We start from the raw sequence: 72,089 nt of genomic DNA on the forward strand, positions 1-72,089 counted from the left end.
ATAATAATGATTACCAGGCCTTGAAATTGCACTAGCTAAGAAATGAACAACCTAAACACCCAGGTTCCTCTGCTGTGAAGCGAGTAAAATTCCTGTTAGAGGCAAGTCTATTCCACTACCTAACCCTATTTACTCTTTGAATAAGAGACTGTACAATGGTTCCCCCCCAAAAATAAGTCAAATCCATAATATTTTGGCCTGAAAAATCACCTGATAACTGCACCAGAGAACTTGAATGTAACTAGAGAGGGCAGAACAAAAGGGAAAGGATATGAAAAAAAGATGGAAAAGAAGCAGTACTTCATAGCTTCTCTGTGGAGTGACTTGTGACACTGCAGGAAAACAAAAGAAAGTTTCTCTTTGCTAAGCAGATGCCAGGACAATTTCCTAAACACACACCTTTTCTATAGTGACTTTTGAATGAATCAGGATTAGATATTAGGAAATAGTGCCCTCCCAGTGTACTCCAAACAAACCATCTTAGGGAATGACACTGCAAAAATGAATGAGGTAGCACAGGAACAGCTACCCAGTACAGATATCCGGGACGCAGAGGGAATTCTGAATGAAGAACACTACAAGATTTCCAGGCTGCAGGACCAGCTGTTCACACATCCCATAGCACTATTTAAGAGTACTCTTCAGCACCCAAGCCCATCCACTTCAATTTAATATTTTGGACAGTACTTGTATCGAAGGGGGCAACCCCCCCCGGAGGATTAGGAAATAACTAGCAAAAAGCCAAATACTGGAAGAAGCCAAACCACCAAATATTACAGCTTGCATTAGCAGTGATAATTGCAATGAAAAACCTCAATCCAATTTGTAATGTACACAGAAGAAGATGGAACAAACGATATATAAACAAGACTGACTTTATTTTATTTAAACTTCACATACAACAACTTCTATTCCAGCTACTGGGGCCAACAGTCTCAAGAACAGTAAATTTTAAGTTCAGTACAGCTAAAAATGCAGTCTCTGAGAACAGTCTAAACTTGTTTTGATTTTGAAAAGTATGTAAGAACCATAGTAAGGAAAAATCATATTAAAAAAGTATTAAAAAATGCAAGTTCGTTTATAATCATATGGTTATAGATCCTCCATGAATCTCCCATTATCAACATTTTAATATTTCTTTCAACTACAAATTAGCCATTACAACAGATATCATAGCTGAAATCCCAGAAATAAGTAGTCTTGCAAGTAGCATGGCAGGCTCAGGGTCAGTAAGTGAAACATCACAGAATACTGGAAACATTCACGATGGAACCCACATATTTCCATGTGTATCAGGGGCATCAGTGTAAGGAATATTCCAAATCCATGGTTGATCTGTAAACCAAAACCAGAAACAGGCTCATGACAAATTCAGTTATTAAATGTAAAATTTTGAACCTCTTCCTCCCCTTTGTTTGGAGAAAGGTGAAAATTCCCACTGATTTTCACGTAACCCCATGTGCCATCTAAGTTTACTGGACATTTTGTATTCAGCTACTTTTTTAAATGATAAGCTTTAGTTTTCAAAAGGCTTTGATTTCCCCCCAAATATTATTTTGAATATGATTATTAAAATCCAACATACTCCATACCAGCTGTAAAAGAAATTTACATTTAAAAATACAAAATAAATTGTATTTCAGAGAGCACACAAGAACAGTCATGCAGCCACATTTGCTTTGGGCCATAGGCACATCTCTCACCCGATGGAATTATCAGTCAGTGCAGTAATGTAGCAGTATTTTTCACACAGACAGTAAGAATTCAGTATCCAAGAATGACTCTGCCTGACCTCTGAAATGTTCAAGTTCAGACCTCATTTCTTCAAATGTTTCATCTTTAGATGAGCAACAGGTTTGCAGCAGACAGTTCTTCCCCTCCACGTCTTAGAATACAGAAGCTGTTCCTACTCTTGGGAAGGAGAAAAGACAACACAGCAGGAACCAGCTGCTAGCTCTGCAACCTGCTTGAGGCTTTTCCTCCAACCGCAGACATGCTGCAGAAGCCCCTGGTGTATGAAGCCTAGCTATTACTCCATTTCTCTCAGGCTACTCTTAGTGAAATACAGAGAAAAATCCTTCAATCCTTCCAGTGACTTTTCTCAAACTGGAAGTTTATATAAATCCTGCCTGCTTCTTTTTCCCACCTACAAAATGAGCCTTGAAGGAAGACAGTGACATCAATCTGTACAATGCATACAATTAAACTGAACTGTACTGAGGATGACGAATGCAGTTAATTAAAACCAAGCTACTCATCTACATAATATACTACGTACACTTGCTAAAGATGATTTGATATGCTTGTCAGTTCAAATTTTGGATAAGCTATTTATCATGATTACTGTTGTCCAATTTTAAGTTTACAAGATCCAATGCCAGGTCTTACAATATATGAAGTGAGAATTACTGTAGCAAGAAGAGGAGAATAAAAAAGTGACAGAAGCAGTAATGAAGGCATATATAAACTGCAGAACTGACAAGTACCACACCAACTAAACATGGGGCAGGGTGAGCATTCCCAGCATGTACTTGCTATTTACCTGCTACTAGAGTTTATTTAACTCTAGCAATGTAGCTCCATATGCTGCAGTCAAACATATCCCAGCTATGCAAATGTTTTACAGAAGTGTCTGTTTACAGTAGTAAGCAAGTAATAGGAAAATGCTTTAAATTATCAGAAAATTGAGTGTGCTTGACTTGAAAAAGGGGAGTTTAATAAGACGAATGATGGGGATGTTACAAGTCACAGGTATGTGATCACCAGAGAAAGAATAGTCTGCGCAACAAATGCAATCTTTCACATTATGCTATTATAAGAGCACAATAAAAGCAAACATCCATGTCTTCCCCTAATTTAAAATCATTACATAGCTTCTGAGTGGGAGAAGCAGTTAGCTAGTTTCTACTTACAGGTGATTTTCAAGCACAAAAAGTAAAAGGTACTGGAAACCAGAAGAAACTACAGCACTTAAATCAGTACACTGCCAGAAAACGTCTGCAGGTTTCTAAATCAACTGCAGAACATCTAGACTTTGAGTCATACCTTAAAACCAAACCAAAAAGGTAGCATCATTATTTCCCTAAGCTGCTTCTACCAGTCTCCTGCTTGAGAGTCACATGTGCCTTTTGTCTTTTCGGTTACTACCTTACCACATAGTAAACATGAATAGTTATAAGTACTATAGTACTGCAAAAAGCATAAAGGTTTCCAAGCATACATTCATTTTTTATCATTGACCTCTAAACCATGACATCAGAATAAATCCAGTCCCACTCAAGCATTGGAATCTGTCACTTGGAGACCCCTATGCAGCTTGGATTCATTTTCACTGCCATCTGCAGTTAACTCTGTTTAACTCTGCAGTTAACTCTGTTTCATTCAGCAAAACATAAAGGAAGAGAAAGGCTTAGATGTACAGAAATTATTTCAGTTACCCCTTAAAGCACTGAGAGGCTTCAGTACCTTTAGTTCTTTTTTATTGTGTCTATCTTAAGGTAGCTACTAATGTAGTTGGATCTTTGTTTTATTAATGGGATGCTGCTGGATTTATAGAACACCTGATACTATTTTAATAAACCACATGCAAAACTATTACTGAAACGAGTAATTCAGGTATTTTTAAAGTGTCAGATCAAATTTAAAATTATCACTTTTAATACAAGCTATATCAGCAAGAGAAAGACAGTGCCTGTGTACAAATACTGTAAGACCATAGCAACTTACTGCTGCACATTAAAATGATTGCCAGGCTTTTGAAAGTTAGACACTTATCTTCTGGGGGCGAGAGAAGAGGGGGAGTAGAGGTTAACTGTTCCCTATTTACAGCCCCGTTACATACAGTTTTTAAGTGTGCTCAATGTACCTAACTTCCACATATTTCAAGTTCAGTTTGTCATTTCTGGTAACACTAATTCCAGTAAGCTGCAGTTGATACAAAATTAGTGACCTAGTACCACTGCTTCCTTCTTGCCTCACTCAGAAGCAGCAGAACTTCAGCAGCAGTCAAATGAACGGGGCTATTCCTACCCCACTGCCACTTTAAGATTATCTGAAATCTCAAAGTGCTATTTCAGTCAGGCAGACTTTTGAAGATTCTCTCACAACTGAGCAGACCATCACATTTCATCTAAAGATAGAGAGGCCCTGGAAAACAGGTTATTTCAAGTACACCTGATCAATCACTCAAACAGTCCCCCACATTTTGAGATCAAGTTACAGAATAAGAAATCATGAACTGACAGTGGAACAAGGTTGTTCTGCAAATTTTAACAGTACTTTCCAAATGCAGTATATTGTGTAGGTCAGGAACACACCAGAAAGCCATCTCAAAACTTCATGTTCTCATAAATATGACAGATGGTAGTACAGTGTGTACAGCCAAAACTAGAAAAGTCTGTGAATTACAGGAACATGCAATTGAACAGTAAAGTATGAAACACAATTAAGGATCTTTGTGATTCTCTTCCTACAGTGAAAATACAAGTGTCTTCTGCACTTGAGTGGAGATCTGGATCACAGCTATTCCTGGTTGATTTCTAAATGCAGAAACTGAATTCTTACATCATCTTTCACAATATTTTAGGAATCTTCCAATTGAAGAATTTACTTTGAAGTAGTAAATAACCAGAGTTCTTCAAGTCATTCCACATATACATTGTAACACTCCCTTCTGCGGGAGGCTGGAAAGTTCTCCCTTTCAGCATTTGCAGAAGGTGCACACTATACTCCAGTCTCTTTTCTCCCCTCCCTTTAGATGAGCACAGCATTTACAAAGGAATTCATCTTGTTGAGATGGAACACCTCTCAATGAAAAACTTGTACCTGAAACATTTCAAGAACGGGGAAAGACAGGTGGGGTAGAGGTGTGGGATCCATAACAATATACACAGACAAGGTAATACTTCCTGAAGGCCAGGACAATGATCACTTGTCGGGAGGGGAAAAAAAAAACAAAAAAACCCAAAACCCCCTGTTTAAAAGCTGGATTTGCTTTGTTTCTCAATGAGAAAAAGTCACACTTTTCTGAGGCCTTTCCCAAGTTGTTCTAAAAAAAGCCCTTGATGTACTTATGTACTGAAATTTCAAGTTCCTCCCATACAGCAGATGATTTGCTTAGTCAGTGAACTGTGTAATAGCCAAATCACAAATTAAGTGATATTCCTCAACTACAGCAAGCAGCTTGTACTTTTTCCCACACAAAGGTACAAAATCACCCTGGGGTTTTTGTACATGTGTTGTGTACATCTGTTGTAAGAAACTTCTCAATAGGGTTAAACAGAAGTGATAGGGCAATCAGTCCCTAAGCACTACAAATGAAATGCTGTACTTTCATGAGAGGACTACATCAACTTGTATTAGAGTAAGAGAGATAATAGCAACTGAAATGTGACAATGGAGCTCAACGAGATGATTTCATGCAACAAAACAGTTGTACTCATCTGAAAGATTCTAGAGGGAAACAGAAATCTGAGTATTATCAAAGGCACGAAGAAACGTTTATAAAGATATCTTGCAAAGGAAGGTCGACTGTTGTGTGCATGTTTCCCAAATACCAGACTGGATAATTTTCTGGTTTTCTTCAAAAGAACTCTGATAATTTTACTGGTCTATAGGTTTCTTCTCTCTTAGTATCATCAATACATTCATCTTTTTTATAGTTGGATTATTTTTTTTGTTATGATAGCCTGAATCTGTTGGTTAGCAACAGAGGATTCCAGAAGACTGTTGTATCTACGTAGTTTATTTGTCAAGATATTAAGTAGCACTATTAGCTACCAGGCAGTTTATATTTTTTTTAATTCTTCAAATGTTTTGCCCTGAAGATCCATCTGTTGCCCACAAATGGGCTTTTGCAATTCAACTGCAATTGCTCAAATTTGCAAGAGTTAATAATACATGTGTTGCACACAACAATTGTTACCTGCTAAAAATTAATGAGGTCCTTTGTCACTTCAGAGTGGGAATGATCTTAATCTTTATTTTTAAACTGCCAGATGCAAAATGTGCATGTTATTCCCTGCAGCAAGAGAAAGGTGCAAGCTATGTATATCATGAATAATAAAACTGTTTTGCACTGGTAATTTAAAGCAGGTGGGAAGAAACATTCTAAAGGAAAATTGATCAGGTAAAATTCTCTGGGCAACCTTAACTCTGATCTGCTTGGATGACATACTGTTGCATTTCCTCAGACTTCAACTGCAAATCTTGCACTCTGCACAAGACAGATCAAATCACGTGGAAGTTCAACAACTAGACAAGGTATCATACATCTACCCTGAAAAAGAATAACTGAAATAGAGCGCTTTTTTAAATGCCTGGGTTAACCAACCATTGAAGCAAAATATTGACCCTCCAGGGAATTTGCTGTCTTATGAAGGTACTCTCAATTAACGATCTGAAGCATATTTTGCAAGAACCCTCTTAGCCAAAGACAAGACCTGAGCTCAAAGAAATTAGCTAGTAACACCTGGCAAATCAGATCAGACAATCTAGTGTCTCCTTCTGGTCTTCAAGTCTGTAACCCTATCAAAACAATACTTAGAAGTGGTCAAACTAAATAGTGAGACTCACATTTTCTTTTTTTCTTCTCCTCTCATATGTGTTAATTTCTTCATAGTCATTATAAAAAGCCTTAAGAAAATCAGATTTTGCTGAGTACTCAAACGTTACACTTGGACTCTGGAAGGTCACTTGAGGAAGCATGTGATGTCAAGCTGTCTTAAGAGAGCTTCAATGTCAAACTGCAGGTTTACATGGCAGTAATGACGTTTTGGTTCCACCTAAGAAGGAAACGTATGCCAACACAGACTGAGATCAGTTCCAACCCCTGCTTCTGACCTGCCTCAGTATATGAGCTACAATGACAATGTATACTTGCTGCTTGAAACTTCTAAACGTTTGAGTGTTAAGTAAATGAAATATTTTCTATTCAATGTATTAGTATCACTTGCGCTAGAAACAGGACGAGCTTCCAGTTCTCATCTCAAAAGAAAGGACATTACCTTACAGTCTCTACCATATTAAGCATACTGAAAGGACTTGAAGTTCTCTATAAATTCATATAGGATGCTGCCAGTCAAGTTCTTTCAAACTCTAGAGAGTATACAGGTCACATGTAGCTATGCAATAGTAACTGAAAAAAAGGAAGTTATTGATAAAAATGTATATGATTTCCCCAGAAGTCATCCTTCTTAATTTCTTAAAAAAAATATTTTATTTACTTGGTGAAGTAAATAAATGACAAGTTACTTGAAGTACATAAAAGACAATTCTAGAACTTTGGACAAAAGAAGAAAATAAAGGTAGGAGAAAGGTAGAGATCATGTACAGTGACATTTTCCCAGAGCTTACATGACCATCACCAGCTCTTGTGAGGGAGCTCAGAGCAAGAAAGGATTCCTCTAGCTTAGCTGGACAAAACACTGATCTCTTTCCTTTAGAAAATCTGTCACTAGTACAAGGCAAGATAGATGAAAATTGTCCCCACTATTTAAATAACAGGATACATATAAATATCTAAACCTACCAGAGCTGGAGGCAAACATGCTATCAAGTATTTGTTTCTATTCAACACAACAGCAGCTTATGTGTAATAAACTAGATGGAGTGCTACTTGTTTCCTGAAATCACTGCACATTTGCCACATGTAATTTTGCTACGCTCCCAATTCCCACTCATTGAAAACTAAATAAAAATCAAACACTGAATATCTCAAGATACAAAGAAAAGGTCAATTTGCTCTTTCATGGAAGCGTGGCAATGGAATACTGAATAATGAGCATGGCCTCTCACAAGGGAGAGAGCTGTTCCTGTGAGACATGTTACAGATCCTTTTGCGCATTCTTAAGAAAAACGAAATCACAGCTGTCAGAGGTTGAAAACTTCAGCCAGAGAACTAATGTACTGCTAAGTGGACAATGCTTCAACATGCATTGAAGTAAATTTCCATCTCATCTGCCCACCACCATTCAACACTCTCATGGCATGAGATTTGACAGCTTTAGTCCCCAGTTATCAAGGGTGAAATAGATTTTCCACTGGAAAATAATGAAATACATTTTTAATACATTTTTACAAATTTTGAGAATGGCTCAGGAAAGAAATCTTTAACAAAGAGCAACATAACTGAAGACTAATGTAATTCATGTAACTGGCATACATAAAGGGTAATACGTAGTTTCATTCTAACTTGAAGCTGAACTGAGCTGGAATCTGTCTTATTTTCTTGTATATACATGTTTTCTGTATAGTATTAGTCAAATGAACACAGCCAGTTTCCTTCCTTGATACAAATACGTACACTGAAGAGGAAACTGAATGAGAAGTAACTTTAACAGAGATTACTTACCCTCCTACGTTATGGGGTTTTCTTCCAAAGGGTTTAAGCAGTTCCACAGCATTTTGAACTGAGAGCTCAGAAAAAGCTTATATAAATTCCTGTCTTATAACCCAGTCACAACTCAAAGAACAGATGACAAATGTATTTTTAGCTCACCCCTTTTCAGTAGCACTGTAGGAGAGTTCTGCAATAAGTGCATGAGATTAAAACATCCGAAAACTCGCAGAATAACAACGCAGACAAAAGTTACAGAAATGTTTCATCTGCTGAGATCTCCCTAAATAAGCACAAAAGTAGCCCAAAATCATAACACTTACTATAATACAACAATAGTATGGTTTACAATACATGTAAACCCATAGATTCACTGATTCATCGAGCTAATTAATCACTTTATTTTCTGACAATTTTTAGGTACAAAAGTATTTTTTCAAATATTATAGTGTGGTTTGTTGGTGGCTTTTTTAGCATCCTTTGTAGTTAAAATTAGCTAGTCAATGTGAAAATATTTCTCTTAAAGGAGAAATATTACAAACTCATCTCAACTTTATGTGACCATGCTGTTACCAGCTATGATTTGAGACCCAGTTAAATTTTATTCTCTGTACCCTTCAGAAAGCTCAACTCTGGAACAACTAGGTGGAATTTACCTGTCCATGTATTGTAAAATGTGGTTTTGTGCAAGTCTGAAATACAGCTGAAAACTAAATGAAAACAACAGGAAAATTTCAAGTATGTGTCACAGAGGTGATATATCATAATTGCCTATTGGTGACATCTGATAGGGATCAAATTACTTTATTATTATTGAACTTAATGGACTTTAAAGGACTGTGGATCAACCTTGCAAACTATGATGGCTGAAACCAGACAGATTATTTATATCATTACTGATGAGTTTATCACTGTATGTCCTGACATGTATTTTATTGCTTTTCAAGATGAATTTACTTCACTGTAGCAGTTTTCACACTGGAAGTCTAGTCCCAGCTAATAAACACCAATTAATATGAAAGCCATTGTGACAGAATGACAAAGAATTTATGCAACTAAATTATTTCCACAAACTACAGAACTGTTTTTCTTTCACTTTGTTACATTGGATAATAACATAATTCTGTAACACTGAGTATCTCTGATCCAAGATTAGAAGTTGCACAAGTACAAGAAAAAACAATGTATTTCAGTATACCTATCTTCTACTTAGAACTTTACATGGCAAATGTATGGCCCTGCTCCTGACTATCTGTTTGCTATTCCACCCACTTGTCCTCCCTCCTGCTCCTAATAGATTTTTTTCTGATTATCTGAAAGGGATGTATACTTTGTTTTCCCATGGTTAGAGAATCTGAGTTCATGGAAAACCCCCCAGAGCCTTTTCTCCTTCAGTTATGAGGATCAGTCAATATGGTTTCTTTAGGGAAAAAAATAATTACTTGCATTTTTGCTTCTATTAAAATAAATCTATTTATATCAGTCTCCAGAGACTTTGAGAGTTGATAAGTGTATTGTTAGGGACATATTATTTTATCAGTACATCCCATAACATGAGAATTCTTTAAACATCTTTTCCACCAGGATGCTGAGCAACTGAAACAGAATATTCAGGAAAGAGATGTGAAAAGGCACGGATAGTTGACATTGCTTCCATTGCCAAACTCTAGACAACTTGAATCCTGTCATCTGTTCATATGATGGGAGAAATATGAGACCCAAAAGCTGAACTACAGACAAATAAGTTCTCTACAGCAACAAGCTTTCCATGCAAAAAAAAAAAAAAAAAGAGAGAAAAAAATAGGATTTGGAAAAAAAATCTTTACACTTTATTGAAATTTGCATAAAACTCACTGCCTCATTAGGGTAAATGCAGGAATTAAAACAAGAACAATGTTAATTATACAGCTGCATTCTTGCATGGGGATGCCAGTATATGTAACACATGGGTTCTGATTTTGAATCTTTTGTTTCAAAATTTCCAAAAATTTAAGTATGACCTTTTGGAAAAAAAAAAAAAACTTTCAAAACCCATCAGTTTCAGCATTAGTTAACCGTTAGCTAGCATGCATGTCCCAGAGCACAACAGGCAGCTGTAGTGTATTTTACCCCTTCAGTTAGCTAGTAACCCAGCACAAGTGCCATCACTCCCCAAACAACATTCACAGTACTTAAATTCACAGCATGGTTTATACTAAACCAGTATAATAGACTGCATTAGCACTTCTACATTAGCCAGTATTTTTTCTTCAGAAAACCAAAATGCAAATTAAGAATTCTTTTAAGTAGTAAGATCTTAAAGCAGAAAAATCATCTTTGGAAGTTACAAAAGCATCATGCCTTGTACTGAACAGGTGAACACTTGGCTGTGTAGCTGGTGCCATACTCAAGGTTTTGGCTTCTATGATCATGGATCTATCTGTGAGAAACCAGGTTTGCTGGGAGCTGATGGGATTCACCTGATCAAGTGAGGCAAGAGCCTTTTTGCTGATGCATTAGGAACCAACAGGGAAACACCTGTGAAATGCTGCAGAAGAATTAGGGCTTGTGCCTCTTAAAAAGTGACAGTACAGCTACATGCTTCTACACCAACACACACAGCTTGGATAACAAACAGGAGCTGGAAGCCACTGTGCAGCTGAAAAGCTGTGATCTAATTGATACTGCAGAATCAGATCACTGGAGCACTGCAATCACAGTTTATAAACTGTTCAGAAGGGACAGGCAAGGAAGAAAGTGTGTGGGGGGGGGGGTCAAGCCACAAAGAAAACCTCACGGTTACTGCTTACTACAGGCCACCCCATCAAGAGGATGCTGCCAAAGCATTCTTACTTCAACTACAAGAAACATCATACTTGCAGGCTCGGATCCTGCTCAAAGACCTCAGTCACTCATAAAACTCTATTTACTGCCTAGCTTTTAAATATTTTTTCACCCTGCATCATGTGTTTGTTCAAAGATCTGAGTTGCTATAAACACTCTCTTTCCTGAGCTCTTTATTACTACTCATTATTTCAGGGTCTACTGTAGATACCTCTTTTAGATCACGGCTTCTCAAAATAAGTTTGTCACAATCTTTTTGCATTAAGGAACAGAAATATAAAACCCAAATTAATGCAGGCTTTGCATGAACACCGTTATCCTCAATGTATTTTTAGGCTTTGGGGTCATCATCACCCCATAGCAGCACTTACTTAGCCCTTTCCTGATTTGCATGTCCTAGAGAGTCTTGGGAGCTGCAGTTGAGATTGTGTAAGTCTTTTCGAGTGTTATGAAACACAACTCTTTTGCACCTCCAGGAGGATTTCAACACAGATCTTCAAGATAATGAAGTCTTAAACTATGAAATACAGAACAGAGCAAAAGCAACTTTTCCATCTTCTAATTTACAGCAATTCTTTCACATTTGCTCTACAGTATTTCTTTTTCACCCCACTTCCAAAGGACTGGCTTTTTTCCTAACACCTGCTCCCTTCCAAACAGGCCTCTTTTAACTCTCCTTCTCCCGTCAGTTCTGCAGAAAAACACTACAATTCCATAAAGAATACCTGTTTTTCTAATGTATAAAAGAATTTCTGAAAAAGACTGAAAAGGTAGTATTTAGTTTGTTGATCCAAAACTTAAGTGATAATGAAAAAACAGCACAAAAAGACTGCATAGCTTCTTTGAAATCTCAAGCAGAATGTGGGACTGATATAACCTTAAATGCAGTCATGCCACAAAAATGTTAAAATAAAGCTTTAGAACACAGCAGTATTCCAATGACTCAGAGTTACTCAAATTAGTTTGCTTCATATCTAATACACCAACTTTTCTTCTGAAGTCACACCTTACCTTTGCTTCCATACTGCTCTGGTGGGAGGTCAAAAGGTACAGGAAAGTATGTTGCTGGATTATCACTTTCTGAAAGCATTTTTCCTTTCACATGAAAGTAACCTTTGTCCAATCCCTATGAAGGAAGGGAAGCACACAGAAGAAAGACTTAGTAGCTCTGGGGGGAAAAGACAAACCTGCTTTTGCATAAATGCTTGCAGACATTGGAATAAAATTTTAAGTATTAAACAAAACACCTCTGGCATTTAACTAAAGGGAAAAGCTTTTAAAATTTTCTCTTTGCTGTTTAGCTTCATCCAGACCATATTAAAGTTCAGTGTGCTTCATGAACTGAATTAAAATCCAACTTCTGATACAGAAACAAGTCTTCCAACCTGTGCTTTTCAGATGTCTTTGATAACACTAGCCATATATGCTAAAAGACTTTAATGAAGATTTGTAACTGCTTGCATAAAAGTTTCAAAGATTTCAAACAAGATTAAGGACTAGAAAAAAAAAGCTATAATACAATACAAGAGCAGACAGATTTCAAGCGATTCAAGTAACTTCAGTAGATGATATTGCTTCACCTTTTTCCAAATTGGATGCCATTCATAAATTATGAGTTACACAAAAGCAAATCTCTAATACTGAGATTTCCAATAGCCTATTGTCAATCAAGTATAATTTGATTAGAACAGGTTATAAACTTAAAGGCTATCAATCTTTTATTCATTATTTCTAAGACGTTAGAAATTATTAGAAATTATAAGAAATAATTAGAAAGTCTAAGAACTGTATTTTTCTTCCTAAAAAAAAAAATAAATCCTGGAATAGTTTGGGTGGGAAAAGACATTTAAGGGTCATCTATGGTCCAACCCTCCACAATGAGCAGGGACATCTTCAACTAGATCAGGCTGCTCAGAGCCCTCACCAACCTAGCCTTGAATGTTCCATGTGTACTCAGTGGGTAACATGTTCCAGTATTTCACCACCCTCACAGTAGATAATTTCTTCCTTAATCTGTCTGAATCTACCCTCTTTTAGTTCAAAACAATTCTCCCTTGTCCTCTGACTACATGCCTTTGTAAAAGTCCCTCTCCAACATTCTTGGAGGCACTCTTTAGGTACTAAAAAGATTGCTACAGGTCTTCTCTTCTCCAGGCTGAACAAATCCAGCACTCTCAGCCTCTCAAAGGAGAGGTGCTCCAGCCCTCTTGATCATCTTCTCATGGCCTTCTGAAGCCACTCCAACATGTCCATGTTGTTCTTATGTTGGCGGCCCCAGAGCTGTATGCAGTACTCCAAGTGGGGTCTCACAAGAGCAGAGTATAGGGGCAGAATCACCTCCCTTGGCCTGCTGGTCGCATTCCTTCTGATGCAGCCCAGCATACAGTTGGTGTTCTAGGCTGCGAGCTCACACTGCTGGCTCATGTCCAAACAGTAATGTACTCATTACCTGAATTGTAGGAGTCACGAGTCCAAGTTCTACTGGATTACTGTCTTGTGATAGTACAAAACCAATTTTTAACTACCACTAAACAATCCCATATTATTCAAACATACATGATGGCTGAATTGATAGTCTCATTTATATACAATACTTTTACAAAACTGTAAGTTCATTTTGGCTGAAGTTTTACTTCATCAAATATTAGCATTTTAATTTATAGGAAGCAGGCATTCATACGACCACACAAAGCACTGGATGGAAAGCAGCCTTATGCCTTTTTCTTTGATATTCCAAGAATCATAGTAACAGAGAAAAGGGAGAGAAAAAAAAAAAAAACCAGGGAATGTAACAAACTCCTCTAGAATATAGATGCTTTTTTTGTCCTCTAAGCCAAGGTAACAAGAAATTGCTAGCTGTGAAGTAAGAAATGTATTATTTCAGGGATTATATAAAAGCCACTGCCTTTCAAATAAAAGAACAGGGAAAACAAGCAAACAAGGTCATACTAAAGGTCTATGTGAATGAAAAGCCATTTTAAATTTCTCTTCCTTACACCATTAAGGTCAGTGGAATTTTCATATAACCTCATTAAAACTAGGCTATGGACTTTTGTAGAGCTTAGCCTTTAAGTACCAAGCAGTATGTTCAAAACAAATGCAAGCAACTCACAGTAGGCAGGTTTTAGTAAAGGTGGCATACAGCCCTACATATTACTCTTAAGGTGACATTTAAATTGCAAACTAAAATGGCTTGTATGAGGCTTGATTGCCCCAAGCACCTGTAAGCTTCTCTTATCTTCTACACACAGCTACGGGAGAAACATGGAACGGCAGAGAAAGCTTCTCTGCTGTACTGAGTTGGTTCCTATTTTACAATGAATTTCATATGCATGCCTGATCAAGAGCAGCCAAGTTACACACCTGTTGCCCAGCATTATCCAAGTTTAAAATCTGTGTAACCATAGCTATCAAATCAGTGTAGAACACCTCCTACATAGGCCTCTATGTACATACATATATATCTCAGTTTAAAGCCAGTATCAAGAACTATGCCACATGTATTCCATTCCAATTCATAGCAGGGGATGCTTTTCACACAACATGAAAGAAAACAGCACCACTTACAGGACATTTTTAATCTCATTTTCTTTCCTTTTACCCATCTTAATTTTAACCCAGTAATATTTTTGTTTCTGCTGCATTTCTTCTACCTTCTGTGCCCTGTTATTACTTCAGTGTTTCTTCTCAGGTATTTTGCTTCTTTTTCTTGCTCTACACCTTTGCCTTCCTCTTCTTTGCTCCTCCTCAGTAGTCACCCATTATATTTTCCTCTCTTCTGAGAGGCTTCTTTCCTCTCTGATGCCATCTTTCAGGCCCACTAGACTCCAACATTTGATCCTAAAGTTGTTTTATTTGTTTGTCAGACTCTAACCTGTAGAGATCTTCTATTTGGGAAATGTTTTCCTCAAAACACTGGAGTAAGAATCTAGGTTATGGAATACATTTTTTAACAAGGCTCTCTGAGGAGATTCACATGCTTTTAAAAATAACTCTCACGTGTCTGTCTTCACACAGAAATTGTAATAAGTCACACATTTTGTCTGTTTTAAGCTTTTTCTGGATGTTGGCAACTCTCATTGCTGTTTCCAAAAAAGAAACCAGCAGGATCTTGCACAAAAAAAAATCCGCCTGCCTTGTAAATCTTCCTCAGCCATATTCTATTCTTTTTTCCCCCCTGTAACATATTTTGTTCTTTGACTGAAACTTACAGCAATGCATTTTGAAGGGTTGAAATACATTTCTCAGCTGGGAAAGCATTTTTTCATTTGGACTTATGCAACTTCATAGTACATTAGCATCATGGAGGCATTGGGAGGATGAATGGAAAAGTGGAATAGCTTTTAAAATCCTACTTCCCAGCCTTTTTTTTTTTTTCCCTAAATCCAAGGCAGACTGCAGACTATATATTAAAAAAAAAAACAAAACAACAAAAAAAACCAACAAACAAAACCCCCAAGAAATTCTATTCAAGTGGGAAGTCACATTGATATCACTACAGTATTTTGAAGCAGGACACAGCTGATTATTCCACTGGATGATTATGAGACTACCCTTTCCCATGCCAGTAAACAGAAAAAAAAACCCAAATTATTTTTAGGTCTACTTTCTAGCCCAAACCCATTTTTAGCCAAACAAAACTATTTATAAACTCACTAGTTTTGGCAGGAAAGAATTAAGGATGCACACAAACTTTACAGTAACCCTCCTCTGGCCAGGAGAATATACAATGAAATCCTTTCTCAGTATTGAGGTGTATTTATTCAAAACAAAGCTTTACTCAACTGCATCAGAACATTTCTTTGTTAAGTAGCCAAAAGAAGTGACAAATTCAGGTTCCTAAACTTGTCAACCAACAACCAAGTACCACACAGCCACTCACTCATTTCCCCCCTCTCTACCCACTGGTGTGATGGACAGAATTGCAAAGGGGTAAAACCTGTGGGTTAAAAACAGTTTAATAATTAAAGTAAAATATATCAATAATAAGAAATAGGAATAAATCTCAATGATAAAAAAGGAGCACACAATACACTTGCTCACCACCTACTGCTCAATAGCAAGCCCAACCCATGCAGCAATCTGGGCCTTCAGGGTCACTCCCCCCAAGTTTATATACTGGGCATGATGTGCTGTGGTACGGAGTACCCCTTTGGTTAGTTTGGGTCAGGTGTCCTGTCCCTGCTCCCTCCCAGCTTCCTGTGCCCCTCCTCCCTGGCAGAGCATGAGAGACTGACTTACCCTTGATCAGAGTAAGCGCTTCTGAGGGACAACTAAGACATTGGTGTGTTATCAGCATTGTTCGCAGACTAAAGCCAGAACACAGCACTGCACCAGCTACTAGGAAGAAAATTACATCTATCCCAGCCAAAACCAGGACAAAATCCAAAGATCCTCGGCTTGGAAAAATGTGGCTCTGGGAGACTTTACTGCTGGACTTGGAAAACTTTGCAGCAGTTCAATGAACACTAAAAGCAAGGCTTAACATCCTAAAGTTCACATATAAAATCTTGATTTACCTATGCTGTATTTATTTCCCCACACCCACTCCATTCCATACAGAACAGAAAACTTCATCTGAAACTAGATAAACCAAACAAGAAAGTGCTACATTATTTTGGAAGTTAATGTTACAGTCAAACAGCTTAACCTACTTGATTTTGGTTCTGGTCTAAGTTGAGCTATGGCCGAAGGTGCTTGGTTCAGTTGTCTGAACTCAGCAAAAATACAAGCAGTTCAGTTCTGATGACCAGACACACACATAATGGCTGGCTACTCTCTGATGTAGATGCAGCTCACTCATCCCCACAGGCAACTATAAAAGAATATATTACTCATTATCACTGAGTATTCACCATATAGTATTTCAGATTCTGCAACACTGTGTTAATTGTGACTGATTATCTAGATGTAATTGTATCATCTGATAGCACCTGGTAGGCAGTCAAGGGTAAGTTCTCAGTTTAACAGCAACTACTATATTTCTCTATCTTTTTATTTCCAAAAGCTGACTGGCTGGTACCATATTCTTCAACACACCTTTTAGAAAATTTAAGTATTCCACAAATTACCATATCATTTTACAAGCTCAGTTTCTCTTAGAACCTTACCAGACACAGAAGCTGTGAGAATGAACTATCTAAAAAGGTTTCCATTAGACAGTTCATTAAAAAAAATAAAAATGAATTAAAAAAATACGCAACACGCTTCCCAGAACTCCATACTGTTAGATGACAGGGTGCTCTCAACATTTTACATCTTAAAGATGTGATTTAGTTCAGCCTCTGGAAAGGAATCCCCAGCAGCTGAAAGAGCAAGCTGAACATGAGCGAGAGTAAAAATGTAGGAGGTGAGAAATAGAAATGGAGATAGAAAGGGAAATGCAGTTCAAGCACAGGACACAATCTTTTTTTACAAACATTATTTTTTAAATCAAGCACATGATCCAATGTCAGCATCAGCTGATTTTTCCCTAGACACTAAAACTGTAAGTGATAACAGCTGCTGCTACATTGAGAACAACCATTCAACATATTTCTGAGAGCCTGAGAGGCCAAGACCAAACCTCAAAGGGTAAGTTCTGGAAGCATTTTAAAGACCAGATGAAAATTTGCAGTCAACAGATGGCAAGTGAGGAACAATCCACTTCCAAATTTGTATTCAGCAGAAAATAGAAGGCACAAACCACAGAGTTAGTGGAGTTTTTGACTGGGAATATTAAGTGTGTGCTATCCAAATCCACCAGGGTAGTGCGGCCAAGCGGTCTAAGGCACTGGATTAAGGCTTTAGTTTCTTTGTGAGCATGGCTTCAAACTGCACTGCTGCCAGGAATCTTTTTATGGTTGGACTCTATAACCTTTAAGGTCTTCTTCAACCTAAATTGTTCTGTGATTCTACAAAGCTAAGTCTTAACATCTACCAGAACAAGTGTCATTAGCTTTGTAATCAAGCTGCATGAAACAATTTAAAGAAACAGAACTATCAGAAATTGGCAGTATTAAATTGGTTGGCATTCTAATAGCTAGAATATACAGAGTCTCTTGAGGCTGAAGAATACTCAGTCACATCTCAAAGCACTTTATTTAGTTTGTATTCTGTATATTTTTAATTGCAAACAAAATCAGCCAAACCCTGCATACTTTAGAAAATTTATTTTCTACAACTGTCAGTCTATTCCTAGTTCATCATTATCTTCATCTAAGATTATTCTGCCGGATAGTACGTTAAAGCCACAATGAACCAACAAAAGACTCCACAAACAGACTAAGTTATCAAAGAAGCATTTTTTTATGCAAACTGAACTGCAGGGTACATTCCTAAAACAGACTCACAAGCTAAGCACTGCAACTTGAGCATCAGATGCCTGCACATATATAAGACAACTATTAACATTGGCAAGTATTAATATTTGTCTCTACCTCGTTATCAGGTGTCTCTGCAGGTATTTCCCAGTGAAGAAAGGAAAGACAGCTGAAGTCCTTGTCCCCACTTTGTTCCCATATACACCACATCATGTGACAACTGTCATTTCTCACAATTAAGTATCAGTATTTAGGAAACTGTGAGGAGAAGAACTAAGTATTCTGTTCCTAAATAGGTACTTAAATATTCTTCCAAGTTTTAGATTAGAATAGAATCATAGAATAGTTAGGGTTGGAAAGGACCTTAAGATCATCAAGTTCCAACCCCCCTGCCATGGGCACAGACACCTCACACTAAACCATCTCACCCAAGGCTTCTTGTCCAACCTGGCCTTGAACACTGCCAGGGATGGAGCATTCACAACCTCCCTGGGCAACCCATTCCAGTGCCTCACCACCCTAACAGGAAAGAATTTCCTCCTTATATCCAATCTAAACTTCCCCTGTTTAAGTTTTAACCCATTACCCCTTGTCCTACCACTACAGTCCCTAATGAAGAGTCCCTCCCCAGCATCCCTATAGGCCCCCTTCAGATACTGGAAGGCTGCTATGAGGTCTCCACGCAACCTTCTGTTCCCCAGGCTGAACAGCCCCAACTTTCTCAGCCTATCATCATAGGGGAGGTGCTCCAGTCCCCTGATCATCCTCATGGCCCTCCTCTGGACTTGTTCCAACAGTTCCATGTCCTTTTTATGTTGAGGACACCAGAACTGTACACAATACTCCAAGTGAGATCTCACGAGAGCAGAATAAAGGGGCAGGATCACCTCCTTAGACCTGCTGGTCATGTTCCTTTTGATGCAGCCCAGGATACGGTTGGCTTTCTGGGCTGCAAGCGCACATTGAAGGCGGCTCATGTTCATTTTCTCATCGACCAGCACTCCCAAGGCCTTCTCCTCAGGGCTGCTCTGAATCTCTTCTCTGCCCAGCCTGTAGCTGTGCCTGGGATTGCTCCGACCCAGGTGTAGGACCTTGCACTTGGCATGGTTAAACTTCATGAGGTTGGCATTTAGGATGTTTTCTCATTTCAGTCTGACCAATGTAATTTTGCTAAAAGTCTTCTTCCACATAAACCATGCTGGAGAACAGTGACTGAGATTTTCTCTAAGGTTCACAGTATTAGAAACCACATTACTACAAGTGAGATACAGGGGATCTTTAGTTACAACCAGAAACCAATCTTAATATTGCAATTATACAGTTATGGTAAACATTTTTACAATGTTATATTATTAGTAAATATTCATTTGGGAGTACATTACCAATCAACAGAAATTACAAGACATTATGTGAACACTTGTAAACATTATATAGAAAAAATATTTATATGGACTTTTAGTATATAAATGTTTTTCAGATAAACTTGCAATTTCTCCTCTGGAAAATATGAATTTTCACACAGGACACTTTGAATGGTTTCTGATCACAGATTAACTACTCTTGATAACATTTCTGTACTAGCAGGTTCACCAGAAAGAAGACAGAATCAACAAAAGGAACAAGAAGTCTGCATCTCCCCACTATCAGGCAGTAAATCTAAATAAGACAAAAAAATCTTAAAGGGAAAGCTTTTCTTTCTTAAATACACTGCACAATTAAATCATGGGACTCACTACCACATGATCTGTAGAGGGCTAAAAACCAGCAAGAGTAGTTCAACAAGGAACTTGATGTGTTAAGAGAACAATCCAAGTTGTGGCTACTAGCCATTATTGTTTGGAAAACCTTAAAAAAAATCATAGGGAACATACATTAAAGAGATCACACGCACACTGTTTATTGTGATAATCCCCATGGCATCTGCTACAACTGCACTAAGACTAGACTGCAAGGTAGATGGACCTTAGTTATGACAAAAAGGTTTCATGTCTCCTGATCCTCCACCCACTGGAAGTTATTTTAGCTCAAACTTGTCTTCTACAGACTGAGACTGCCATCACATTAGGTTTAGAAGATGCAATTCTTCAGCTTTTGAACAACCTGTTATGAAGGTATTCTTAGATTTGCATCAGAGATTTTACCAGATGCATTAGAAAGTCATCCTCAAAGCAGAAAGTTTTGAGACAGTCATTGCTTTGCAAATGAATTTTGGGGAAAGAAGAACATCGATCAGTGTACCATTAGGAATTGTTTTTCAAGTTACAACTCATACACATCACTTCAATGTGAATATGCACTCGCAACCAAGTTTTAAGAAGCACAAAAGAGATTGGATCATCCTTTCCACTAGCTTTAATATATATTACAATTTAAATTATTACTGCCTTTTAAGAACATGACAAAAGTCACAGCAACACTAAAACAGACTGTTTCTCCTTTACCTTGTGCAACTCCACTTGCTATTAGCTTTCTAACATGAAAACGCAGAACCTGGTAAGTAGATTTAGTCACATTAGCATTCATCAATATTTGCAGATTCTCAATATATCCCGGGATTTGTACTTGAACTATGAACTTACAAATGCTGAAGGCAAGAAAAGGACTCCGAGTTCGTAAGAACGGATCATCAATTGGGTGCCATTTTTCTCCAGAGCTCCCCAAGCTGCTTTAGATAGATTGGCACTGCAAAGAGAAAGAAAGACTTTCAGTAAGGCATAATCTTCACAGCAGAAAATGCTCATGTGCCACAGCTGTAGCAATACACTTCTAACAAGAGAACTTCACTTCTACCAGAAGAGTCTTTTCCATAGAAAGTAATTTGGGTGTTATTCCTTATTGCTATTTTTATAGCGCAGTGGGAGCAGCAGAAGCATACTTGTACAAAACATGTGGATAATTATACAAGCCTACTTGTGTCATACAGATCTACGAAACTAATTCAGCCCCTTGAATGTTCTCTCCATCTTGTTTCTTGAGAAAGGAACTTGGTGAAAGGAACTTAATATTGGTAAATAGCTACAATTTGATGACTTAGGAAGATTAAAGGCCAGCTCAATTATGAATAGTTACATTACAATACATTAAGTACAGAGCATTTTTGCAAGTGTTAAACAGTATCTTTCATTCCTGGCATTTTTTCTTTGATATATTTATGAAGTATTTATCAGACAGGTATTTTTATTTCAGTGTGCTTTCAGCACCATGTTGTAGTTAATCCTTCCTCAGTAATCTGCTGTGATGTAGATCAAGTTGGGAGTCAAACAATAAATGCAATTCTGTTGTCAAAATCTACTTCTACAGTAAAATGCAAAAGCTTAAACATTACATTTTAACTGATATCCTGGATGCTATTTATAGTACCAGATGTGGAATAAGAAACATCAGGAAAAAAAAAAGCAACCATGAATTTCTGTATTAGAGGGATTCAGCATCACATTTCAATAACTTAAATACTTTAAAAAGCACCTTAGTCACTATTGCTATTACAGGCAGCAATATCAGTGAGTGATGAAAGTTAGATAGACAGAATATAAAGACAAAAAAAGATTAAAATGACTGAGCATATAAGAGTAAGGTTATAAAGAGCAAAATCTGTAATATATAGGGTTGCATAAAAATCAGTTTTGGCAAAACTGAAACGTGTCTATTTTCATTCACAATAAGACAGCCTCCCCTCATGTCAAGAAATTTCTACTCTCTCAGCTTCTTTAAGAACCAAACAATAGAAATACAAAGCTAGACTTCAAGCTAGACTGCTGAACAGCTCAATCAGACAAAACGTCAGATTCCAAATGCTGGGTATCTACATGCTTTGCAACGATAAGGCAGCATAAGGATAAACTTCAGCTTAATCCATATCTATTTTTACAAACCTGCACATTCATGTACAGCATGTTAAAAAAAAAAAACTTAACCCAAGGTTTAAAAATACTTAATCACTTCAGCTGATGCTGAAGCCTGAAATTGGCAGTTAAAGTTCAGGTAAAATTATAGTGTGATTGCAAACAGTTCCATAACACAATCATTGCAACCTGCAGCCGCAAAGGGGCAATGCAATGAAGAAACATTAAATACAGACAAAAATTCCTATCACTACTTACAGTATTGTAAGGATTATGGCAGTAACTCACCCAGGCCTACAATTAACAAGAGCTTTATACATGACTAAGTGAGAGTGTACGGTTAGTCATTTACCTTGTAACTAAGAACCATGCAATCTTCTGGAAGTCAGGAGAGGATCTCATGTATGTCTTAATGTGAGGCATAGCATGACTTCGACCTGAGACTTCAGCTGACCATTTGCTAGAAAAGAAAAGGAGCTCTTTTCATATACAGTTTTATTTTGAGGTCTAAAAAAATACTCACCATACTACAGTGCCACATTCTCAGTAATACTACACTATACTTGTCACATTTAATAGTCATTTCCCTTACAGAAAGGCTGAAAACACTAACTGAATTTTTAATCCTGAAATCCAACCTTACTAGTAGCCAGAAGACCCGGATTTCCTTTCTTTACAAAGAAATCAGACGGATAATTCTCCTCCGTATATTAGGCTTTCCTAACAAGTTTTTCTGTTCCTCCACTCCAGCTAGCACTCAAAGAACAAAGTCCAAACTTCCAGCCAGTATTTCTTTGTTTGAAGACTGTCATGCCTTTAAGGCAAAGGAACTTGACACCAAATTCCCCAAGCTTATTACAGTTTATTATACATGGAAGTAGAGGAAGGGAGCAACTGACAGATTGTTGACACTACCCCTCTTCTGTTCCCTTTTCTGTGCCTCTAAGCCACTAAGACATTGGAGAGCTTAGTAGAGTAGAGGTCATATCCATGTGTATATATAAAAACTAGTTTAAAACACAAGCCATTGGTGCTGTAATTCAGCATCAGTGTTACAGAACTGTAAACAAGCATCAATACATGTACATAATTGAAGGTACATAATCATGGTATTTAGAAGCACTTTCTATTCTCAGCTTAGTCTTCACTCACAATCAGGAAGAATGCTTCTAAATACACATTTTCATACACTTTCCTCAGTATGGAACATAATAGGCTCTGATTTTGGTTGTCACAATCTTACTTCCCTAATTTAGCGTTCTCTTATAAAAGGCAAATAAAGAATCAATCAGCTCTGAAAAGCTTCTTAAGTGAACTTCAGTGGGTTCATTTAAAAGCCTGAGAAGACTGAAGTGGAAGGGCTGGAATTACTTACCTCACCTGACTTTCAGGACTAACTTTCACATGGGCTAAGAGGTTTTTCAGTTCAGGCATCAAGACCTACTTGAACAACCCTATACTGTGATGAAGGAAAGAAAACTGTTTCTGAGAACTGGTCCTGTATTCCTGAAGGGCAAGAGTTGAAACACTGTATGTGCATGTGGAACAAACTAGACATCTTCAGATTTTGATGCAAGCCACACTGAAGTCTGTTTCTGAAGACTAGACCAAGATATGTATGATACAGAAACAGCTAACCAAACTTGTGTTTACCTACAGATCTCTACACTTTCCATACTGAAAGACTGCAAGGCTATACAGAGTCAACGACTCTTGTTAACAGCTTTATCTTACAACTGACAGTTTAGGAAACATAAATTTAAGGCACAAAAATAATTAGGTAACTCCAGTCACATTACAGAAATGAAAATCAGAAAACAGTAGAATTGTGAATTGAACACTGATTTTCTTTACATCTCACTGCCTTACTCAATGACAAACTGTGTTTTAGCAACAGTACTACTGTTTTTCTTCCATTTACTAACCACAGCACTCTAATGGCAGTTACTTCCAATTACAAGTGACTGAAACTGGTATTCCATAAAGTTAAAATTAGAAAAGGAATTCATACATTTTGGCTGTATTTTCTTTAGTAAGTCAGCATAAATATGTAAGGACAAAAAGGGAAAAGTGCTTATGTCCTCTGATCAGGATTAGTTTTTTGGGTGTATTCTGGGGTATTTTTGCTTGGTTGATTCCTGTTGTTTTAGGGTTGTCTCTTTTAAAAATTGTAAATATCTTAAAGAAAAACTCAGATGATTTTGGTAAAAGCACTATTAGCAAACAAGTATTTAATAAATATTTTCTCTTCAACCTAAAAGTGGGCTTACCTCCAAACTGCATAATTGAGTGACAAGCCAAAAGAATTGGAAGCGATTTCAGATGGGTACAATATCTCATTTAATCTATTCTTAATACAGCTAAATTTCACCATGGAATTTGACTGGCATATTTTAGATCATAAAAAAGCAAAACCAGATTACAAAAAAGCCTCAAGTAAAATACAAGCGCAGTTGCTTTATATAGCAAAGATGAAAGCATAGGCCAATAAAACAATTTCAGGACACTTGTAGTCAAATTGGCTTAACTTGTCATCAGAACACAGCTGGCAGAGAAGGTAAACAGGACTGATCTCATCTTGCAGTAAACTTCAGGCATATTCAGTCTCAGAGATAAACATGGTAAGTTACATGAAACTAGCTTTGAGAAATCCTATGGAGCAGAATCACAGCTTGAAGTAGTTACTTTTTTGAGAGTTAGAGGTCATGGTACCATATAAACTAAAAGCTCAAGTGTGGGGTGAGGAAAAGGCATATTATCAGAATTTGAACAGTAAACTTGAAAGCCTTTTTGTTTTTTTTTTTGTTTGTTTGTTTTGTTTTTTGTTTTTTTTTTTACTTTTACACTCCTAGGACTAGAACTCCTTATCACTCATAGAGCTTAGTTTTGACTTTAAATCACTAATTCTGATACTTTAGCAGTAATTTGCTGCTACTCCCAGTCTTCTGTGGCATTCCAGCGAGTAGCTTTTCTTTGTTCTTTTTAATTATGTAGCCTCTAATGTGATGATTAGGTGCAATGAGGTAATAATAGAAATCACTGAGCATTGCAAATCTCTCCTTATCAATCAGTAATACTGACTGCTGAAAAGAAAAACACAGCAACCCTACCAGAGGGAAAACTGAGCAAATTGCACCATTTACACGGCAGCTAATCTGACAAATCAGTCTAGTAATTCTTTGTTAAGATCAGTAAAGTGAAATCAATATTAAGTTTCAGTTTAGTTGCCTTATTCTTTTGAGAAATTACATTTCAGAGCACCATTTCAGGTTAAATACACTCAACTGGCAGAAGATATAGAAAAGCAGACTACAGACATAAAAACTGTATGCCTAGGGCAGAGGTTCTACCTCTTTAGAAGAGACTATAGGACACCATTTACCAACCCCACTAAAATCTCTCACTACTTGTAAAATGGAACTATTCCTTCTCCTTTACTCCAAGTATAGAAGTATTTCTCTCCCTTCAACTCTGTTAGGATCCTTGGTTTCTTGCTGGTTTTGTATTTTCCAGCAAGGTAAAGACATATTCCTCTAATCCCTCAACTGGTCAAAGCTTTGCATTATGGCAAGTCTTCAGAAGATCTTTTCATATATTTAATCTATTGGAACAGGACCTATCATTTCTGTGTCTCTTGGGTTACCACAGATAAGAAGCTGATGTGTATTATCTGCTCTACAGTAATAGTTTACATGCAGGCCTCCTCAAGGAAGAGTGTCTTGTATTGCCACAGGGTAAGCATATGAATCTGGGCAGGCGCTATAGAGCAATTATGCAGGGGCAATTCTCATTGGCAGCAAATTGCCAGATGAATTTAAAACAGCCCTTTTGTCACCAGAGCAGGACCACAGTATATCCAATGAGACAGGTATGTCACATTTTCTCATTGAAAAGGAATAAATTAATAGCTAAGGTGATTATCAAGTAACATTCTGTGCACTAAAGAAAGGAAAAAAAAAAGTATTTTTCTTCCAATAATATTCTCACATGATATATGCTTATAGAAACTGAATTAAAACTGCACAAGCACTCCAGTTTTATGATCTCACTTTTTGAATCATGACTGAACAATCTCAAAAGGTGCCTATAGCTTTCTTCCCTTGATAAATACGCTCAGCACACTGCAGAGATAGGAGAAACAAAGCCTCACATACTTTCTATTCCAGATCCATTCCTTGGACATCAACCAGCAAGGCTCATAGCAGTAATCATGTTCACTCCAGAATGGAGGAAGCTCTTTGCAACTAGCCACTGTATTCTCAGTCCCCTGGATATACAGACACACATACACATAACTTCACACACTTACTTATGTAAGGGTGAAGTATTTTACCAGAACAGCTTCCACCTGGAAGAGTTAAAAAAGTTTCTGGTGAAAAGAAGGGGAAGCTGCGGTCTTATAAGATGTTACCAGATTTATTTTTTTTAATCTGTGCAAAACAACTTCTCCCATTGTTCTCAAAACACGCCTAAGTTTTTAAAGCTTCACCCTGAGGGAGAAATCTAACATGGAATTTGGCAAAATTAGCAGCACGGGAAAATAGAAGTTCTTAATATAAAACATCAGGCACCTTTAACAAAAGATATTACCACAAGTAACAATTTTTGCAGCAGGACTGCTGCACTCAAAAAAAGCCTTCCTAGCCCTGCTGTGCCCCAGCTAAAATCCTGTCAGTACTGCAACACAAGTGGGAAAATGAAATAAAACTGTGAATTAAAAAAGAGAGAAACAGGAGAGGGGTAACATTATTCCAGTTCAGAGACAGAAAGCTTAAAAGGAAGTTTACAGAATCCAAAATCTGGTAGTGCCCTCCTCCATTAGCAACAGTATCCCATCATTTTTAACAGGTAAGTAGCACATTTTGAAGATAAGCCCAGCAGACCAGGAGCAAAGGCTTTTATTTTAACAAGTTTAAGAATACAGTGCTTCTGACAAGTTCCCCTTAATTTGCTTTTAACACCTGAACACTATAGCATCCTAAGTTTAAACATACAGTCTAAGAAAAAAACCCACAATAAACAAACAAAACAACCAACAAAGAATTGAGTTCTACTTACTGAAAATAGGAATGCAACCACAGCTGTTTCTGGGCTGTCTGTATACTGTATGGAAGTGAGCCACCAGCTTCAGGAAAAAATAGAACATGTACATTTATTTTCTGAAAGACATTCTAAAACAAGCAAGAATCTTGGGGAGTAAGCTATCTGTACTATCCTCATGACCTACTTTCAGAAAATGGTTCCAATATTCCAGTAGTATAAAAAGTTATATAGTTGTTTGGGTTTGGGGTTTTTTCTGTTTGGGTTTTTTTCTCAAGCCTAAACACTAAGTAGCAGATTTACACTAGGAAGAAAGGAAACTACACATGCTATAGAACTGAGTCCTCCTAGAAGGAGTCCAGAGAAGGGCCACGAGGATGATCAGGGGACTGGAGCACCTCCCGTATGAAGACAGGCTGAGAAAGTTGGGGCTGTTCAGCCTGGAGAAGAGAAAGCTGCGTGGAGACCTCATAGCGGCCTTCCAGTATCTGAAGGGCACCTACAGGGATGCTGGGGAGGGACTCTTCATTAGGGACTGTAGGGATAGGACAAGGGGTAATGGGTTAAAACTTAAACAGGGGAAGTTTAGATTGGATAGAAGGAGGAAATTCTTTCCTGTTAGGGTGGTGAGGCACTGGAATGGGTTGCCCAGGGAGGCTGTGAATGCTCCATCTCTGGCAGTGTTCAAGACCAGGTTGGACGAAGCCTTGGGTGAGATGGCTTAGTGTGAGGTGTCCCTGCCCACTGCACGGGGGTTAGAACTAGATGATCTTAAGGTCCTTTCCAACCCTAACTGTTCTATGATTCTATGATTCTAAGATAGACATTTATGGGTAATTTTTTATGATACAACTTGATCTAAACAGATTAGAATAATTAACCATACAAGCTAGAGGGAATAAAACAAGCAACTTCCAGAAAAAGACAGACTACCAAACAACATTATTTTAAAAAGCAAGAACTTCTAATGCAATTGTATTTGTATTGATTTGGTCTCTTGCTAATGGAGGTAGTGATTTCTTGAAATGGATTTAACAAAGAAGAACCAGCAATCTTGATTACACTGAATATTAGTGTTCTGTATTAGAAACAAACTAAACGCAAAACCTACTGCATCAATCTGTCCTAGAAGACACCATAAGGACCTGTTACAAAAGGTTTACTACTCTCAGGAATTCATTACATGCAGGTGTCTATGGAGCTGGTCATTTGCACTAATACAGAATTAGGTAATCCACCAAGTTATTCCACAATATGAAAGAAACAAAATTAAGGAGCCATTGTGCAGATTGCATCCCTGACTTTCAAGAGTTATCATATTTGCTAAACAGATGGTATAGACAACAAGTATGTCAAAAGACTCTTACTTGTGTGAACCATAGATACCTAAAAACTTACTGACTGCAGTTTCTAGCTATGTCCCAGCACTGCTCAATTCAGAGATAGAGAACTTAAAGCATTGCTTTTTAGGGTGTTCAAATTAAACCAACTGTTAGAAGAGTTCAACAGGTACTCCATACTACACAGGAGCATAGCTATCCAGCTTGGAACAGCAACACGTGTATGGATTCAACAATGCCAAAGCATGACTTAATTGCTGAAGTTGAATGCACCCGAAAGAGATGATACAGAACAACTCCCTGCTCAAAGCAGGGCTGAACTGAGCACATTGCTCAATACAGTGTCCTGGCAGGTTTTGAGTATCTCCAAGGAGAGATGCAACAAACTCTGAGCAACCTGTTCCATTTAAACATCAGAAAACATTTTTGTTGTAAAGTTACACTGGAATCTCCTGTATCTCAGTTTGTGTCCATTACCTCTTGTTCTTTCACTGGTCACCACGCAAAGAATCTGCCTCTACTCTGCATCCTCCTATCAGGTACTTCACATACATTTATAACGTCTCCCAGTAAAGTTCTCTTTGTCATGCTGAGGAATTATCCAGTGCTCTTAGCCTCTTCTTGTGTGACAAATGTTCCAATCCCTTATCTTTGTGGCCTTTTGCTTGGCTCAATTCAGTATGTTCAAGTCTCTCTTGTACTGGGAAGGCAGCGGCGGGACACCAGATGCAGTCTCACCAGTGCTAAATAGAGGTCTTGCACTTGGGTCAGGGCAATCCCAAGCACAGATACAGGTTGGGTGGCGAATGGGTTCAGAGCTGCCCTGAGAAGAGGGGCTTAGGGACGTTGACTGACAAAAAGCTCAATATAAGCCAGGAGTGTGCACTCGCAGCCCAGAAAGTCTCCAAGAAAGCTAAAGAGAGACTTTACCAACAATATGTAGGGACAGGATAAGGGGGAATGTCTGAAAGACGGTAGATTTAGATCAGATATTAGGAAGAAATTCTTTACTGTGAGAATGGTGACGCTGGAACAGATTGCCCAGAGACGTTGTGGCTGCCATATCCCTGGAATTTTTCAAGGCCAGGCTGGACAGGGCTTTGAGCAACATGGTCTAGTGGAAGGGGGCTTGGAACTAGCTGACCTTTAAGGTCCCTTCCAACCCAAACCATTCTAAGATTCTACGATTGACATCAGACAGCTCCCTTATTATGCATGGGTGTAACCCATGTAAGTGCTTGCTTTTGAGAAACAGCTTCACTGCACCAGTGCACTACAGCTGCTCTCCTCCTTCAGGCTGGCTGGGGCTATGCTTTCTATACAAAATATTGACTTCATGAGCACAAACATGGGAAGACTGAACAGAACAATTGCATGTTACAATATTAACAAAGTGACTAACAGTAGAGAAACATTTTCCACTGCGTCTGATGTGTAGGATGAAACTGCAAAGAAGAGACAAGGAAAACATGGCACACTCAAACCTGAACTTTCTGTCAAAACAGAAGTATGACTGTAGTTAGAACATGGAGAATGAGCTCTTTTTTTCTATACAGTGACATATGAACATGGCTGTACAGCAAACATTACGTATCAATGCCCACAAAGCTTTTTCAGTTCAATCAAAATAAGAGATCTGGAGTCAGAGCCCCATTAAGACTAAGAAAAAGATTCAACTGCCATCTATTTCATCAAGCTGTCATTTTGCTGAGAACTTCAGGTTCATTCAACATCACAGAAATGATTTTGCAGAACGTTATGGCCACTTGCTTACCAGGATAGCCTTCCAGACTTTGCCTCACATTGTTCACAGTAGGATAAACCTTCATGAGGAGGAAGAAAAAAAAGCAGCTTTAGTAACAGCTCTAAAGACACAAGCTGCCAATTTTCAAACAAAAACCACCTTAAAAGAAAACTTGAGACCAAAACCTTATAAGCTTTATTTTTCAGAACGAATAAAAATAATTGCAACTTAAAACTAGTTGTGTACCACTAACAAGAAGTCTTTAATATTTTAACTCTCCCGCAGAGCTTACCAAAATTAGCTAGCAAGACTCAAACAGTCCTGCTTCAACCCCTTCCATAGTGGTCAACATTGTTTTGAGATTTTAGACTCCTAGCTCAAATGTTTGACAATATTTTCTCCTTGATTTAACAAGCTCTTGTTCCTCCTCTGAACTGTGCTAATAACCAAATAACCAGGTTAAAAAATAATTTGGTTTAGGTATTAATCACTCAGGGTTCAGTTACGTCTCAGTAGCAGAAACAGCTGCATCTACAAAACTCAGACAAGCTATGTAATAAGAGTATCATTTTGATTATATATGCTCTAATGTCACACAGATGGAAAACACAGTATATTTTATACTACAAGTGGCATCCTTATGATTTCAGAATGAAAACTACATTAATGTCTTCCAAAAGTTAAAAGCAAGCCAGTGACTAAGACTTAAACAACAAATGAACAAATGTTAAATAAAGGTCACTAGCACCTAAAAGACATACCAAATAAACCGGAACATCACATCTAAGACTCATCACACTTCTGCCTGCAGCCACCAGGCTCTCCTGGAACTCCGAGCATAGCCATTTGGACCCATCAGCTCCCATTGAACCAATGCTTGAGAACTGTCCAACAACAGGCCAGGATTCCTGTGCTGGTACTGACAAAGCATGCTCTTTCAAAAGCTAATGATGGAAATTAAAACATTGTTAAAACTTCAACAGGCAAAGAATACTTTAATTAGTGGTTTAATATCACTTGTTATTTAATCCTCTATTAAATCATCTATAATTCCCTCCTGACAGAGATTAACATTCACACTATCATTTTAACTTTGCAGTAAAAAGTCAAGCTGTCCAAATAAACCCCACTGTTCCTTCAAGAGAAGATCAAACATCACAAGTTTTATCCAAAAGGCACCAAAGCCAGCCATTACATGATGGCTAAAAAGAATGCTAGCAGCTCTTCCTAAAAACATCAAACATCAGCTTTAGAAGCCACAATAAATTAAACAATCTTTTTATAATTGGTGGCTGCTGGCCATAAAATTCCTCTCATATCCTAAAGCCCCAGCTACAATAGAAGCCTGCATCAAGAGGGGAAAAAAGAACAATTTAAGAGAAAATTAAAATAATGCTTTTAGAGGAGTTTATTAGCTGTGAACGTAATTCAAAGTCACATTAAAACCAGATGGATATAGACACATATCAGATGTACCTTTCCTGCCCCCCTCTAGAGAGAGCACATAATTAAATGGCTTCAGTCATCAGTGTAGCATTACCAGGTCCATCTGCATTGTCACTAAAATAATCTTTTTATCTCAAAAACATTTGCCTTTACAAGCTTTTTCTGTTTTGTTTTCAGTCTTACTAGGCAAAAATATGTTGGCATGCTCTCTCCAAGTTTAGCCAGCCTGGTTTTCTCTCTTCCCCATTTCAAACCTAGTTTAAAGCTCTTTCAATGAGCTCTGCTCACTCCTGTGCAAAGACCCTTTTTCTCCCATCTGAGACAGGTGTACCCCATCTGTTATCAGCAGGCCTGCTGTCATAATCAAACAAGCCCCAATTTAGAAGCATAGAACAAAACTTAAAACCTGACTGAACTGATGACATGTGCAAACTGGCTTTTAATTTGATGGCTTTTTGCCAGGTCATTAGGGAAGAAGGAACTGTAATAGTCCTTAACATTTAAGAAAATAAGCCTTTTTCCTATGTGCAGGCAAGTCTATATCAACATATCTTTCTTCAGCAAGTGCCTTTGAAGGCAACTATATTTGGTTCCCAGTCACAGAAGACTGGATTTTGATAGTGTCACACTTGTTAGAAACACCAAGAGCAGGTAGGAAGTCATCTGAGTGATGGCGACTCCTCAGATACCTACAAGTACAGGACAATTCAGACCACAAGTTGACCATGGTAATACTGCCCAGGAATATTATGTGGAAAGTCTACACCGTCATAAGTTGTAAGCTTATGTTAACGCTCAAACTGTAAATGATCACAGCTGGAAAAATTGGAAGGAACTATAGAATGCTCTCCAAAATTGCATTTACAGTTAAAATATTAGCAAAAAAGGTTACAGTTTTGGTACCTTTCTCAGCCTAAGATGACCCCACTTTTCTTTATCACTACCTTGATATCGTCCAGGGGTAGAACCAAGCAGATATACTCTAGAAACAAAAAGAAAAAAAACAAAACCAAAACACCACAACACCAGGTTATTTGCAGTTCTGGAGTATTCTGGTTTGTAAAGCACTTAAGGTATTCAAGTGAAACCTATCAGCAATGTTGAATATACACAGGCAACCAGAAATGTTTAGTCTTTCACACTTAAGATTTACAGTATAACAAAAAGTGGATTTGTTACAGCCAATCTATTGCTACATCCAAATCAGCAGATTTAGGTATAAGTTTTCATTTGGGCACCTAATAATTCAGATGCAAAGTACAGCTTTTTTAACTGCCTTCCTAATAATGTTTTAGTAACCTGCTTGACTTGGCCCTGAAAACAGAGGATAGACCTGCAGAGTCACAAAAATGCAGACGCTTTAAGAAGCTTTCCTTACTGCATCTCATCAGCTCTATCCACAAATTATGTCCCCTGCATATTTTATATGGCAAGGAACTGATCCTTAACCCAGGAAGTGACTCTTCCCTAACCCACATATAAACTCACATCAGCTAGGTCTCAGTCAACCTGTGCAAGTTCATGCAGTGACAGCATGAATAAGAACAGCAGCTCAGGCTGTTAGCTCACCCAACCATAGGGTACATGCTTTTTTACCCCCTCCAATCTTGTAAGACTCCATATCAAGAAAGGCACTTTTTTTACTCTATAAACTAGATCAGGTGTCAGTCTTTTTCCACCACAGTTTATGACCATTTTCAGTTGATTTTCCAACTAATTTTTGCCAGCTTATAAAACTATTAAGCAACCAAGAAGATTTACACTTTCTGAAGTAAATACAACATTTCTGTAGAAATGCAAGATTTATCTATTAGAGAAAATAATTAATGATGCTTAATTTACAAGTAATACGGCAATGTGATACTAAGAAGACTGTTTCAGGACAAAGTATATTATTATTTAACGTAACATTTCCTACCAGACATTTCATGCCTGTAACAGGCAAAGTTATATATATGTATGTGTGCGTGTGCACTTTCAGCTACCTTGCTGAGACACCTCTTTTTATTCCTTTAAAATGTATGCTTAGAAAACAAGTGCAGCAATTCAACATAATCTGCATGACATAGCTACAAAAAGCTTTCAATATTAGATCATGTTTGAACATTTAAGTCTGAAACAGAGTAAGCTGTTAAAAATAGCATGCAAGTTATCAAAAGCATAAGCTAACATACCTTGTCTCTGATAAATCATGTTCTTGAATCAGATCTATCCATTCTTTGAGTGTAGGAGAATTGTAAGCCATCAAGTAACTTATCAGGTCAGATTTAAAATTAGTTCTAGATTCACCAGCAGAACCACTTGTTCCCTGAGGTAGCCTTGGATATAAAGGGCTTAACCATATTCTAAAAACAAAGCCACAAAAACAAAGGATACCACACTAAAACACGGTTTTAGTAGGGTCATTGAAGAATATTTGAAGGTCCTAAATGAATACTAGAGAGATCTATTACGACAGTAACTACAAAGCAACTTGTTTTTAGAGTTGTCAAGTCTTACACTCAGCATCATAAAACTAATACTTTCAAACAAAATCAACAATCTCAACACATTTATCCATGCATATAATTACAGCTGTCAGCACTGATAAAAAGCTCAGGCTTAGATTTACCAACCAGTAGTCCTTTCACCAAGATTTTCTATATGATTAGAACACTGCAAGTTCTGCATAGCTTAAACAGCAGCTCACAGTGATAACCTGCCTCTCAAAAAGATCCCATCTCAGTAAAATATGGTGGGATAAATTGGTAAAATACACAGGGGAAAGCATATAGCATTCCTTTCCAGTCACACATTATTGAGGCCATGGAAACCAAAGGTTCCACATTGCCAGCTTTACAATGTGTTGACACTATCCTTTGTAATTCAGAAGCCTGTAAAACAGAGAAGCCAGTGAGCCATCATATTGGTAATACTGCATGTGTATTAACAGGCACTGTGTCAAAGCTAAAGGGAAAAACGTTTTCATGTTTGACAAGTAGGACAACTTGTTAAGCATCCAAATAGATTTTTTTTCATGCCTGCTTGCCTTTCTGAAAAGCTAACAACTGAAAGACACTAAAGGCATCCCTAAGTAAAAGATTTAAAGACAAAAATCAGTGGTTATAATTTTGCCACTCAAACTCCTATGAGAGCTTGCTGCAGGCAAGTAAAAAGCCTCAAAATTTTGCTACATTTAATGGCAGTAAAAATGGATGTCAAGGCAACAGTAACTTCTGAAAAGCTATTTTCAGTTAGTTTAATGGAGTAATCTTATACCATGAGTTACTGTGGAGATTAACAAAAAAAAGTTTCTGTAAAAACAGCCAACAAAACAGGTTGATGGGCACTGTATCAACATGTCCCTTGGTCCTATTTTTGTGCTCTAAGCAAAACTATATCCCAAGCTGGCTGCTAAGTTTAAAAGCTTCTACCAAATAAAAGCAGGAAGAAAATTCCTTCCAAAGAAAGTGTACTATATGAACAGGAACCAGTGGTGCCCACCATTTATCAGGTTACATTCGAGATACAGCCACAGCAAACATCTGTACACTCGCATTACTCTTGCTGTATTAAGGTAATTTTTAAGTAGCTGCTTCAGATTTGGATAAAGAATAATTTACAGCTAGGCGGTTTTGTTCATAAAGAGACAGCATTGCGTAATAAAGGATCTTAAATCAGGTAGCAGCCTGGTCAGGACAATTTTGTTTACAGCAGAAAGCAAGGAGAGTTGAGGCTCAGACAGCTACCACCAGTCTGGTTTTTGTGTTTGGTTTGTTTTTTTTTTCTTTTGGCAGGATAATGATTCTGTGATTCTATGATAGCTCTATTTTAGGAGTGTAAAACTTGTAGCACTAGGATCATCTGACCTGGTGTCCAGTCTCCAGCAGCAGATACCTACAGAAACCATTAAAGTAAGCATTCACCTGTCAGAGATTGCTGCTTACCCCTGAGTTTTCTGATGCCAGTCTTCAGCAATAAGATTAGATGTATGTATCACAACTCTAAGACCTTCTTCATATAACAACAACATCATTTTCCTTTAAAGAAAAAAAATACATAGAAAACTGTCACAGAATTAACAATCTATGAAAATGCCCCAAGATAATTATTTTAAAAACATAGTGCAAACACTCAGACTTCAATCCATGTGCATGCCAAGCTCATATGGCAGGCAGACTATCCACAGTACAGCTTAACGTCTCATGCAACTGATTCCCCAAAGCAAAAGATGAATACTTGCAGAACACTTTCTGTATTTGCCATGTTCTTCAGATAAAATTATTCCTTTGCAGAAAGTTAAAAAAAAATAAAAAAAAAATAAATAAGGAAGACTAAAAGGCCCTCGCTTACAGCTGATTTTATTAGAACCTAATTCTTTTCTCAAACTCCCAACTTCTACTTTAAAGGAACGTATGTACATAACTAACCACTGGGATGGCAAAAAAAGCTATTTATCTAACATAAACTCTGAAATTTCTATGAAACTCAGTTTTATAGCTTGAAAATAAATTGCACATAAATGAAGTAGATACACAGAGGACATGAAAGATACTATTTTAAAGTTTCATGAATATGTACTAGGCCTTAAGACTAAGCTTATATGTTTATAAACAGTAATAAAGTATTTATAGGATAGGAACATAGATTAAGACATTAGTTATTGGTCCAGTCACAATAATTGCATGTACCAACTCTGTGGGCATCTTTAGAAGTGGAGATTTCTGTATCATGTCTGTTACTTACGTATGGTGAGTTCCAAATGCAATATCCAGTTTGGCCTATAAAAATAAAAAAGCTGATCATTGTAAATTCCTATTGTGCATTCCTCCGTGAAAGAATGTTAAAGGAGAGGTGCTGCTTCATTTTGTTTCATTTCACTGCTCTCTAGTGGACAGATCACAAAATACATATTTTTCCCCCTAACACCTTTAAATATACTCTAATTTCTAGAAGCTGTCTTTAAATGGCAATGCAACTCTAGTGGAACTGCTCCAGCACAACTTCTGGTCTCTTACAAGCAGTATGTTTGCAAACAGTCAGCTTTGCTGGTTCCTGTCCAACATAGTGTCCAGCAGGAACTTCAGCAATATGCCCTTGCCTCAAAGATGACCAACAATGTCCTGGGCTGCATTACGAGCACTATCAGCAGTTCAAGGAAGGTGAACCTGCCTCTATATTCAGCATTGGTGAGGCCACACGTGCAGTACTGGGTCCATCTCTGGACTCTCCACTAAAGAAAAAACATGGCCACACTGCAGAAAGTGTTAAGTACCTTAAGTGTATAAATACCTAAAGGGAAGGTACAAAGAAGAGGGAGCCAGATTCTTTTCAGTGGTGCCCAGTGACAGGACCAGAGACAACAGGCATAAACACAGGAAATCACCTCTAAACATCAAGATAAACTTTTACTGTGAGGGTGACTGGTCACCTGCATGGGTTGCCCAGAGAGGTTATTGAGTCTCCATCCTTATGGATATTCAAGGCATATCTAGATACTGTCCTGGACAACTGGATCTATGTGACCCTGCTTGAGCAGAAGAGTTGGACGAGTTGACCTCCAACTTCCCTTCCAACCTCAACTATCCTGCAACTCTAAAGCACAGATGACTGTTACAAGCAGCTTAACGGCTAACATGGCAAAAAAAACAAAACCAGACAATTTTTTTTACTTTTTAATCAGCACTTTGTTTTTAAAGAGTATTTACAGCACAGTTTCTAGGTAAAGAATGAAACATAAATTACAGGTGTTAAGAAGGTACTTTTAGCCAGTGATGGTTAGCGTGAGTGTGGAGGATAATAAGACTAAAATACTTACATTTCATTTTGGGTTACCAACATAATGGAATACATGTAGACTACCAGAAGAATCTGAAGCAGAATACTTAGATAAGAAAACCATCACAAACGCCATTTTTCCCTGCTACTTGCTACTAAATACACTGACAAGCTTATCATATGGGGCATACCACGTTCAAATTCTTGTCGTGCGAAAAGGAAACATTATATGCAAAAACATGAACTTATTGTTCACACATTTGAAATCTTAATCCAAAATCATTGCTACTCCACAACATAGAGCAATCACCTGACTAGTCTAGCACACAGCAGCCCAGAAATCCTGGCCCTGAAAACTCACTATATTTGGCATCAATACAGTGATCTCTGTGAAGCTTAGTTACAGGACTGCCTGAGAAGGAAGGAAAGAAGAAAATCCCAAGATCATTCTCCTTATAACAAAGAATAAGATATCCTCATAATCAATAATATACTCCACCCAACAAAATCCTGAAATGCTGGCAAGAAGCCATAACCACAACCCTCCTCAAGGCCAAAGCCAGTAACTTCATGACTTGGGGACAGTGAAAGTATAAGCATAATATCAGAGAAAGTGCTCCATGCCAGGAAGTGTGCTGATAGCAATTTTAACAGTATTATGGAAATTACTTGCAATAGCATTTCTTTTGTGAGTGACATTTGGACAGTAACAGCTCTTTCATGAGATTTAAGATTACAGTTAACACTAGGCCTAAGTTCCACACTTCATACAAAAAAGTGCTTCCTTTTCAGAGATTACAAGAATTTGAGTGTAGCATGTTAGTGAAGAATGTTTGCAGCTCTTCTCTGTGAACTTCGTAACATTTTTGTAGGCAGCTGTTCTGTGTAAGCCTTCTGTGGGTGACGGTCTACCATAATCATGTAAGACCAGGATCATGGTTACCATGCTCCTATGGTCCTAGTAAGTATACTTCTTAAAGCATAATAATAAATTCTTGATTTCCCATATAAGGTGTGTCTCTCCATCCATTACAAGATTTAATTGCAATAGAAGGCTTAATTTCAACAAAAGGATGATACTATTGTCAATTACCTGACAAAAGCTGATGTTCTCGTAAGGGCGTGCTTGTGCAAGCAATTCAGCTTTAGATTCTCTCTTTTCACCATGAACTATCAATAATGGCTTCTTCCTTAAATAAAAGCAGATTACTGTTAACATGTCAACTAGTAAGCAGCCTAAGCCTCTCCATGTAGCTATGACTTCCAGCCTCTAAATCTGATAGCGCAGCACAAAGGAAAGAAAAAAACAACACCCCCCCCAAAAAAAAACAACCAAACAACAAACACCTATGTGCCTTATTAACTCAAGAAGCAGTAACTACAATAGAACCTCTAAGAGAAAGACAGTAGAAAACTTGGCGGGTGGACGGGACGACAAAACCCTCTTGTCTGTGTAACTGGAAACAGACAAAACTCTTGGAAATACTGACATACACAATGTGTAACTAGAACAATTTAATCACTGTCACCTTACAGAGAAAATGGGAAGAATGGGAGGGAAAAGGAGGGGGCTAACTCTATTCTGGCAGCACTTTCATGTTCACTTCCTAATACTCCGGTTCTACTGCATTTCTAGTAAAATGCGAGTAAAGGAGAGAAAACCGTATGTCCTACACTCACTTCATCTGCTGCAGGTTCCAACTGTCAGCAAGCAAACATAATTGCTTTCATGACCAATATTCAGCAACTCCAACCATACCTACCCATGACATTATCCTGATCATTTCTGCACAGCTTTCTTGTGCTCCTTCTACATTCTCTCCCTTCTCTTGCATTACCTTGCTCTTGGCTCCATAAAGTGTATAGCAGAAAGCTGCTTGCTCTGTCTTTATAGGTAATCTACAGCATTGCCATCGTAGCCCACAATAGGGCCTCCTAAATGTTAATTAATAAAAATCAGAAGCCAGCCACAGTGAACTCTGACCATTATCAGTCTTGAAAAAAGGCAAGAAATCTATTAGAGAACTATGACCATGAAATAAGCACACAAGGAAAATCAAGAGTCTACACATACACAATTTGCAACTGCAAATGAGTATTTATCCTTCACTTATGATGAACAGACTACATTAACAGAATGTTTTGGGAAGTATATTTTCATCTTTGTAAAATAAACATACCTGAATTCAGGTGGATACTGTCTTACAAGCCAGGCCACATCTATGCAGTAGTTAAACTTGATCATAAGAAAAAGAAAACAGATTCATTACAAAGAAAAAGCTTACTTTGTCAGAACAATTAACTATAGCAAAAAGCCTCCCTACTTAAAAGTCATCACTCAATATCACTTACATCATGCACAGCATGTTCTAAAGCCACCTTAATTTTCCATGCTTTCTTCCATATCTCAACTCAAGAATGAATTTAAGTATTAGTGTTGATAAAATTTCGCATGCAGAGAAAAAAAGAACCACACATAATGCAAAAGCTTTGGGTCAAGAACTGTTCCTTTGCCATGTGCTTATTCCATGAATGGTAGTAAAACCTGGTATAAAATAAAAATATTCCTAGATTACAAGGTTTAAAAAAAAAACAAAACAAAAAAGCCCAAACAAACAAAAAAAAAAACCACAAACAAAAAAACCCCCATTCACCTGCACATAAATACACATTTTCAGTTGCACATTCCCCAAAATCTGGAGAGAAAGCACTCTTACAATTGTCTGAATTCTGTGCAGAGCATGGGATGATTTTTGTATTTCAATAAACTGTTGTACAGTTGAAAACACAGAATTTCCTCTCTATTTTAAAAGAGGTTCCTTGCTAATAACTACAAAGCACAAACATGGATTATCAGTTTTACTGTCAATAAAGTGAAATCAGCTAGTGAAATCAATCTGGCAATCAGGAAACTCACCTGAGCAGAAGAAACCAGAGTCCCAAAAAGAGGAGACAAGATATCTATTAAAAATATCAAAATATAATTCAGTAAAATAGGTTCAAGTAAACATTTTGCATATTGAACAGTTTTGCAAATTACCACAAGTGCCAGATTGTTGACAGACTAGGTGAAGTCTTAACAGAGACATTCACAATTAAGTTTATTGCTCGGGAATATTCAAGTCACTGATTCTCCTGTGAAAACCTTTATTGTTTTCTGTTTATAGAAAGCATTAAACCTATGAAAAGTACAAACCAAACTTAAACTCATTAGGAGAAAGACCAAGATCATACAGAGAAAGGAACACCAAACTACTCTCTCCCCTACAGAGATGGCTTGAAGTGCGTAAAAGCAGTAAGAGCATAGTTAATGCTTAAAGACTTGTCGCAGACTGATTGTAGGATGTGTACCCTTAGCTCATCCATGGTAACACAAAACTAATCTGACTGAGGATTTATAACCTCAATAACTGAAGCACAGCAGCAACTTGAAAACATCACCTACGAACACCTTATGGGATAGACAAATGACTTCATGCCCTGTATCTACAGAAATCTGGTTTTGCAGGTTAAACAAAAACACCCTCAACCCTCCATGAGCTCAACTAATCACCTATCAGGACACCTACTCCTAAAACAGGCCAAAAGCCACAATATATTCACAAAGCAGATAGACATACAGCAGAAAAGCAACTGAGATCTGACATCAGGATGAAATCAATAATCAACATTCATAGGGAACACATGATCTTGAGGAAAAGCTACAACCTAATTGTACAGGTCTTCATTCAGTCATCGTCCTTCAAAGGACTAGAAAATTTTTCTGCCTCATTTTACTGTATTTCTGTGCATAAATCTCTTATGAATGCTTGTTTCTGATTCTGTCTTGTGATGTATGGCATTTCATTTCTGAATGAGGGGAAGTTTACAAGTGCACAGAGCTGCTGCCCCTTACATCAAGCTACAACTGCACAGCATTCCAGAAACATCAGTATTGTACACCAAAGACTTCACTCCATCATGACTTACACTCCTAATTGAATTGAAATGATCCCATGAATCCCAGGGGCAGGACTTCTGAAATACTACTTTGTATGGCATCAAGTAATAGTATATTACTAAGTCCAAACCCTTAAGCAGCTTGAAGGCAAGTGCAAACAGCGCCTCAGGGACAATACTTAGGCATTCAAGAAAATCACCCCTTTTAGATCCACAAAGGCAAGCAGTTTTTCCTGGAGTAGCTCACAAGGAAAGCAGCAGTAAGCAGCACCATATTATTTGCCTTGAGTAAATGCATATTAGATTTGTGCAGTGTAACTCAGAAGTCACAACAAAAACAGCATAAGCAAATTAATGCTTTATACACTACTTCTAAAAGAAAGGCAAAGATAACAACCAATTTCTATAACTTGGACATTAATGATACGGAGCCTCAGCCACACCAAGGAATATATGCATTTAAAAATACCCTTAAAGTAAAAAAAAGCATTTGCTTCCAAACAGGTGTCCCAAAAGCCCACTTATGTAGAACCCACTTATTCACCTTTTACATGCAGGGCTCCAGAATTATAGCTCTGGTGAATTCCTCTGACTTTAGTGAGAAAAAACCTGAAAGGGTTCCCTCCATTCAACAAATCCCAGGTATCTTGGGTTTCACTGGGTGCTTCATAATAATCCTCTGCTTTCTGATCCTCTGACAGTTCATCATCTTTGCAAAGTTTCAGAGGATGTTTTGGTGCATCAGTTTTTTCTTCTTTCACTTGTTCTTTGTGGGCATGCTTTTCCTGATCTTCAGGCTCTTCATCACTACTAGAAAGACACCAGCCTGAGCCTTCTTGGCTAGTTCTCTGTTTTCCTGCTGGAGGTGCTTCTGCAGAACAGCTTTTATCACTGAACTTCAGGGGAGAAGCTTTTCTCTTGTGAGCAGCTTTCCTTGCTTCAGAGCACGGATACTGTGGTCCACTTGAGTCATGTGCAGCATCCAATACTGAAGATGTAGACGGCTTTTCACTGTCAGAATTTTCCTCAGTACTTTCATCACTGCTAGATACTGTCCATTTTCCATGTGCACCTTCCTGAAGCATGTTCCTAGGGGTTAAAAAACAAAAAACACCATCAAACAAAAACTGTGTGGTTTTGCTATGCTCAGGTCTGTTTCACTTATTACTGAGGAACTGTGCTTTTTGTATATGGCAGAATCTTCATGTGATCTCTGACGCGGGAAACTTACAGTGCACAAGGCTTATTTGTTCCTTACTTGTGTAGAGGAAACAAAGAAACATGCGCAGCGGGAGCAATCATCAAGTGGGAAGCAGCTAATGTAGAAACCCGCACATGGAAAACGGGCTGGATAGGGGCACGTACAGGAAAGCATTTCGAGAGAACAATTTACAAGATGCAGGTATTTCTCACACCGACCCTAAAGCTCGAGGCGGGCGGGAGGTCCAGCGCGCTCTGCTGAGGAGACACAAGGGCCCGAGTTAAGGTCGCTCTTTCCGACTACCCCTGCGGGACAGTGGTCTGGGCCCGCAGCCCCTCACAAGGTCCTCTGCCGCGCCACTCCCCTGCTCCTAAGGCGTAAACGGCCCGGGCGCCGCCGCTCCGAACGCCGAGGGCCGCATGGACGGGACCACTGCTCTCGCCGGCCTCAACACCGCCCCGCAAAGTCAGAACCTGCAGCCAGGGAGAGCAGCGAGACCAGCAGCTGACACTGCCCTGCCCGCCGGCGGCCGCCACCGGCTGAGGGAAAGCGAAGCAGCGCTCTAGCCACAGCACCAAGGGCCGCTTCCGTCCAGCAGCAGAGACCTGGCGAGCCCCAAGGCTCAGCTGAGCCACCAGCGCCCCACCCGGCCCGCAGCTCACCTCTTATCGGAGCCTCCTCCAACGCGCTCCAAGCCCGGAAGGGAGAAAGCCCGAATCCCGCCTTCACCCCGCGGAGCCCCATCCCTCTCCTCCTCCCGAGCCAATGGCGCGCGTTTGATTTTAGCCAATCACCGCCCACGCTGAGCTTGGGAGTTGCGGCGGCTCACGAGCTGCTAGGCAGCGTGGGGCGACTGCGGCGCCCCTCCTCTTAGCGCAGCGGAGCCGGTGAGGGGCCTGAGGGGCGGCGGGTGTGACTCGTGGGGCCCGGTGGGGCTTGAAGGGCTCTTCCGGGCTTCCAGTCGTCAGCGGGTGTCTCAGACGGTTGTGGTATCCTTCTTAATGCTGCTATGCCGGCAAAACAGTCATCTCTTAGTGACCTGAATTAATCTAATAAATTGATATTTGACCGTAATATTAGTTTAGGGCAGGTGCAGTATCTGCATAGTTGGTCATTCAGCTCGGTGTTAATTACTGTGTCTGAAGTGTCCCGCTAATGTGACCTCAAGAAGGAAGTGGAGGAAAACAGGTGTAAAATTAATCCAAGTAAGAGTATGAAGTACATCAAGGCTTCTCTACCCACCAAAATTAGCTGTTTTAGCATTTGCTTCTCATTCCTATAATTTATTACAAGCCAGTGACTGCAGTTAACAAATAATGTCTCATACCAGTATGCAATAAAATGGGCAAGCTTCCCCAAGGAACACATCCATGAAATTTACGCTTGTTTGTGGAATTGTATTAGTTCTCTTTGCAAAGTTGCTCTTAATGCTTCTTCCTGAAACAACCTGTGGATATACTCTTCAGTACTACGAGATTAATGTATTATTATAACCGTTGCTGAAGGTCTTCTGTGGGAAAACCTTTTAGGAACGTTGCATGGTTTGTATGTGCATAATCTCGTCTAATATAGGCTCTGGGAACGCTGTTTGTTTTCTAACAGTACTTCAGAAAATTTAATGGCTTCTGACTATATTTACATTCCAGTCTCACAGGTCCTGTCTCTGTAGAGACTTAACTGAGAATTAAAGATGCCTGGCATCTTCCAAGGGAAAAAAAATAAAAATCAAGGTCTTGCAGAAACAAATTTAATATCATTTTGTTTTAGAAATCTGTACCATATATTCTAAGTCTGCAAAATTCTTTCTCATAATAAGCACATAAAATGTAGAAGTAGGACAATTTTATTTTAACTTAAACATTTAAAAATTAAAATTAAGTGGACTCAGACTATTTTCAGGTACTACAACAGAGTAGATATACAGAGCTCTGACAGAGATGCAACTAATCTTCAGTAGTTTTGTTTTTTTTTAATCTAGTATAGTTTATTCAGCAAGTGCCTGTTTTAGTTTTTCAGTTATTCAAAGTAAATGTACAGTTATTCAAAGTAAACCAACATTCGGTTGGATTTATTGTTCTTTAATGCAACTCTCTTTCTTTCTGTAGGTTTTTCAAGCGTGTGACAAAGATAACAAAGGCTGTTTAATCAGAGAGGACTTGAAAGGTATTGTAGTAATGTTTTTTTTGGTTAAAAACACTTAAAGGTGTACACATTTTTTCATTTATGTTCTCAAGATCCAGCTTATATAGATATCTTGCTGTCATTAACTGTGTACTGACTGATCCATACTAATTGGAGTGGATTACTGTAGGTTTGGCAAACAGAAATAACTACAGATTCCTGGAGTTATTCATTTCAAAAGAAAGTAATCAAACCCTTAACTTTCCTGTGATGAGCAGAAGGATGCATTGTATTTCATATGTGATGTATTTCGTGATGTATTTCATACAAGATGTATGAAATAAGTGACTGACTGAGCTTGTTATTGATCAGTTCTTGCTTTCTATTAGTGGTACACGCCACTTATTTACTCAGTGGTGTCAGGAGATTTGAAACTACTGCATGTTCTAGTATTAAATGTTTGTTCTCAAAAATTTAGCCATTTTTGGTTTCAAGTAACAGTTGGGCATTTTCAGTCTTTAATTCTCTAATAAAAATCTATAGCTGTATGAAAAGCTTAACAAAAGAAAGGTTTGTTGAGAGAACTAATATGTTGCATACTCACAAGAAAATACAGGATAAATTGTATGGCTTCATGTAATTCTGGAAGTTACATTTCTACTCTAGTACTCCAAGTGATGGAGTATGAAGAACATGAAAGGTTTCAGAGTAAATACAGCTCGATCCGAATTTGACTTTCTCATGGCATGTCAACACCATCTTACAAGTTTGACCAACTTACTAAAAAGTGTATCTAGCGTTGATACTATGATTCATCTTCTCCAGTTTGAGCAATCTCCTTCCCCAAAGACCACTTATGACTACTTTTTTTATTTTCTTTTTTTTACTTAAATCCTTATTTTAGGAAAATAGTCTTAAAGGTCATAAACAAAATTTTGTTTATGATCATTTAAAGTAAAAACCACAGAAATGCTTTATTAAAATGTGAATATAGTCATCTCTGAGCCACTTCAGCTGTGGGTAAACATTTTCTCAATGAACTCGCACCAGGTCTAAAAATAATTTAGACTTCTGAAATGTCTTAACTGCTGAATTATGAATCTGAAAAATGCTCATCTTCCCCTTATCTATCTTCTCCTGTCTATTTTTACCTTCATGAAAAAAAAAAAAAAAACAGCTGTTCTGTTAAATTCCCTGAATGTTTCTTCCAGTAGGAGTACTCAAGACATGCTTAAGGCATTCAAACAAGAGCAGGTTCTGTGCATAAGTCACTGATGGCTCTTTTTGGAAAGACAGTTGAAGTGGAGGACTCCTGGGAAGAAAGGAGGTACAGGTTTAGTTATTTCTTCCTGAAAATGTGCCAAGTCACATCTTCTGTGTCTCTAGGCAGTGCTGTGACCACCTGGCTGTGGACCATCTTCTCTGTGCAGCTGCACAAAATTTAATTAAAAAGGTTTGTTCCAGGACTGATTCTGTGTCTAGGTTTTGATAGCTTCTTAAGTGGACCCAATTCCAACAGCTGTTGCTCTTTGCCCAATGACTATTGTTTGTGAACATCCCTTGGTAGACAGATACTTTTCTTTATGCCTTTAACTAACATCTGTTAGCTATGGTTTATGGCACAGCCATGACTTTTTTCTTTTTTTCTTTTTTTTTTTTTTTTTTTTTTTGCTGATGGCTAGGCCTTTTAAGTGTTCCTTTCAATGTCTGGGTAGATTTTTAGTAGAGACTATAGTAAATGCTCTTGTATTTCTTTGAAGCCAGTGGAACAGCCATGGCAAGGAGACTATTTTCAAGAGCTTTTCTCAGAAATAGGGAATGGTGTGCACACATTACTTAAGTTTCCTCAACTCCGCTATATACTTTTTTTTTTCAGTATCCAACAATTACTTAGCATCATCAACTGCAATCAAGCATGTTTAGTTAATTGTTGCTATATCTTCTTGGGGGGGGGGGGGCATGCTTTCATTTATTCTCAATTAAAGGTAATACTAAGTCTACCCACTAGATGTCACTGACGAACTCTTTACTGGAGAAGCGACCTGAGCACTTCCTTACTCGCTTTTTCAAAATAATCTGTTATAGCAATTCGATTTTATTTTTTTTAAATATTACTTTTATGTGGTTATTCATAAAGATTCTGAACTTATTACTGTTTAAAATTAAATTTTCTGAGACAAGTAGCTGGGAAAACTTGAAAGTAGAGACCAAGCAGATTGTTGAACTGATACTGTACCTATATTTAAGATATTTATTAGCATATAAAAATAATAATTTATTGGAACTAGCAGCATTGTGCGAATCGTGTCTGTGGGGTAACATTCTTTTCCTCTGGAATTTTGGTTTAGTGATCCTCTTTTCCCCAAAATTATTTGAACTGATCTAAAACAATCTCATGTTTCAACAGCCGTTCAGCTAGCACGTTCAGGTGTTAAATGCTTGTGATGAAAAGGGTACTGCGGGAATAGCAGTCATTAGAATATGTCATTTCCCCATCTGAAGTTTCATTCCTGCTACTGTTGCATTTAGATCTAACTAAAAACACTCTCTGCACGGTGCTTAGGAGGCCAACCTCCTCAAAACGTCCAGTGTTTTCCCTGACCCAACTCTGTACCTTCATATCAGGACACCAGTAGGATGACATCTATTGTTGAACAAGATGCCAACAGCATCCAGAGTACAGAAGAGCTGTCTGAGCTCAGGGCTGCTTACAACTTCCACCTGCTCTTCTGGCACATCCTATCAAAGCTTTCTGAAAAGGACTCCCTAGTCTGTTTGTATGCCTGGCGCAGTCTATGTGGAAGGTGTTTCAGGCCAAATGGAACATGCAGTCTTAGGTTATCTGGTCATGGCATATTTGGCTTGTCTGTTTTCCAGAACAGAGTGTCCATAGGTTGCGCTAGAAGCTGCGGATGTATGATCTCCTCTCATGTGAGTTGTCCCAGGGCTGCAACTGTGTGCAGTTTTGTATTCTAATATAAATGCGAGAGTTTGGACTCATGAGCAGCCCATCATGCTAAAAAGCAGTGCAAATGTAGCCCAGAGTGGACCTCTGCTTTCTTAGCTATACGGTCCCTTTCTGGTCCTTGCATTGTTCAAATGTTTCCAGTGATCTCTTGGCCACCTCCAAATTCAGTTTCTGTTTTCATCATGTCATGTAGCTTTTTGCTTTTCTACTATTAATGAAACTTAGTAACATACTAGTAATAGTGGCAATTACTGAATCTTGGTAACACGATAATCAATATGTGTGACTCCTGTGTTCCTATCAGATAAAATTGTGAGGTAAGATGCAATGGAAATACAGTAAAGGAGATACACAGTAGATGAAGTGAGGCAGTAATGAGTTGGTTTCAGGATAGTTGTAGAAGCTGTATGATGCAAACAGATTTTTGCATTTCCTTCTAGTTTTTTATTCTCTACTTTTTCTATTAAAGTTTTTATTTTAGACAGGTTTACCAAACAAATTTTGATCAAGCAAGGCTTCAAGAAGTAGTTGGTCTCCAATATTGAAAGTTCTTTTGTTGTTTAAAGGAAATAACAAATCTGGGGGCCGGTGCTCCAAAAATTAATTTTGAATATTACTGTTCTTTTGGGTGTAGTTGACCTCCAATCTGGATAGAGTTAAGCATGTTTGTTTAAGCATACTTAGTTTAAGATTTTGATATTGGTTAGGATTCTATTAGGACTATATATATACTGAGTTTACTGGATGAAAAAGAGTTGGTTTTATTTTAATTAGAATAAAATAGTTCCTTACTTAAATGCTATAGATTATGCTGTTGTGTAGTATGTATTATTATGAGAATATCATATTATGAGTAGTGAAATCTCGTACTATTGCTATAAGATGGAAACTCTGCAGGAGCTCAGATTTACCACTTCTGCAGAAAACATCTGTGGTATATCTTCTGTGTTCCAGGTGCAGATGGATTCAGTAATCTCTCCTACACCCTTTCATAAAAATTTAAAAAATCTGAAGCCTAGACTCCCAGGAGTTTTGAAGAACTGGATGTACATTAATAATAATGTATGCAGTGATATGAGGTTGAACAAGGCTCAGTGCTGAGTTCTGCACTAGGGTCACAGCAACCCCATGCTATTCTACAGGTGGGGGAAAAGTGGCTGGAAAACTGCTTGGTGGAAAAGGACCTGGGGGGGTGTTGGTCAAGAGCTGTCTAAATGTGAGCCAGCTTGTGCCCAGGTGGCCAAGAAGGACAACGGCATCCTGGCCTGTATCAGAAATAGTGTGACCAGCAGGGCCAAGGAAGTGATCATCGCCCTGTACTTATCACTGGTGAGGCTGCACCTCAAATACTCTGTTCAGTTCTGGGCCTCTCACTGCAAGAGAGAGATTGAGGTGCTGGAGCAGGTCCAGAGAAGGGCAGCAAAGCTGGCTTTTCTAAAAGTCTTCTAAGGAGTGGCTCAGGGAACTGGGGTTGTTTAGCCTGGAGAAAAGGAGGCTGGTGGGAAACCTTACTGCTCTCTACAAATTTCTGAAAGGAGGTGGTATCAAGGTGAGTCTCAGTCGCCTCTCCCAGGTAACAAGTGATGGGACAAGAGAAAATAGACTCAAGTAGCACCAGGGAAGGTTTAGACTGGGTAGTAGAAAAAACTTACTCACTGAAGGTTTTGTCTAGCATTGGAGCACACTGTCCAGAGAAGTGGTGGAGTCACTATCCCTGGAGGTATTTAAAAGTGGTATAGATGTTGCCCATGGTGACATGGTTTAGTGGTGGACTTGGCAGTGCTATGTTTAAAGTTGGACTCCATGATCTTAATGTTCTTTTTCAACCTAAATGATTCTAGGGTTCTATAAATGAGCTGACCATGGATATGAAAAAGGATCATATGATTTCATTTAGTTTTGTAATATTTTTAGTGCTTCTGTGTTACATTTAACCTAAGCTTATTCTTGCTTCTCCAAGTGGCAGTTTTTAATTGCAACATAATAGAGATTACTGATAGTGAAAAGTTATAACTTATTTTTAGTGTTCGAGTTCGTGAGTGATGAAAAATGGTTCTAACAGTTTCTTGATACTGTGCCCAGTTTACTTGGGCAAATACTGAAGTCTTAGCAGATACTGGAGTCTTACACCACAGTTCAATAAATATCTAGTGTAATAACCCTTCCATTTATACAGTTCTGCTTGTTTTTTAATGTTCTTTACCTTATCACTTATGCCCATACATCTGTTTGTGGGGTCATGTGGCAAGTCTTATTGGAGAAATGATTCACAAAAAAAAATGAAGTGGCAGAAAAAAATGTTTTTTTTTTATCAGTAAGTTCCTTCAACCCTTTTGCCATATGGCCCCACAAGTATTTGTATCAATACATTTGAAGGGCCTTGTGGAGGTCAGTTCTCTTTATTATGGCACTGATGCCAAAACCCATGTTCATTAAACCATACCTTACTTGTAAGTCTTTAATTTAGGCAACAAACTCAGAATAAAGATTTTACTCAGATTTTTTTTCAAGAGAGCAACCACATCTGAATGCCTGAACAAAAAAAAAACCTCAGTGAACTAAGATATGAAGATAGATTATGGCTTGAATATTTTTTAGGATGACCTTTTTATGTGTCAAGATATCTTTACAGCCTGTTCTAGTAGCACATAAATTGCCAACTCTCAAAATCAATGAATAGGCGGCACTCTATTATAGGAGTCATTCTATAAAAGGAAAATTGTATGCTATAATTTTCTGAGCTCCTATGTTACTCTGAAAGAGAAAAAAATAAGTGGAAACCTTATACTGTTTTTTATGGTTTAACTTCCATAGTTATCCAATTGAATGGAAAGCTGTTCATGCAGCTAAGTTCAGTATATTTAGGCAACATCTGTTATTAAAGAAATTGTGCATGTAGCGAACCTAGCAGTTGAAAGCAGCAAGACTCCATAATCCCGGAAACAGAGTCTGTAACAGATCTTAACATATGATTTCTCAAGAAGAAATAAGGAAACAAATACCGGAAATCCATGAGGTTGGAGTTTAAGGTTTAAATTGAGACAGCAGATGGAGCTGAAGGAGTTATGCTTTTGAAGCACTGCAGAAAGAATAGGATATGAATGAATCAAAAGAAATAAGTGCAGAACTTATGTTATTTGATAAAGAAAAATTCCTGCAGGATACAGTCATGTTGCCTTCTAAGGAAAACAAAATTGTTTAAAACTAGCATGTGGTAGGTTATGAGAAAAGAGCATTTCTTTTTGTTTAAATATTGAGCTGAAGTGGAATGTATTTTGCCAAAAAATATATATCTGCAAAATTTTTATATCACTATTTTTGCATGTTGTATGGGGAGGCCTGACCTCTTGGGCAACAGATTTTTGTTTCTTAATGATTAATGTTTCACTTTGATTTTAGAATAAATGGTCAATTAAGAAATTGCAAACTATGTTTGTATTTCAGTTTCTTTCATTTTCAGTTCGTTAAAAGGTAAGAGAAATGTACAAATGAAAACTTTAATACAGTATACAGGAGGAATAACCAATCTAGTTTTACATTAAATTTTATTATCAATTTCTTAGGTATGTGTGTCTGAAGTTATAGATTATTTCAGAGTTCTCTCACTGCAGGGAGTGATGCCAGATAGATTGTTTATGCAGCCTGGATCTTCATCCATGGCATGCAAATGCTGTTGACTTAGAAAAGTCCATGTTTCTCTCCAGTGCAAAGGAACATGAGATGGCAGGTAACAAGAAGAAAAAAGCTGAAGTAAACAGAAGCATTATACTCAAGTATAGAAAATATGTGAGAAAATTTAAACTATATTGAAATACTTGTATGGCCACGATCTAACTTTGAAGACTATCTTTTTAGTTTTATTTTTGTGTTTATTTATATAATTAAAAGTATTCATAATTAGTAGATCACAATCATACATATTTTTAAGGTGAAAGAACTGACTTGTTTGCAGAGTTTTCATATTTTACATTTTACTAGGTCTATTATTTGAAAATTTTTAAAATCTCATGAGTGCAAAGAGTGCACAGTTACACAGTAATGAAACAAGGCACAGGTTTTGATGTGCAAGGTACATTTCTTTCTCCTAAATAATTGGAATATTAATTTAATTCTAAAACAATTAAGCAAAATGGAACACCTGAAGGAAATAAGAAATTAAAATGAGATGTCCTGGATGCTGCGAAGAGCAACAGTACTGGACTAACAAACATTGTGGTGATACTATTATAAATAAAGTCGTCAGTAGGCTGTGGCGTTGTAGATGGTACCTCTGGATCGTCTGTTGCACTGTGAGCTCCTCCAGCTGTTAAAAGAAATCTCTAGCCATTCACCCTACCTACTTGCTCTTACTGCCTCTCATTATGTCTCTGTTACTCATACTCGTAGATCTCCACTCATATATTTATGCCACATATTTTATGGATTTCTGACCCTGGTGATGACTCTAGATCTTTTTTACTTCTCATAGACCAAAAAAGGGAAACCAAAACAACAAGGATTTTTTCCTTGTTCTTGTTGGGAATTAGATGTGGTAATATTCTTTTTCGTTCCTGCTGGACAGCAGAGGATCTCCCATCAACAAACTGAAGAAAAAAAAAAAAAAAGAGAACTTCATCAGGAGCCTCTGAGGTGATGGAGATTCAGATGATCCTTTGCTTTTTCCTTCCTAACCTGAGATAGGACTAAGGTCCTTGAAAAGAGGGAAAGTGAAACATATGGCAGATCAGATGTTGGGATGATAGGATAAACATACACTCAGCTTTCTGCTATGAACTAAAAGTAGCTTTTGAAGTGTTATTTTTAGTGAGTTATTCAAAGGACTTAACTGTTTCAAACACTGTGCTTTTGTTTGTCTTGCTGTCTGCTGCACACAATCTGCGGTAGTCCTGCTTGAGATATTTTATTTTCCAGTTGGATCTGGAAGTGAATTCATAACTAAAGTGACTGATCAATTGATATTGCTGTAATATAAAGTATTCATGATCTTAAGTCAGCAGCAGGATTAAATTGAAGGAGAAATTTTTTGTGAAAGAAAATTTTTAAAACACAATGCTCACAGTAACTGTCAATGAAAATGATGCCTTAAATGTAATTTTGTGTATTTTAGAGTCTATTTTTTTATGTTTTAAAAATCTGAAATTTTCAATTCAAAATGTCTAATTTTAAAACTAAAACTTAAAAAAGAGGGTTGTAGATGTTGTAGACACAGTACTTTTGACCAGGAATCACAGTGGCAAAAAGGAATTGTCAGTATAAAATCTTTCTTAGACTGTTTGTCGATAATATAGATATCCTAAAATATTTTTCAAATGCAGTAGCTTAAAGAGTCTACAATAATTTCAGAAATGTAAGTTGATTAGCTCACATACAAACATAATTGTGTTAAGTAATTTTAAAAAAACCTTAATTTACTTTTTTTGTTTTGTCTCTTTCTTGAACTTGATTTACAAGGGTTTTTTGACTTTTGAAGACTTCAACAGCGCTTTCAATTCTGTTTCTCCTAACTTACCTGAAAAAAATCATAGTTGAAGCCTTCAGGCAAGATTAACAAAGAGGCCCTTATTCCTGGATAGCTGATTTTTCTTGTATATATTTTATTTAATTGAAGTTATTAGGTTCTATAACACAACTGAACATAGAAGCTTAAGTGTGTTATTGTTTCAGTGCCTTTAATAATAAACAGTATAAATACAAATAATATTTTAAAATAATATAATAAATATAACTTGTACAATTAGAAATAATAAAAACAATAGGTATAATTAGAAATAATAAAAACAATAGGTATAATTAAAATAATAGCTATTACCTGATACAAAAACCAATTTGTTACTTAAGAAGCCTAAAATTACTTACCTTTACATTTTCCTCCTGTAATCAGGAAATCTTCATTCAAGCACTGTCTCTTAAAAAATTCAGTTCAACTGTAGTGCATATTACAAGGCAGTTGTGGTGAGATTTCTTGCAAGGTGAGATTGGCTCAGAAGAGAAAGGATGAAGTTTTGAGAGTAATTTGCAGATCATAAAAAAATGATCTTCTGCAATTGTTAGTGAACATTATTTTAAAACTGTAAAATACTGCATTGCAAAGCATGACTCTTGTAATGTGCATGGTTTGTTTGGAAGTGACTCAGTCATGAAGAGAAATGCTTTACTTTTTAAGACCTGATACCAGATAGCTTTCTGAGCATCATCTTTAAAAGGTGGGGTTGGACTTTGGGTTGGTTTTCTTTTTTGTACTTATCTGGAGTCATGGTACAAAGCGTTATAATAGAACAGGAATTGGTCTGTACATCATTCAAGTCACTGGCATACAATAACAAAATTGAAATGCAGAGTGACAAATGTCTTAGGTTATAATCTTGTGGTTTTGCACTAAAGATGTAATGTATTTTGGAGAGAGTAATTATTTTTAAGAAGATTTTAAAAGTTACTTGATATATTTTTCTTGATGTCCCAGTGATTTTACTATCACCTTTTGGTATATTGTCAAGAAATTAATAGGAAAACTGAGGTGTTATCCTTCTGTAAGGGATCTAATCTCCCAGTATTTCTCTCCAGTGATTAAAATATTTTTCTTGAATATGAATGCTTTTTAAGTTAGAAAACCACATGTAGTTGCTGTTCATATTGTTTTATTTTCCTTTTTGACATATTTTTTTCATTATCTTTCTCATTTGAAAAATTATAAAATATATTCAGATTTGGGTTCCTAGTGTAAAATAGTTTTGAAAAGTTTTGGCCCATCTTTCTGTCAATCAAACTCCTCAATTTCCAATTTAAAGTATAATCATGATAAATTTAAGAAATGAAGGGAAGTTCAGCCAAATGTTAGGGTATATGTATGTCATAAGGAAGACACATCACTATCTGCAGAAGCTCTAATGCTAGCATATTAGTATGTAAATATAATGGTCCAGTAAATGAAGCTTAAGATCGCATATGTATGACCACGGTATGGTACCTGAAAAGAAACAGAAAAATTTCTTTTTCAAGAAGAAGTTTGCATGTTTCTCTGGCTACTCTTGGAAGAAATTGCAAAAAAAATATTGTTCAATATGGTTTCCTCTAGGACTGGACAGGCCAAAACTGTGTGGAACTCTTCAGAGCTGTAAATTGGAGTCCCAAATACTCTTTGAGGTACCAATCCTTTTTGGATATTGCTTCTAACTCCAGATGTATATGTTGAACTTTATGTAGGGAAATAGAACTAAGACTTTTGTCCTAAATTGAACTGTACCATTGGATCAAAACTGTATGAAAAGAAAGAGGAAATATTTTGGATGTAGATACTCGTGAGAAGTTTCAACGTATTTGTGGCACTAAATCCATATCCGATATCACAATGGACTGCTAAAACAGAGTGTACATAATTTCATATTTGTAGATATATTTTTTGTTCTCCCCTCTTTTTAGTACAGAGATAAAAATTAAGTTTTGGGAGTGAACATAGTCTTAAGGTATTTCTTTTGTGTTGAGTGAAATAATTGATAATATATATATATGTAAGATATTTAGCATCTTTAGGTGTCATGACTGATCAGGTGTGAGTTCTAAAGCTATATCTGTTTAGCAATTAATATAGCATATAGGGATCAGGTGTGGAGGGCAGTAAGTTTATGCTGGGGAAATTATGTCGTACAGTATGTGTATGCCATTCATTGTGTAATTTATTTGGGCTAATCCTAGTCTGGTCAGCAGCCTGAATGATAACTAGAAATTGGAATAACATGGCTGCATGCTGGGAGTACATCATTCAGTTTAATTTTATCTGGAAGGAATGCAGTTTGTACACTGTGATCACTGTGATGTTAATCATAGTGCAATTTTTGGGGAAGACTGGGAGATTCAACTCAAAAAAGTATTCAAAATTGTAAGTGAAACATGGTGGCATAGTTTAAAAAAAAGAAAAAAGAAAAGAAAAGAAAAAAAAACCTCAACCACTCTAAATTGGTGTATTTCAGAGCTTTGTGACATTTTTATATGGAAAAGAGTTTTAATGTTTATTTATAAAATTTTCGCTTTGGTGGAAATGCTGTCTCCAAACCATGTCAGGAACTCGTGGGCTCATTTAACTTGAAAGGTTGCATGTATTATTTTCTTATACTTCAAATGAAAGAAATGTTACAGAATAAGCTAATTAGTCTGCAGTTAGTGTCGCAAAGGGTAAAAGGAAAAGGAAGCAAAGGGAAGTAGCAAAAAGTTAAAGGTACGTACATAATTCTTAGCTTCTCTACTTATAGAGAGCAGGGAATCATTTTCTGCTATAGAGTGTAATTCTTAACATTATTAAATATAAAATTGAAAGCAGGTCTATTCAAGCTATGAAGAACACAGGGAAATAAGAATATCAGTAATTGATTTACATTAAGAATGAATAGCCCCACTTCAGTCATTCAGCTTTCAGATCAAGTACACTTGATTTGTAGGTGTGAAAAATGCTCATAATGAGGCATCCATACATGTGGAACTGATTTTAACAAACTTGAGACTTGAAAATGGAATTCTTGAATTTATCATTCATATATTTTATTAATATTGAGGTAGTACTGGAATGTTTAATATAGTAAGAAGCTAAAGAATAAGAGATTATTTTCTTAACCTAGTTGTAAACAACTGTTATGCTCAAAATCTTTTTATGCCTAGAAAGGAGAAACCCCTGATACATAAAACCCATATTTATTTTTACTATATACTGAAATCTGAACAGTCTAGTTATACAATTATTTATTATTTGTATAGATTTGAGAACAGAAAAAAAAAGGGAAAAGAAAATAAAGAGTATTATGGTACAAAAAGTCTCACTGCAATTATGCACCTAATATCTACTCCTTTTTCTATTGTTAGTCTTCTATTGTCCCTCTCAGTCCTGAGGTTGATAGGTTCAAGGCAGGCCATGGTAGGGTGAGTTGCCATTATTCTTGACTTCTTCACCTGAAGGAGTATGGTATTCATCTTTTTTTAACACAGTTTACACCTTCCTCTTTCTTTGTTGATCTGCAAGCCCATGTTGCATCCAAATTTAGTGTATATGGCACATATGATGTATTTTAGATACTTGTTCTTTGCTCTGTCCATAAAACCATTTTGCCCATCTCCTGTGTCTGTGTTTCTTTAACTGACTGTTGGTGAGTTGCTTATAGTCTTGGTCCTCCAGTGTTAGCCTGTGTCCTGTATCTTAACTTCCAATGCCTGTACTCTTCTACTCTGTATGCTGTGTCTTTACACCCAATGGCCCCTGGTCTTTATTTCTCTGCATCAACATCTTAATTTCATAAATACTTTATTTTACCCTGAAGAAATTCTTGTTTCTGTTGTCTCTATAAAGCCACGTTTATACAGTATAAAGGTAAGAAGAACGAATTAAACATAGCCACCGAGTCCTTAAAATAGCTGCTGTAACAGGTAAAGCAATTAAAATCTCCAGGCAGGTCAAGCAAGTTCAGACAAAGTCTGACAAGCCTCAGTCCTCAGACCTTACAATCTCAGTACAGAGTCTGTGGCCTGTTACTAGCAATGGCTGTATTGTATTTACTGGAATACAGGGCTATGAAAAATGCAGTTAATACCTCTGCTTTACGTTAACATCATATATTCTTTTATAAACGTGTAAAGATGTAGTGAATTAATTTGAATTGGTAATAGAACTTCAAGATGGAGAGTTATTGTTAAATGCTCTATTTTATGAAAGAAAGAGAATCAGTAGTGGTTTTAAGTATAGTTTTTGGGTTTGGGGTTTTGTTGTTTGGTTTTGTTTTGTTTTTTTAATTCTGTGGGAATAGGATGGAATATATGTATATATATTTCCATCTCAAACTGATAAAATAGTATTTAATGTAGATTTCCATTCTCTTGGGGGATTGTTTTCCTATAAATGTCCGTAAAATACCACACTTAGCTGTTGCTAAACTTTGCAAAATGGAGGCGAGTTTTCAGTTTATATTTGATTGTTTTAACTTATCATAATCTTGCCTGAAGAGTAGCACATTTATTGTTTCTGAGATAATATTGCAGTTATACTGAACAAAATGAAAATGCTCAAGTGCTTTTCATACACCTGGTGTGCACCTGATTAAAATGCCACCACACCATAAAAACCTCAACATTCTTGGCACAGAGTTACAGAGGTACCTGCTAATATAATTATGTGAAGACATGTTCTTTCATGATGGGGCTTTTTTTGCAATGGGTAGCACACAGAAGAATTTCTTTATTATAATGCTGCTGCATGTAGCTACATGGATATGAAATATGACAAGTCCTTTGCAATAATCATTTGTGATAAATGGCTGCCTGTAAGTGAACATTTTGTCTTTTAAAGTGGGCTTCAAATTCTTAAAAAAAATATTTCAAGTACTGTTTTTCTTTCTTGTGAATATGATCTCATGTTTGAATTAAACAGTATTATTAATTACTGCTGCTGGGAATATATTTGTCTTAGCTGTATCATTTCTTTAGAAAAAACAGGTTATTTGTATGCTAAATCCGTAGACCATGATAATGGAAATAGTGACAGAATTAAGCGGAAAACCAATCACGTGTGAATGTGAGTGAACCTATAAATGATGAAAAATGTCTTACAAACCAAAAGTGGGCAGAAAAGTCTCGTACAGTTTCTAAAGATACCAAACATAAATCAGATTTTAAGGAAGAAAAGGTGGCAATCATGATCTGCATTTTATGCTGCTGTGCCTTTAGATTGATAGGATCTCACGCTTGAGGTATGTTAGTACTTTCGTATGTATTGGTACTTTCCATACAAAAAAATAACCTAATTGTCTAGTATTTCTTTTCTGTAATTATATAGTAATGAGAAAATAACCTGTTTTTCAGAGCCACCCCGTGGAAGAAATCTTATGCTCTTTTATGCAAGTTTGATTTATAGACATGTACTGCAGAGCACAGCGAATATGAGACATTCATCTTCCAGTGGCTAGTTGCCATGGAAACATAGTACACAGTACAATGTCATTCCAGCTCTGGTGATGCCTGCAGTAGTTTATTCCTTTGTTGTTCTTGTTTCTTAAGCAACTGTCTTGCAGCCTTTCATTTTATCACACTTCATCACCTATACAAGTCTTTTCCTTATCTCTTGAGAACCATCTCTAATAGAAAAGATCCATTTTTTTTTGTCTACCCATGCTTATCAGTGTGTGTACTTTTTGTTTTGTTTTGTTTTTTTAAATCATGGGTTAAAAGCATGTGTCCCATGCCCACAAATAATACACCATTGCCCTAAAACTCATAAAAGAAGATGGTAAATTAGACTGAACATCAAACTGTAAAGCACTTGGCTCAGTAGCTTTATTTACAATCTCCTATCAGGGACTGGAGTTAAGAAGGTTTTTCTGTAACCAGTAGCTCACTCCAGGAAGACAGTAAAAATAGTCCAACAGATTCTCCTACCTGTCCTTAGCTGGCATCGTGAGATGGACAAAAATCCAATACCCACTGTTTCACCCCTGTGAGATAAGAGAGAGGAGAAAAAGAGAGATTACACAGGGAACTCATACACAGTTTAGGCTGTATGTGTCCCAGGTTCTGCCTAAGCAGGGTACTAAAGCAACTGACATAAGCACATACAGGATTTTCTGCAGGTTTGAGAACAAACTTAGCATGTGAGTGTTATACAATATGCTGTACATTCACATACTTACTCCTTCTAAATAGCTCAACATACATTTTTCTAAATTGGGAAGAAATACCACATTTAATAAATCTTAAAATATTCTTTAAAGTTAGTAATTTAAATTAAATTCATATTTAAATTAAAAACTTGTGCTTTTCCCATTTTTTAAGATATGTCCAAACAAATATTTGCAATTACTTTAGCAAATTTAAGGAAGTCACTGCTTCATGCCTCTGTAGTTGTCACTCCAGCCATTTATACTGGCCTTCTTACAGTGGTCCGTGAAGTGCAGAGTATATTGTTCCAACATGAACCATTCTTAGCTGGCATGAATAGATTTTATTTTGTATTGCCAGGGAGTAGAAATATGCACATGGTCAGTTACCATAATACATCCATGGTAATACAACTTATTAAAATGTATTAATGCCACAATAAATGCTTAGCTGGTCATATCCTCGGGGCTCTCTTTTAAAGATGGTTTCTTTCAGATGGGATAAAACTGTGACATATAATTAAAAATACTAGAATGTGGCAGCTATAAAATAGACCAAATTCACAGCATCAAAGATAATTTATTTTTTTTTATTATGAATAACATCTGGGGTAATAGCAGCACAGATACCTCTTTTCTCATCTGTCAGCATGCCTCAAATGTGAATCGGTTCTTTTAGCAATAGCTTATATTTATTCAGTGTGGTGGTCTCTTTACAGGTGCTACCTACACAGATGCTGATGATTTTTTAATTGCATTGGATGACAGAAACTGGAAAGAAGATTGACCCGACCATGCTAGTTTCAGATAAACTAATAAACAGCCATTATATGATGACAACAACTCATGTTCATTTTTATCCAAAACTGAACCTTTGCCCTGAAGGGGAAAATGTTCCTTAAACTCTTTCAGAGATACTGTTTATTAAAAATGTATTTTTCTTCAGTGTTAAGAAAACATATTTGTTTGCAAATAAACTGCATTTTCTATTTGAAGTATTATTTGTGAGGTATGCTGAGGCTGAGAGACTGAAAACCAGATATGTTTGGAAGGGGTTTTTTCATTTCAATCAATAGAACAGAAAAGACTGTTTCTATTGTAAGGGACCTACAACTATCCTCTAGTCCAACTGCCTGATCAATTTAGAGATGACCAAAAGTTAAGGCAGGTTATTAAGGGCATTGTGCAAACACCTTTTAGACACTACAGGCTTGGGGCATTGACCACCCCTCTTGGAAGCCTATTCACCACCCTCTTGGTAAAGAAATGCTTCCTTGACTTGTTAAATTTCATCCTCTTAATCGTAGCCCAATGCTTCAATCTATACAGATCCCTCTGCAAGGCCTCCTGTTCTTCAAGAGAGTCAGTAGCACCTTTCAGTTTGGTATCATCAGCAAACTTGCTAATAGTGCATTCAATTCCTGCATCCAGATCGTTGATAAACATATTGAATAGGAGTAGCCCTAGAATGGAATCCCGAGGAATGCTGCTGGTGACCAGCTGGATGTAGCCCCATTCACAATGAGCTTTGCCCTTCATCTGGTTCTTCACCCAGCACACTGTAAACTTGCTTGTCCCACAGCTGGACAACTTGCCAGAAGAAAAATATGGGGGGTGATATCAAAAGCTTTAAGAAGATTCAGAAAATTATAGGTACCCTCTTTTCTCCATCCATTAGGCAGGTGATCTTATCATAGATAGCAAATTTGTTAAATGGGACTTTTCCTTTGTGAACCTATGTTTAATGTGCCTGATGATTGCATTATTCTTTAAATGTCTTTCACTAGTACCCAGCATGACCTTCTCCATATTTTTTCCAGGAACTGAGGTTAGACTAACATGTTGTAGTTCTCTGACTCTTCCATCATGCCTTATTTGTAGACCGGAATAACACTGGCTAGCTTCCAGTCAGCAGGGACCTCCCCAGACAACCAAGACCTTTGACAGACGGTGAGAAAGGGTCCTGCCATACCATCCGCTGGCTTCTTTAGTACACTGGGATGAATTCCATCAGGCTCCATGGGCTTGAGTACATACAGCTGGTCTTTTACAATTCCAGTGTCCTCAAACGCAAAAAACACTGTTCCCACAGTTGTGGCCCTCTGACGCAGGGAACTGGGCAGTCCAATGTCTATCAGTATTATTGAGGACTGAGGCAAAATCAGGAATTAATCTAATAGAATAATATGGTATGAATAATATGAATAGTAAATAATATGCATAGCAGTAACTCTTTGCAAATAAGTGTTTGCAAAGGCTGGGGCACTTTATATTAGGAAAAAACCCTGTAACAAAAATAAAAATGAGCCAGTCTGCAGCATAATTAAAGAACAGCGTTCTGTCAGATCATTAACCACTTTTCTTTGGGTTTAGATTTTGTTCTTTTTTTCTTGCAATCTCTGCTGCATTTTGAGGAAACTAATCAGCCTCAGAATTGCAGTACAATAGAAAAGAGGATATTGTAATATTACATCTTAACTTAATAGCTAGATTAAAGAAATACCAGATGACAGCACTTGTTTTTAACATGACAGACTAAGTTATTACTTGATTTAATATATGCTCTCAAGTTAACTGGCAGTGTGTTCTGTTTATGACATAGCTGCATACTGTCCCTTTACTTCATCTTTAATATTCTGTTTAAATTAAGGATAACATACTATTAATAGCATTTGATTGATGTGTTGCAATTGTTATATTCCTGAATTGGACAAAGTTTATAAAAGTCTTCTTGTTTCAGCTTTACAAGAATTCCTGTGAGTTAACTGGCTTCTTCTAAGGCCTGTAGGTTAATGGGTGTCCTCTCACTGATACCTTTGGAAGTTACAGACTGGATTCAGTGAAATGTCACAAAGAGATGAGATCAAGTCAATAACTGGATTTCTGAAAATTTCATTAAAAACAGGTGACCAAAGAAGAAGAGAGATACTGTACATGCCTCCAGCAGAAGTAGGGGCTGTTATGCGAGTTAATTATTCTTAACAAGCATCCCAGACCCTATATAGAAGCAAGACCTTATAAAGGCTCAATTATGGAGAAGCTTCAGACAAAGATTTCATTATAGACTATAAAATCAGTCAATCATAAGATGCAAATCTACTGGAAATCAAGAATCATTAGCTCAGAATTATTTGTTTAATGTGATTTATAGCTATTGTATTCTTTTGTTGTAATGTTTTCTTCAGAAGTTTGAAAATCATGCTGCCATAAATCCTGAAAGATTTAATAATCTAATATGATTTATGAATTTTTAAAATGTTTCCACTGATTTTTTCCTCCAAGTCTTTTGTATATTTTGCAAATTCTTTTAAAATAAATTTAATGACAAGATAAGATTCCCTTTTAATTGTGGAATTCTAGAAAAAATAAGATTACAGAAACCCTTGAGCATATGCTGCATCTTGTGTTTTGGTATATCCATGATGCTACAAAAGAGAAGTCTTTGGTACACACATTCATACAGTTATAAAAAAGGACATTGCATAGCACACCAATGTACCATGACAACAGGCAAAGTGTGCAAGTTGTGTCAGGGGAAATTCTGTCTGAATATGGGAGAAAAAAATCTTCACGTTGAGGAGAATTAACATTGTAATGACTTAAGCAGAGAAGTGGTGGAACCTGTCTTCCTGGAGATATTCAAGGCTCAGCTTGACAGAGAGGGCCCTGGATAGCCTAATATAAGGCCCTGCTTTCAACATAACCAGGTGATATCTGGAGCTCCCTTGCAACCCAGAGCTTTGTATGATTCTGTACTTCTATGATCTCTGTTACAGCACAAGAACCTTAGAAGTCACAGGATGTTCAGCAGCACTTAAGCAACTTAACTGATGACTACGGTCTCACATTGCACTAGATGATATACAAATATTTAGCAAAATACCATTTCTATCTCTTCATGGATTTGCAGTCTGTATGCCTTATCTTGCTTTTTCTTTTAAAAATACAGGGCTTCTAAGCATAAGAAAGAACATATGTGACCTTCACACAGAGCTTCAGTGTAATTCCCAGAAAGCTGGTGCAGAGAAAGCTTTGTTCAAACCATTGATTCAGTAGAGTTAAGAGGATTCCATTTCCTGTCATTGTGAGCAATATTTAGATATTCCAAAGAAAATGTTGGCCGTTTAGGATGCTTTGTTAATAACATCCTTGAGCGTTTACAGTACTTACCTGCCACATACTGATGAGAAACATACCCTCTTGTGTTATTATTTTGCTTGAAAAGAGCTTTCTGTGAAAAGACCGTAATTGCCCCACTCTAGACTTCCTTCTCTCAGACATGACCAGAAATTGTGGCTTCAGATTTCTTCACTCTGTGTTTGTGTACTGTAGCACTTGCAGGAAAGGTAATTGATTTACACTAAATTCTTTTTTCTTTTGCAAAATAAAAGATCTTCTATGGCAGTTTCTCACCTCGTTGGTCTTTGGTTTCTGGACTCTTATATAATTTCAAGTTATTTCATCCCATCCCACCCCTTCTCTATGATTTCACAGCTTTTTTTTTTTATTAGTTTTCTTTCTTTGTGTTGATTATTAAGTAGGAATAGGACAAAAAACTTGTTAGTCAGTAAAGTGCTCCAAAATTATTCTTTGGAACATCTGGTGACGCTCATGGTGTTAGGCAAGTAATGGGGAAGGAAGCAGTTTATTTGTAGATATGCTGTTGTTATTTCTATATTTCTGTAGAGCAACATTAATTTTCCTAGGAATCATGTCATACTTTTTAGAAACTTTTCAATAATTCAAGCTATTTGTTTCCCATAAAAACCTCACAGTTCCATTTCAACCCAGAGCTGTGCCTGTCCAGGTTCTGTATCCTAGAATTGTACAACAGCTGTAATTTCATTCTCTGCATTGAACATATACTGTTCTAAATCAATACTTTTTCTTTATTTTCACAGCCTGGGCAAGGCTGTTGAAGGTGTAAGATTCCAATTCTATCATCATATTGTATCTGAGGAACATGATATGACCTCGTTAATTATAATTTTAGTTATAATTATTATAATTCATATTATACAATCTTTGACATTGTATACATAATATTATGCTATTATTATTTTATGTTTGGTTTCAGGCAGATATTAACAAGACAAAATGAGCAGAAGAAGCTTTTGTTGGAATCTGATATACTACCAACGCTCTTATGTCCTCTCTGAGCAGTACTTGGCATGGGATAATCTTTCCATCTCAACATGGGAAATGCTGTATGAGTATCGCAGGTCTATCTATTCAATCTACTCCAAATCCTTATATATTTAACAAACACTAAGTGTCTGGGAAATTCGTTCAACAATTTGGATCGTGGTTGTTTCTCTTTCAGGACGTTTTCCTCCGATAATCAGGTACTAACAGGCTTTAGTGCTTTAAAGTATGTTGCTGATATCCAGACTGTTGGTTAGCTCAGAAGAAGAGATTCCTCTCCTTGTTTCCTTCTCCAGTTCCAAATTTAGGCTAACAGTCTAGAATTCACCAAGGCTTCCTAGCTAGATAGTGTTGTGGTTTTTATCCACTGTGGAGTCTCATGTACCAGTTGAAGTGTTTTCAGAGTTTGGTTAAATGTTTAAATCTTACAGGAATTATGAAAGGTTTGGCTTGGGAATTGCAAACTTATGATGTTTCAATCAATTGCCTGATTGACTACATATTGAAAACCTGTTTTCAGAATTATGTAGATAGGAGGCATCAGAATACATGTTCACTTTGCAAGCAGTGGAGTACATTCCTGGGGTTGCTCAAACACAGGCAGAGGTCATATTTGTTGCACTCAAAAAAGCACAGGGGAACAAATTCATCTTCCTATCACAGTAACCCATTGCTCCATATTGCTGAATAGCCTGAAGAAACAGGTGAAGAAATTATTTCAAGTCCTTCATAACTTGAAGTCTTATTCTCCACACCAGTTATAAGTCTTTGCTGAAAGTAAGGCAAATTCCATGCTTAGAATGCAGTTTTAGTGTTGAGAAATCAATCAATGATCTCTGTAATTTAGTGGGTAAGTACATTTAGCAAAGCAAAAATAATTATCCTTTTATAGCTATCTCACATTAAAGATGTATTTTCTTTTTATGTTCCTAGTCAGCCTGTCAACTATGTTTTCTATGTGTGTCTTTATCCCCTGATTATTAACTTTTAGTACTATTAATCTCTTTTGGAATCATAATTTTGGGAAATGAGTAAATGAGCAACCCTTGTTTTCTTGAAAGATAGTCTTGATTCGTATTCTCTGCTGTAACTGACAATGTCTCTTATTTCATCTATTAAATACTAAGCTTTTCTTCTTACACATCTAAATCACAAATTTGGCAGCATATCTTCTTCCTCCTTTTATTGATCTTTTTCAGCTGGATTTTTTTCCCATGAGTAACATTAGTGTGGTACATGCGCTACAATGCCAAATGCAATGCTAATTCTTCACCTAAGTTAGTGAATATAAATACATAGTGGCATCGTCGTCTGCTTACGCATAAATATACATAATGTGCTGTGACTAGAATTTTTAAGCATGAGTGTTATTCCAATTTAAGGACCTAATAATTTCCTTACATTAATTCTGTAGTGGAAAATAACTTTTTTTTTTTTAATGTAACCATTTTAGTGTAATTTTAAAGGGCATGTTATATTTCATTTGAAAGAATTAACTCAACTATTTATTCTTTTCCTTCTGGCTTGTTATTTTGGAAGGTTAATAAGTTCTTCAGCATAACTTTTTCATGCTGACAAACTGTGCTACATAAACACTTCAAATGGAGTCTTGTCTGGAGTCATCTAGTAAAAAAGATCAGCAAGGAGTCACTGTTGCTTTTAATTAACAAGACTGTTGTTGACTACTTTGTTCTCCCACCCTCACTTTAGTATTGTTCTTTTTTCCGAGGACTGATCTTAGTAAATGTGTGTCATGCTTACTTTCACATATGTATGTAGCACAGCCGTTCTGTTTTACAGACTCATTCCTCTGGTTTTCGTATTTTTAAAATCCAGACTGGTCAAGATTGCAAACTTCAAAGTCGGCCCCCTTCTGGTGGTGAATTTCCTTTTGCATTTGCTGATGTCCTTCATTTAGAAAAAAAGTAAACAATAGTCATACTTCACATATATGCCTAAAGATAGCTGAGGAGGGCATAAATTTTATTGGCTAAAGCTTCTGAAGTCAAGTGGCTATTACTGGTGTTCAGAGAACATTGATTTCCCCCAAGCAGTGTTAGTAGTTAGAATTCAATGGATGTGGAAAATACTGTTCTTACATGTTAACTTTTCTCCATACTAATGGCTTGTAATAGTTCGGAAATTTTTGCCTTTTATGTTGTTTTATACTTTCACTTTTAGAAGTGGAAAACGTAAGTATCTCCATCGAAGTTGGAAATCAGTTCTTTCTGTACTTCAGATAATATAGTTTTTGGTAGCAGCAAATGCTAATTTAAGTCCAGAACTCAATAATTGTCAAGAAATGTGGTGGCAATCCCATAAAAATTTATAAAATGTTTTTAATCTATTTATAAAACATTATTATGATTTTCTCAATTTAGGATTGGCATGAATTCAAATAATGTTGTCTTGCTGAACTGGAGGTATAAGGGAACCTACAGAAGCACATATATACATTTGCTGCTTATTTAGTGCATATAAGGTTATTCCATTTTAAAATTTGCATGACCTTGCGATGTAATAAGATACCATATGCAGCCACCTAGTCTGATGCGAACTTTTTCATAGCCTTGTGTCTTGACAGCATAACATACTTCAGATGTTGAAGGAACTGTTATCCATTATTGCAGCTTTAAAGGGGAATCATGAAGCATCTGCCATAGTCTTTAGGTCATTCAGGTTAAATTGGTTTAACCTGAAACTTCAGGAAAATCCAGCATGGTGGCAGATCTGCAGCCACAGCCAGGAACTGTGGTTTACCTTTGGTGACCAGAGAGATATAGGGTCTCTGATCTGGTTGTCTTGTTTGCCGAGACTGGTGCTGCCAATGGTTTCTGATGGTCTAGGAGAGTGTTGGCCAGTACAGGTGGGGCTGGCCTTGCAGGCAATAACAATGAAGAAAAGTACATGTTTATCTTGGTTTGAGAGGCCATCCTCACATACACAGAAAAGACAAATCGGCAAATGCTGAATTGAAACAATGCAAAATAGTGTGAAAAAAAGAAATTTCTATTTAAACAGATTGCAGAGAAATAAGTAATATGTGCTTGCGTATGTGCTTTTTTATAAAGTGCCAGAGGCCTAACATGTAAAATGGGGAAAGTAAGATGCTTTATTTGAAGTTTGTTGACATTATAGATTCATTGAAAACTTGGGGAAAGGACAGCATTCAATAGATGATGGACTAAATCATGCTTGCATATGAATGATACCATACATTAAAGAAAATCATAGGAGAAATCATTATATTTCTTCTTCCTTCCTCCTCACCCCTTTTAATGTTTCATAGTCCTATGAAGACATATATAATATGGAACAAGATTTTGGAGTAAATGTTAAAGCTAGATAAAGTTCCGTGACAAAGAATAAAGCTTTCTGCTTTGTGTCACAAGAGTGATTCAAGGCTAACCCATCATACAACTGCCATTGTATACGCATCTTGTGCATTGCTTGCTGATGGTGCCATTTGGCATGCTTTCACAGATGGATACAGAATACTTCTGTTATTGCTGGAATATGGTTTTGATTCAAGAGGTCAGTCTTTATTGTACAGTTCAGTGCAAAGTTAGAGGCCTTTTGAAGGGATTGTGTATGTGCTGACGTGTAGAAGAAAGACAAAAAATGGGTAGCTGAAATGAAGTACAACACGCTGTCTACTCTGGAGTGGGAAGACATTGAGTTTTTATTCTATATAGAAAATTTGATCAATAATATTTCTGGTTTTTATTTCACCACATACTGTTCTGGTTTTTCTAGGGAAGTAAGTCTTATGTATTCACACTTTCTGTCTATCCTGCCTTAATTATTTTTAATACATTGGCCAATCTCAACCAAACTGTAAACAAATAGAACTCTAAATAATTCCAAGTTTCTAGAACTTAAAATTTTAGCAACATGTGTTGTTTTCCAGCAGAGGCACAAAGCATGCTATTTATTCATTCTGAGAAATAGAAGTAGGTTAAATGTTAAACCTGTATTTTCTCATATCCTACATATATAAACACATAAATTTTTCAGTCGTTTGTGGCATATGCTTCTTCTTACTGAGCTGAACAACAAGGAAAAGGGTGAGAAGCATGAAGAGAACTGAAAATACTCTAAAGTGAGAAGTCACTGAATAATCAAGTTATTGTGGTAGGTAGATGAAGCAAATCTACAGAAGTCTAGATTCATTATTTCTCTACTCATTAAACATCTTGTTTCTGCTCCTGTAAATAATTTTTTTCTGAAAGAGAAAATTGGATTGATGCTAACAGCATCTGTTATTTGGCAAGGCTAATTCCTTAGGACATTGTTAACCCCTTTCTACCCTGCCATAACCCCATCTAGCTTTTTGAAGAGAATTTATGAAAATATTACATGACTCTGAAAGAATGTAAGGTAACAAAACTGAACAGAGTTATGGGAGGCTGAAGGATTACAGGTGGTTGAGTTTTTCATATTCTGTAGTAGTTTATAATGAAGCTTTTTTGATTTTTAATGTTAATATGAACTCTTAAAAGTAGACAGCTGTGATATCTCTACAGTAAGTCTTAAAATTCTTTCAGAGAAAGCTTACTAAAGTTAACCTGTTTCCTGTTCTTCGTAGCTTTCAGGAAACATATAGGACCAAATCCTTCCATTTCCTAAGTGCTGAAGTAATTGGTTTATCCAAGGCATTCTGTGTTTTAAGTCCAACATTTGCTCCTTTGTCTGTGAATTGTGAAATTCACACTCTTTTCTACCTCCAAGACCCCACCATACTTGTGAAACAAGGTACATCTTAGATATTAACTCATGTCATCTTTTGCGCTTCATGCAAGTCCATTTTTGGTAGCCTTTCTCTCTCTTCTTTCCTTCATACCCCTGCCCAAGTTAACAAATATGTGTCTTCATACAGAGCATTTTCTACTTTGTTGGGGTGGGTTTTTTTTCGGTTGGTTTTTCTTTTTTTTTTTTTTTTTAATTGTATAGAGATAAAAATGAAACAAGAGCAGAAACATTGAGTATTAAAATTATATTGGCTGTTTAGGAATTATTTTTAAAATTGTGTGGATATTCTTAGACAAGTTACTCTGAACAAGGTGGGAAAAAAATGTGGAAATCAACAACAATATTGAATGGGATAAAGTATTGGAAAAGAATGACACAAATAGGAAATAGATCGTGTTCAAAGATAAATGAATGTATGTCTTAATGTTATGCATGTTGCTTAGCAACAGGCAGTAAAAATGTGGATGAACAAGTAAGTACAAAAAGTAATTAAAGGAAAAATGCATGTGCATAGCATAGTATGGTAGTACCCAGGAATACAAAAAAGATGAGCCAAGCAAAAATGGAGTAAAACAGATGTAGAGAATGTAAAGAGAAATATTGAAATGTTTTCATTCTTTGTAGACTAATCCCCCCCCCCCAGTATTACCTAAAAAAAAAAAAAAAATAGGCAGCAGCTTCCTCTGTAGTAATGCCTTAATATAATATAGCTTACCCTTAGGAAAAATAGATATAAAATATGGATTGTCTCTAAAGAAAAATATTAAAAAACCTCCACAAAATAATAAATTTTAAATATGTTTATTTTGTAACATAGAATTAACACAGATTTTTAATTATTTCTGTTCCTTAGAAAATGAGCATTAGAAATAACACTGTTCTCTTTTTGCAAGAATCCAGTTTGCCCACAGTTTCTACCTCTGAATCATTTCTCAGAAGAGTGTGTTTTTGTGGTTGTTATTAAATGTTCATTTTATGATGCTTAGACAAAATTCCTACTAGTACAGTTCTTCACTTAATTGTCTTCAAATAGCTTTTGGAATTTAGGATGGAAAGTTTATATAAATCTATCAAAATAAATATTAAGCTCTTTTTTTTTTCTCTGTGTCATTGGATTAGTAAGGTTATGCTAAGGGTGTCAACGTACACATGTCAGTCAATGTGTGTAGAATGTTTGTCTTGTAAGAGGAGTGAGAGGATCTGTGGTTTATATACCTGCCAAAAGTTATTGCATATTCTTCTGAAAATTGCTGAGCTGTTTGTGCCTTGATTTTCTCATTGCAAAATGGCATTTCTCACCAGCCACAGCAAGCACATTAATATCATAATCAAAAATGCTTTTACAAGGTTCAACTATTTGTACAGTGATCATGATCTAATGGAGGACTGCAAAATATTGTTGTCGTGTATGCCTGTTATTACATGAAGCTTACTCTCATAAAGTACACAGTCAAAATTATTGAAAAACAGGCACGTAACAATGGAGATCAATTTAAATTAAATTCTAGTCTGTTGTTCAAATGTAGGGTTTTGTATTTGTTATGGCTGTAAAAATTAGAATGATGACTTGAATAAAGCCATGTTGTAACAAGGGGCCAAAACCTAAATTAGTAGGAAGGACTCTACAGGGGACATTTGAAAATTTGCACCAAAAAATATTAAATATTTCAAATTCCCAAAACTCTTGAGATTCCGTATTCCCCTGCTGAGCAGGAATTTGTGACATCATTACAGAGCTCTAGGTCCACATACAAGAATAAAAGTTGTTAGTATATATAAATACATAGACACACACATATGTATATTCTGTTAGCGCGATCGATTGTAGGATAGCATCCAACTCTAATCACAAGCTATTTGAATACTGTTATATCTATACTTGTTTAAAAAAAAAAACTGGAAAAACTATGTTTACAGTTTATTTGAAAAGAATATTGATGTTGCAGAGTCAGGCAATCAAGGATGGATTTGCTGTATGATTTTGTTTGAGCCTTTTGGAGGTTATGCATTTTGTAAGGGTCTTCAGTTATGTGACTACATATTGTTTTCTTTTCTTTCTTAAAGAAAGAATTCCTGTTTCATTGTTACATTCAGAGTCATCAAGTGAAATTATTCAGTTCATGAGCATCTGCTCAGTGTTATGGCTGAGTGCATGGCCTTGTGCCTAGATTAATCCATACTATTCAACCTCTGCAAAATTAATTCAGGTGTGATAAACTGTAAAGTCACTTTTGTATTATTGTATCCTCTGATACTGTACCACCAGTAAGTACTGAGACTTCCAAAGTCACAGACTGTGGTTCTTGAATGTGTACGTTTCTTTTGAAAAGCAACAGCTAGGTGATAGAAGCTTCTTTGTGACAGCAGAAGATGGAAGGGTTAATGTTAGTCTTTGACGGTATGTAATAGAAGAAAAAAAAAACCCAGTGTTAGCTAGGCACTTAAAAACTTACAGTATTGAATTCATTTGCTTGATAGCTTCTGGTGGTCGTTCTAGTGGTTTCTTCACTCAACTGTTTGCTATTACCTCATTGTCCTTCTTCACCTTAGCAGAGTCACAGTGAACAGCCATATATACAGTTTTCCAGAGTTACCAAAGAAAATCTTAAGGCTGTTAGGATAGCACAGATTTAAGTGTGAAGATGGCATTTATTTAAGCAGAACTGTTTGACTTTATTGGATATAACAATGTGATGTTACTAACACTGAAA

General features: G+C 36.9%; 1 protein-coding gene across 1 annotated transcript; it reads right to left on the reverse strand.

Annotated features, from left to right (window-relative positions):
* Nucleotides 1–859: 859 nt before the first annotated feature.
* On the reverse strand, nucleotides 860–42,696 carry TDP1 (tyrosyl-DNA phosphodiesterase 1). Its single transcript, XM_061359951.1, has 15 exons — nucleotides 42,112–42,696; nucleotides 40,546–40,589; nucleotides 39,809–39,864; nucleotides 38,722–38,818; nucleotides 36,597–36,631; nucleotides 35,798–35,890; nucleotides 34,046–34,216; nucleotides 32,775–32,853; nucleotides 31,187–31,369; nucleotides 30,456–30,504; nucleotides 27,360–27,426; nucleotides 22,654–22,761; nucleotides 21,039–21,141; nucleotides 12,170–12,284; nucleotides 860–1,335 (listed from the first exon to the last, which is right to left on the reverse strand). Exons 1-15 carry the CDS (start codon nucleotides 42,650–42,652, stop codon nucleotides 1,262–1,264), a joined length of 1,815 nt encoding a protein of 604 aa, XP_061215935.1. The 5' UTR covers nucleotides 42,653–42,696; the 3' UTR covers nucleotides 860–1,261.
* Nucleotides 42,697–72,089: the final 29,393 nt, after the last annotated feature.

The sequence above is a fragment of the Neopsephotus bourkii genome, unplaced genomic scaffold (genome assembly GCF_033783945.1).
Source record: "Neopsephotus bourkii isolate Nb327-2 ecotype Australia unplaced genomic scaffold, CSIRO-AGI_Nbou_v1 NB_998, whole genome shotgun sequence".
NCBI classification, from domain to species: domain Eukaryota; kingdom Metazoa; phylum Chordata; class Aves; order Psittaciformes; family Psittacidae; genus Neopsephotus; species Neopsephotus bourkii.

Excerpts from the sequence above, each read along its gene's own strand:
- TDP1 (XM_061359951.1), bottom strand. The coding sequence starts at position 42,652 with ATGCTTCAGGAAGGTGCACATGGAAAATGGACAGTATCTAGCAGTGAT. Across the intron at positions 36,632-38,721 it reads AGAACATCAGCTTTTGTCAG|GCCAAACTGGATATTGCATT; the intron begins GTAATTGACAAT and ends TTATTTTTATAG. Across the intron at positions 31,370-32,774 it reads GTCATCTTAGGCTGAGAAAG|CTTTTGAAAGAGCATGCTTT; the intron begins GTACCAAAACTG and ends TTCCATCATTAG.